The sequence below is a fragment of the Enhydra lutris genome, unplaced genomic scaffold (assembly GCF_002288905.1).
Source record: "Enhydra lutris kenyoni isolate GAN:26980312 unplaced genomic scaffold, ASM228890v2 scaffoldscaffold19, whole genome shotgun sequence".
Lineage (NCBI taxonomy): Eukaryota > Metazoa > Chordata > Mammalia > Carnivora > Mustelidae > Enhydra > Enhydra lutris.
In genome coordinates this window covers 35,374,043-35,443,892 of record NW_019154103.1, presented here as the reverse complement: position 1 = coordinate 35,443,892, position 69,850 = coordinate 35,374,043, and the positions used below count along the sequence as shown (strand labels likewise).

The window sequence follows — 69,850 nt, the reverse complement described above, 5'->3', positions numbered from 1 at the left end:
CTTCTAGGAGGAGTGGCACGGGAGTGCGTGGCAGGCTTCTGCTAGGTTTGGAGACTCCAAACGGGGCAGTGCGCCTGTGATAGAAACGCTTGGTCACAGGCCAGGAGAGCACGGAGTGTGGCCAGAGGCGAGGAAGATGGGAGGGATTGACTGCTTTTCTCTGAGGGAGCTCTGAGGAGCGCGGCCCCGAGCTCTCAGATCCAATGGGGGCCGGAGATAGGGAGCCGCCATTTTCATTCCCATCCTCCAAAGCTCTATGCAAAGGTTCAGGGAACAAAAGCTCCTGACACGTGCCATCTTGCTTCTTCCTCTACACGTAGTGTTTATTCTATCCTTTTCCTTACTTTTCTGAAGGGAAAATAGAGTGGTGACTGGACCTTTGTTTCTGATTCGAAGGAATGGGAGACAAGAGATTTGAAAGAGGAGTGTTCATGCTGACGTGGTGCTCCGTGCCCAGTGAGTGAGGGTTTGAAGCTTAGACCTGGAAGCATTGGTGTTCAGGGAGGATGTGGTCTGAGTTTCCCGAACACACAGTCGCTCGGCTGGTCTGCTGAAACGGACCCGTTCCTGCCTTTTGAAGGGCAGTTTGAAGGTGGCTCAAAACCCTAGGACACTGGAGGAATGATCTGGAAGGGACACCTGGGTGGGCCAGTGTAGACAAACCCAGGGAATTCCAGAGCTAACGATGAACACATTTCTGAGCCTGGAGTTGGCTTCTCTGTGAGCAGCATTGAGCTGGGGTGGAAAGCAGTCTCTGGGTGACTTATGAGTCACTGTGTCAGCAGGTGTGAGCCTGGCAGGGGAGTCAGATCAGATAGCTGGGACACTGTGAGGCCATGGCGGTGGCCTTCACTCTTGACGCACAGGCCAGCTTGCTCCCGGGTCAGGGCTCTGCTCCCCAGCCAGCCGTCCTGCTTCCTGTTGGGTTCTCCAGCCTTCATCTCAGCAGGGGGCTTGGTGGGAAGCAGCCCACAGACAGCATTATGGCTTCTTGCCCAGTGTGCCCCTTGCTTCCTTGGACGAGGCAGTGCAAGTGTCCTCTGCCTGGTGCCTGTGAATTCAGCCAGCAGAAGCACTTCTTTCAGAGTCGCACCCCTGAGAAATCCTCCACTTTGCTGTGCTGTGTGGAAGAGGCTGGTTTTCGTTTGGAACTGAAATCTCAGCTCCTGCCATGAGGTTCCAAGGCCACACAGCACACCAGTCTCCCTGAAGCTTTAGTTCCACATGGGGCCTGACCTGTGAGACTGACACTGATCCTGGGCAGCCTGCTTCTGTTCTGCTGCTGCTGCAGGTTCCTTCCTGAAAAGTGTGATGGTTTGTGATGACGTTCCAACAAAGAGGGACAGGTGCACCATTCTGCCCCAGCACAGGAGGATACCGGACGTCAATCACAGGTGGCTGGTGCCGGGAGGAGAGATGTTCTGTTTCCCAGGACCTTGGCCAGAGTGAGATTTGGACAGGGAAGCTTCTCTGCTCAGCTTTCTCAGGTGAGCACATCAGGCAAGGGGAGAATGTGTGTGTGTGCACCTGGAATTAAGGAAGGTGTCTGGTTTCAGGTTTCATGTGCAAGTGGATTCCTCTTATGTCTCAATTTCCTGGTGGTCTTCAGGGTGCCTGAGGGGGACCCAATGTCCTGGGCATCCTGGTTGTGCAAGAGCTCTGGTCACCTTTCCACCCAGGGCTCTGGACTAGGAAATTGGAAGGAGTCCGTGGTGAAACTGTTTGAGTAGGGCTCCGTTTCTGCCTTGCCAAGATGGCTTGGTGACTGTGATAACTGGTCTGGAAATAGAAAGCAGGAGACAGGGCTGGGGTGCTGAAGGGGAGGTGGCAGTGATGCTTGCTATTCACATAGGGGCCAGGTGGGTCTTCACAAGGAAGGTGATGCTTGAGTCAAGTTCAAAAAATATGAGTGATATCAACGAAGAGTCTTCTAAATGGAAGGGAAAGCATATGCAAAGGCCCTGGGGCAGGAGCATACCATGTATGTCCAGGAGAAGCAAGCCCTGTGGTCACAGGAGAGAGGTTAGGACATGACTTCAGGGAAGTGGCAGTAGGATGACAGAAAGTCATGGCAGGTCTGTGACCCCATGGGACCCTGTTTCACTGGGCCATCTTGGCTACAGTGTTGAGAACAGATGACACAGGGTTGAGGATGGGCAGGTCAATGAGGAAGATTTTCCAGGAAGTCAGGCAAGAGATGGGCTCCAGTGTGGACAAGACAGGCAGCCTTGGAAGGAGGGCTTAGTGCTATTCTGGGTACCCTATTGAAGATGGAGCTCACAGGGTTTGCCGATGGGTTCGATATTGGGAATGGGAGAAAGGAGGAATTGACGTAAGTCGAAGCTCTTGTGGGTTGTCCCGAGCGAGGTGAAGGAGGAGGTTTCTGGGGGTAAGAGGTAGTCCATGTTCCACCTGCTAAGGAAGATACCTTTCACAGTGGACCTGCTGATGTTTGTGTCTGGGAGAACTCTGAACTTCTATCCCCTCAGCAACTTTCAAGTACAAGTCTTCCCCATTTTTCTCAAAGTTCCTGGTAAGACACTTCACTTTTTCGCAAGATCTATGTTATTATGCAGCTCCGGTAGCAGGAAGAAACCTGAAGAGGATTTCTCTCTTATGAAAAAAGTCAAAAAGTGGGCCCTGCATTCAGAATCTGTTTTGTGGAGAACCACTACAGAGTGGCGTGCATCCCAACTGCTCCTTCCTGGGCACTGCTCTCCATGTCCAGCTACCAGTGCTTTGAGTTGTGTCTGTGAGTATCTGCTGTGCTTTATCCCCATGTATTTTGGGCATCTGTTAGGATGTTGTGTCCTGAGGCTTAAGAAGAGCCAGAGAGAAGGAACTTTTGGTGTCTGAGCATGCTCACTCATTTTTCTATAGAAATGAATGATAATTCTTTTTTCCATTTACGCCACTTCTGCTGTGAAAGGTTTCCTAGGAATACTGTACTTTCAAGTAGCAGGGGAGCCTGTACCCCATCCTGCAGGGTTAGCTTTCATCTTCATGCTGCACAGAACATTCCATGACTTGTGGATTTTATCACTCAAACATGGCACCTTTGACTACCTTCACCCATTTCCTCCCACCATCCCTGAATCTGGAACCACCCATCTGTTCTCATTATCTATGCATTCAGTATTTTTTTTCCATGTGGAATGCCCATGAGAGCCTCTGGTGTTTGTCTTTCTGGTGTCTAAGTTACTTAGCATAATGCTCCGATGGTCACTGTTTCCATGTGTGGTTATTGTGAATAATGCTGCAGTGAACATGGGAATGCATCTCTCCTTCAGAGGGAGTGTTTTTGTGTTCTCCAAAGAAATACTCAGTAGAGCAGTTACAGGGTCATGTGGTAGTTCTATTAATTTTTCCTGGAACCTCCACAGCATTTGTCACAGTGGCTGCATCAATTCCCATTCCCACCAACAGTGCACCCTTGTGCACTGGGGAAAGACAGTCCTTTCCCCTTGTCTACACACCCTTGACCACACCCGGTGTCTGTCTCTGGGATGACAGCCATTCCCACAGTTTTGAGGTGTTAGCTGATTGCGGTTTTGACTTCTGTTTCCCTGGCCACAATTAATGATGTTGAACAACTTTCTCTGTGTCTTTTGGCCACATGTATGCCATCTTTGAAAGTATCTATTCACATATTCTCCCCAGTTTTAATTCAGTTTTTGTTTGGATTTGAAGGAGTGTTTTGGGCCTTTTGGATATTTGTCTCTTCACACACATAGGATATGCAGATATTTTTTCTCCTTGGGGAGGTTGTCTTTAAGGGTTTGGTGGTTTCTTTTGTCATGCAGAAATTTCAGTTTGATGAAACTTACTACCTGTGGGTTTTTGTTTGATTTTGTTTTTGTTTTTGTTTTTGGAAGGTTTATGGATTCAGTTCTTATGTTCAAGTCATTCATCCATTCATAATTTGTATGTGCCATCTAAGCAAGTGATCCAGTCACATTCTTCCTCATTTAGTGTCCAGATTTCCCAGTACCGTTCATTGAGGAGACAGTCCTTTCCCCATTGTATATTTTCTGCTGTGTCATAAGTTAAGACCATACATGTGTGGGTTAGTTTCTGAGGTTTCTATCTCTTTCGTTCTTTCTTTCTTTCTTTCTTTCTTTCTTTCTTTCTTTCTTTCTTTCTCTTCTTTCGTTCTCTTCTTTCCTCCTTCCTTCCTTCCTTCCTTCCTTCTTTCTTTCCTTCCTTCATGTGGTCTTACAGTTTATTTTTTGGAAAAATATTTTCCTGTTGGAATATATGCAGTGTGGACTTCATTGGATACGTCTTCATACTTTTTGGTAGGACTTTTCTCTGAAAACTGTATATTTGTAAATGATCACGGGGAATTATAGCTTTTAGCAGGTTGAACCTTTGGGCAGAACTATGTGTAAGTAGTATTCTATTCTTCCATCAGACACCAGATTGTGTCTGATTGTCTTCTTTTGTGATGTTCTCAGTTGTGAAGATGGATATCTATATTTCCTTTTCTGTGGTAGGTTTATTAAATTGAATTTAATTTTTCCTAAAAGTGTGGATTCTAAATCATTCCTAAAAGTGTGGATTCTAAATCATCCTTATTTTATAATATATATATTATATACATATATAATATATAATATAATTTATATTATATATAATATAATCATCCTTATTTTATAATATATATTATAAATATATATAATCATCCTTATTTTATAATATATATTATAAATATATATAATATTAAATATATATAATATTTATTATATATATTATAAAATAAGGATGATTATATTATATATAATATAATATATAATATTATATTTGATTCCATATATATTAAAAAAAGGGATGATATAATATCCTTATTTTATAATATACAATATATTATAAAATATATATTATAAAATAAAAATATATATTATTATAAAATAATATAAAATATATTAAAAATATATATTATAAATATATATATTATATATTAAAATATATATATTATAAAATAAGTATGATTATATATAATATATTATATATAATAGATATAATATTTAATTATAATATATAAATATTATATATATAATATAATCTATATTATAAAATAAGGATGATTTAGAATCCACACTTTTAGGAATATATATATATATAAAACAGCATGTTTTATTTTATTTATTTATTTGACAAACAGAGATCACAAGTAGACACAGAGGCAGGCAAAGAGAGAGAGGGGGAAGCAGGTTCCCCGCCGAGCAGAAAGCCTGATGTGGGGCTGGGTCCCCCTAACCCTGGGACCATGACCTGAGCCGAAGGCAGAGACTTTAACCCACTGAGCCACCCAGGTGCCCCAAAACAGCATGTTTCAAAAATGCATTTATTAGTAGCAAACGTTGGAACAGGACATCAATATTATAAATTCCCATTCAGAGTTAATAATTCTATCAGAGCTAAGATTAAGTATACCTTTAATATACGAATGAATAAACTTTTCCAAAAGTACTATGATTTTACCAGTTTCCAAGCTTTCTGTTGTGTTCCCTTGTCCTGGGTGTCTGTTTTAATGCCAGTACCATACTGTTTGATGACAATAGCTTTGTAATCTAGCTTGAAATTGGAGTGTGGTGACTCCGGGTGGCTTAGTCACTTGTTTGCTTGCATGCTTTCTTCCTTCCTTCTTTTCTCTCTTTCTTTCTTTCCAGTGAGATTTATTTATTTTTACGTGGTTTACATTTGTATACTAAATGTTTTTCTTTCACTTCTTCTTTTTTTTTAAGATTTTATTTATTTATTTGACAGACAGAGATCACAAGTGGGCAGAGAGGCAGGCAGAGAGAGGAGGAAGCAGGCTCCCTGCTGAGCAGAAAGCCCGATGCAGGGCTCGATCCCAAGACCTTGGGATCATGACCTGAGCTGAAGGCAGAGGCTTTAACCCACTGAGCCACCCAGGCGCCCCTCACTTCTTTTTTATTATAATCATATAATGTATTATTTGTTTCAGGGGTACAGGGGAGACCCTTCTGTTTCACACACCACACAGTGCTCACCACAGCACATACCCTCCCCGTGCCCATCACCCAGCCATCCCATTCCCTCACCCTCCGCTCCTTCAGAAACCCTCAGTTTGTTTCCTGAGATTGTCTCTTTTGCTTTGACTCCATCTCTTGTTTCATCTTCCTTTCTTTTTTTTTTTCTCTTTCACTATGATCCTCTGTCTTATTTCTTAAATTCCACATATCAGTGAGATCATATGATAATTGTCCTTCCCTGATTGGCTTATTTCACTTAGCATAATACCCTCTAGTTCCATCCATGTCATTGCAAATAGCAAGACCTCATTTTTTTGATGGCTGTGTAATATTCAATGGTATATATATCCATATAGATCCACTCATCTGTCCATGGACGTCTGGGCTCTTTGCATATTTTGGCTCTTGTGGGCATTACTGCTATAGACATTGGGGTACAGGTAAACCTTCAGATCATTACATTTGTGTCTTTGGGGTAAATACCCAGCAGAGCAATTGCAGGGTTGCAGGGTAGCTCTATTTTCAACTTCTTGAGGAACGTCCACACTGTTTTCCAGGGTGGCTTCACCAGCCTGCATTCCCACCAACAGTATAAAAGGGTTCCCCTTTCTCCACATCCTCACCAACACCTGTCTTTTCCTGACTTGTTCATTTTAGCCATTCTAACTGGTGTAAGGTGGTATCTCATTATGGATTTGATTTGTATTTTCCTAATATCCAGGCACTTTTTTAAGTGTTCGTTGGCCATTTGGATGTCTTCATTGGAGAAGTGTCTGTTCATGTCTTTGGCCCTTTCTCTTGATTGGAGTATCTGTTCTGTGGGTGTTGAGTTTGGTAAGTTCTTTCTAGATTTTGGATACGAACCCTTTATCTGATATGTCATTTGAAAATATCTTCTCTCGTTCTTTTTGTTATCTTTTGGTTTTGTTGACTGTTTCCTTTGTTGTGTAAAAGCTTGTTATCTTGATGAACTCCCAACAGTTCATTTTTGCTTTTGATTCCCTCACCTTTGGAGACATGTCTAGCAAGAAGTTGCTGTGGCTGAGGTCAAAGAGATGACTGCCTCTGTTCTCCTCAAGGATCTGGATGAATTCCTATCTCACATTGAGGTCTTTCATCCACTTGGAGTCTATATTTTGTGTATGGTATAAGGAAATGGTCCAGTTTCATTCTTCTGCCTATGGCTGTCCCGTGTTTTTGAAGCACCATTTATTGAAGACTCTTTTTTTTCCCATTAATTGAAGACACTTTTTTTTCCAATTGGATATTCTTTCCTGCTTTGAGGAAGATTAGTTGACCCTAGATTTGAGGGTCCATTTCTGGTTTCTCTATTCTGTTCCATTGATCTGTATGTCTGTTTTTGTGCCAGGACCATACTGTCTTGATATTACAGCTTTGTAATAGAGCTTGATACCTACAATTGCATTGTCATTAGCGTTGGTTTTCTTTTTCAACATCCCTTTGGCTATTCGGGGTCTCTTCTGCTTCAATACAAATTTGGGGATTATTCCTTCCAGTTCTGTGAAAAATGTGGGTGGTATTTTGAAAGGATTGCATTGAATTTGTGGATTGTTCCAGGTAGCATAGACATTTTCACAATATTTGTTCTTCCAATCCATGCCCATGGAACGTATTTTCCATTTCTTTGTGTCTTCCTCCATTTTATTCATGAGTATGGTATGGTTTTCTGAGTACAGATCCTTTGCCTTTTTGGTTAGATGGAATCCTAAGTATCTTATAGTTTGAGGTGCGATTATACAGGGGATGGACTCCTTAATTTCTCTTTCTTCCATCGCATTGTTGCTGCAGACAAAGGCAAGTGATTTCTGTGTTTTGATTTTATATCCTGCCACCTTATGGAATTCCTGAATGAGTTCTAGCAATTTTGGGGTGAAGTCTTTTGGGTTTTCCACAGAAAGTATCTTATTGTCTGCAAAGGGTGAAAGTTTGACTTCCTCTTTGCTGATTTGGACACCTTTTATTTCTTTTTGTTGTCTGATGGCTGAGGCTAAGAATTGTAGCACTGTGTTGAACCATAGTGATGAGAATGGGCATCTCTGTCATGTTCCTGACCTGAAGGGAAAAGGTCTCAGTTTTTCCCCATTGAGAATGATATTCTCTGTGGGTTTCCCCTAGATGGCCTTTATGATGTGGAGGTACCCTCTTTCCCCCCACGGTGAAGAGTTTTGATCAAGAAGGGATGCATTAATTTGTCGAATGCTTTTTCTGCATCTATTGAGAGGATCCTATGGTTCTTGTTCTTTCTTCTATTAAAGTAGTGGGTTCCATTGATTGATTTCTGGTTGTCGAACAACCCTTACAGCCCATGAATAAATCCAATTTTGTCGTGGTGAATCATCCTTTTAATGGGCTGTTTGGTCCTATTGGCTGGTATGTTGGTGAGAATTTTTGCATCCATATTTTCAGGGATAATTGTCCATAATTCTCCTTTTGGGTGGAGTCTTTGTCTGGTTTTTCGGACCAAGGTAATGCTGGTCTTATCAGAGGGAATTGGAAGTTTTCCTTCCAGTTCTATTTTTTGGAAAAGTTTCAGAAGAAGAGGTACTAAATCTTCTTTAAATGTTTGGTAGAGGGGCACCTGGGTGGCTCAGTGGGTTAAAGCCTCTGCCTTCAGCTCAGGTCATCACTCAGGTTTCTGGGGTCAAGCCCCGCATTGGGCTCTCTGCTCAGCAAGGAGCCTGCTTCCCTTCCTCTCTCTCTGCCTGCCTCTCTGCCTACTTGTGATCTCTCTCTGTCAAATAAATAAATAAAAATCTTTTTAAAAAACTAAATGTTTGGTAGAATTCCCCTGGGAAGCCATCTGGTGCTGGGCTTTCATTTCCTGGAGGATTTTTGATGACTGATTCAATTTTGTTGTCAATTATGAGTCTTTTCAGGTTTCCTTTTCTTTCCGGTTCATTTCCAGTTTTGGTCATTTTTATGTTTCTGGGAATGCATCCATTTTTTTAAGACTGCTTGATTGGTTGACATAGAGTTGGTATCCAATGTTCTTATACTTGTTTGTATTGCCTTGGTGTTGGGTGTGATCTCTCCTTCTTGATTCATGATTTTATTTATTTGGATCCTTTCTGTGTTCTTTTTGAGAAATCTGACCAAGAGTGTATCATCTTATTAATTCTTTCAGAGAAGCAGCTCCTAGATTCATTGATTTGTTCTACTGTTCTTTTGGTTTCTACTTCATTGACTTCTGCTCTAATCTTTATTATTTCTCTTCTCCTGCTGGGTTTAGGCGTTCTATGCTCTTCTTTCTCCAGCTCCTTTAGGTATCGGGCTAGGTTGTGTATTTGAGACCTTTCTTCATTATTGAGAAAGGCTTGTAGTGCTATATACTCCCCTCCTAGGACTGCCTTTGCTGCATCCCAAAGATATTGAATGGTTGTGTTTTCATTCTCCTCTGTTTCCAAGAATTTTTAAAATTCATCTTGAATTGACTGGTTGACCCATACATTCTTTAGTAGGATGCTCTCTAGCCTCCATGTATTTGAGTTCTTTCCACCTTTCTTCTTGTGATTGAGTTTCATTTTCAAAGCATTGTGGTCTGAAAATATGCAGGGAATGATCCCAGTCTTTTGGGATGAGAATGAACTTGGCAGCCTCCTTATCTCTGGCCCCAGAGCTGAGAGCTCAGGGCCCCACTCCTCAGTGCACCCTCACAGGAAAGCAGTCTATCCTTCGTGTCTCCCTGGTCTCTGTCTGCACTCTGTGCTCAGCGGACCTGTGACCAAACATTTCTGTCTCTGGCATATGACCCAGTTTGGAGTCTCCAAACCCAGCAGACTCCTGTAGCATGCTCAGACACCACTCCTCCTAGGGGAGGAAGGGAGCTCTCCCCAGTTGTGCTGCTTCTTGGGCCCCTTCTCAAAGAGTAGTGGCCAGACTGTGCTGTGGATCACAGTTTCTGGCAGCCTCCAGCTTCGAGCCCACTCCTGGGCTCACTCTTGGCAACCGGCTTCCCTGCTCTGATACCTGGGAGCTCTGCCGCCCTCAAGCACTCCTGGTCTCCCGGGGATCCCAAGGATCCTGAGACCACACTGTCCCATTGAGGGTTCCACCCCCTGCCCAACGGCCAGAGCGACATCCCTCACCAGAGCAGACTTCCAAAAATTCCGATTTTGTGCTCTGCCGCCCCTAGCACTTGGCAGTAGCTGAGGCTCCCTAGCCCCCCAGGGTTTATCTTCCTGCCTATCAGCTTAGACTCACTTTTCTCTACCTCCTACCTTATGGAAAGTGGTCGCTTTTCTGTTTGTAGAGTTGCTGCTATTCTTTTCTTGGATCTATGCTTGAATTTGCAGGTGTTCAGAATGGTTTGATAGCTCTCTAGCTAAATTCCTTCTGCCAGATGAAATGAAGGTGTCCTACTCCTCTGTCATCTTGGACTGTCTCTCTCTCTTCTCCTTTCTCCAGATTGCTTTGGGTACAGTGGACATGTTAACAATATTAACTCTCTAGTTAATGAGCATGGCGTATGCTTTCATTTATTTGTGGGATCTTCAAATCTTTGACCCATACAATCACTCACCAACATGCACATATGTTCCCTTCCTTTTCCACCACGTGTTCAGTATACCAGGTCTTCCTCATTCTTGGTTACTTTTATTCCTAGATATATTTTTTATTTTTTTATTTTTTTGCTTGATGCAATTGTCAATGGCATTACTTTCTTAATCTCTTTGTGAAAGTTGGTCATCGGTAGATAAAAATGCAAGTTGGGGGGGCACTTGAGTGTCTCAGTCGATTAAGTGTCTGCCTTCAGGTCAGGTCATGATCCTGGGGTTCTGGGAATAATTCTGGCACTGGAATCCTTGCTTAGCAGGGCATCTGCATTTCCCTGACTCTCTGCTGCTCCCCCTGCTTATGCTCTCTCTGTCTCTCTCTGTGTCAGATACATACATTCTTTAACAAAAGAAATGCAACATGTCTCTGTATATTGACTTTGTATCCTGCAGCTATACTGAATTTATTTATTCTAATTTATTCAAATTTGTTTATTTGTTAATAAAACAATTTTTTTGCGGACTCCTTAGTGATTTCTACATATAGTATCATGTCATCTGCAAATAGTGACCATTTTCTTTTCCTATTTAGATTTCATACCTTTTTTTGTTTTGTTTTGTTTTGTTTTGTTGTCTAAATGGTTTAGTGAAGGCTTTCAATATGATGATGAATGAAGGTGGTAAGAGTGGGCATCTTTATCTCATTCTTGCTGGTAGTGGGAAAGTTGTCAGCATTTCAGCCTCAAGTATAACATAACGTCAGCTGTGGGCTTTTCATATAGGGCCTTTATTTGGTTGAGGTATGTTCCCTCAGTACCCAGATGGTGTAGAGTCTTTATCATAAATGCATATTGAATCTTGTCAAGTGTTCTTTCTTCATCTATTGTAACAATCCCAAGATTTTTATCTTTTATTTTGTTAAGGAGGTGTGTGCTGTTGGTGGATGTGCAGATGTGGAATCATCCTTGCCTCCCTGGAATAAATCCCATTGGATCATGTTGTGTGATTCTCCTGATGGATTGTTGAATTGATGTTGCTGATAATTTGTTGAGGATTTTTTGCATCTCTGTTCATGAGGGATATTGGCCTTTCCTTTTTTTGTAGCATCCTTGTTTTGGTAGCAGGGTACTGCTGCCTTCATGAAATGAGTTTGGACATATGCCCTTCTCTCCTTTTTTAAAAACAGTTTGGGAAGGGTTGGTATTAATTCTTCTACCATCTGGTTGAACTCCTCAGTGAAACTGTCTGGTCTTGGGCATCTGTTTCCTGGGAGGATTTGATTATCGAATCAATCTTTTTAGTAGTGATCAGTCTGTTCAGATTTATTTTTCCCTTCACGGTTCATTCTAGGTTGTTGTTAGGAACTTTTCCATTACTTATAGGTTGTCCAAGGTGTTGGCCTCTACTTGCTCATAGTACTCTGTGACGATCCTTTGTATTTTTGTGATATTCCTTGTAATAGCTCAAGTTTCTTTTTCTTTTTTTTAAGTTTTTCACATTTTTAATTTAAATTCAGTTAGCCAAGATATAACTTTTGATGTAGTGGTCAATGATTCATTAGGCTCATCACCACATGTCCCCTCCTTAATACCCATCACCCAACTACCCCGCCCTCCAACCTACCTTTCCTCTATTTCATTTCTTATGATTAAGAGTTTCTCATGGTTTGTCTCCCTATCTGATTTCTTCCCATTCAGTTTTCCCTCCCTTCCCCTGTGGTCCTCCACACAATTCCTTTTGTTCCACATATGAGTGACACCATATGATTATTGTCGTTCTCTGCTTGATTGATTTCATTTAGCATAACCCCCTCCAGTTCCATCCATGTCAATGCAAATGGTGGGCATTCGTCCCTTCTGATGGCTGAATACGATTCTATGGTATGTATGTACCACATCTTCTTTATCCATTCCTCTGTTGAAGGACATCTCAGTTCCTTCCACAGTTTGGATATTGTGGGTATTGCTGCCATGAACACTGGGGAGCATGTGCCCCTTTGTTTCACTGCATATGTATCTTTGGGGTAAATACCCAGGAGTGTAATTTCTGGGTTGTAGGACAGCTCTACTTTTAACTTTCTGAGGAACCTCCTTGCTGTTTTCCAGAGTTACTGCACCAGCTTGCATTCCCATCAACAGTGTAAGAGGGGTCCCCTTTCACCACATCCTCGCCAACAGTTGTTGCTTCCTGTCCTGTTAATTTTAGGCATCCTAACTGCTGGAAGGTGGTAGCTCATTGTGGTTTTGAATTCCCTGATGACAACTGATGTGGAGCATTTTTTCATGGACTCTTGGCCATTTGTGTGCCTTGCTTGGAGAAGTGTCTCATCCTGTCTTCTGCCCATTTCTTTCTTTTCTTTCTTTTTTTTTTTTTGAAAAAAAAAATTTTAATTTCTTTTTGGCGTAACAGTATTCATTGTTTTTGCACCACACCCAGTGCTCCATGCAATCCGTGCCCTCCCTAATACCCACCACCTGGTTCCTCCAACCTCCCACCCCCCGCCCCTTCAAAATTCTGCCCATTTCTTGAGTGGTTTCTTTGTTTCTTGGGTTTTGAGTTTGACCAGTTCTTTGTAGATCTTGGATACCAGACCTTTATCTTTTATGTCATTTGCAAATATCTTCTCCCATTCCGTAGGTTGCCTTTTAGTTTTGATAATTGTTTCCTTTGCTGGGCAGAAGATTTTTACCTTGATGAAGTCCCAATAGTTCATTTTTACTTTTGTTTCTCTGGCCTTAGAGACATGTCTTGCAAGAAGTTGCAGTGCCCAAGGTTGTAGAGGTTGTTGTCTGTGTTCTCCTCTAGGATTTTGATGTGAGACAGGAATCAATTATCTTTCTTTCCTCATTATATTTGAGCCCTCTCACTTTCTAGCTAAAAGTTTGTCAGTTTGATTTAACTTTCCAAAAAAGGCAGCTCATATTTTCATTGTTCGTTTGTCTTTTTAGATTCCATTGGATTTTTTTCCACTTTCCTTTTTGTTATTTCCTTCTATCTACTGATTTGGGGCTTTGCTTGTTTTGTTTTTTTTTGTTTGTTTGTTTTGTTTTGTTTTTCCTTCTCCACTTCTTTCCCGTGTATGTTAGGTTGGTTATTGGAGAGCTTTCAGATGGATTGATGAGGACCTGAATTTCTATGAACTTCCCCCTTAGAGCTAGTTTGCGCTAAAGCTGCATCCCATAACTTTTCATAGGTTCTCTTTTCATTTGTCTCAAGGTCTTATAAATTTTCTTTGGATTTCTTATTTGAGTATTGGTTGTTTATTAGCATGTTGTTGAATTTCCACATATTTGTGACTGTCCCATTTTCTTCTTGTGACTGATTTCTACTTTCATACTATTGTGGTTGGACTAGATTTGAAGCAGAGTGTGAAGGGAGCACTCAGTTTAAAGGTTAAACTGGGGTATTTTCCGAGGGCAGACCATAACTTCAATGGGGGACAGAGGAAGGTTTTGTGAGACTGGTGGGGGTGGGGAGAGGTGCAACCCTTGTTAGAATTATTGATTACTACCATGCCAGCTATGTACCACGGTTCTCACTGTAGCCCTGATGGACATGTACTTACTTAGAAACATTTTCCAGGAGGTGCAGGGTGGCCTTCTCTAACAGAAAGGTGCCATGTGGGTTCATGGCATGGCCCCAAGTCATACACCAGGATGTATGGTAAATTGGGGGATCAGAACCTGACTTTCTGTTGGAAGTGACAGGAACAGGGCATGGTGAGTTTCATGACAATAGCCAAGGTCCTGAATGACCCACTGGGTGTTGGCAGTGGGTGGGGAAGTAGGGCCCGTGATCTGTCTCATCGGAACTTGTGGAATTCAGGGACACCCTTCTGTCTGTTGAGTTGTGTGGATACAGGTAGACAGCAGTCTCTGGTGAGGCATGAGGGTCACACTAGACCGCCACTGGAGGAGCAGTGTGTGGTAGGAGCCAGTGCTCAGTTTTCATGAAAACCGATCAGGATCTGGTGACTGTGATTCCTAGCAGCAGCATGGGGAGAGGAGGGTGGTGGTGGTGCACACTTCCTAGGGTTGTGGTCAGCACTAAACTGGAGTCCACTGAAGTGAACCGTACCTGGCACAGAAGGTGCCCAGTCACTGTAGCTGTGGGCACTATGCCCGTGGCACTTTCATGCCAGGGACTCCCATGCTGCTGCCTCCTATTTTTTATCATCTTCATGGTAATGAGCCTCTGCTTTTGCCCCATAGTCCCCTGGGGTGTTGCCCTCCCCCCATCTGGCACTCATCTTCTGTCTTATGCAAACCAATGCCAGGGTAGCCTTCTCAAGAGGCAGCTTTGTCAGTCCCCTGATGGAACACTTCCATCGGTCCCCTGGGAGGTGAGGACAATACTCTGCTGTGGAAGGAGGCTGCAGGTCCCCAATCAGGAGAGCCACATCTTCCTTTTCAGCCTGGCCTGCCCTCCCCTCAGTCCTCCTCAGGGAAGCTGTCCCCACTTCCTCAGGTGACAGCTGAGACCTTAAAAACCAATATTGTTTTGTGTTTCTCCATGCCTGAGTTCATCCATGGCATGTCTTTCAAACCTCTCTGTGGGTTCTCAGCAGTCCTGCTGGGCTGTCTGCTCAAAGAGGGGTGACCTCGGAGAGTCAGCCTTCCCTGCCACCACTCTCTGCATGTCCCTGAGCCCTAGAGCCAGCTGCCCCACTGAGTGCTGAGGGACCCGAGCCAGCCCATCCTGAGCCCAGGCTGTGTCAGGGGTGTAGACTGATGTGTGCCAGGAGCGGTGGGCAGGTGGCATGGACCAGGGGCAGGCAGTTTCTCTTTCTTTTTCATTCCCCCTTCCCTCCCAGAGGCAACCCAGAGCAGCCTCCACACCCCACATCACGAGATCCCTTGATCTGTGCCTCCAGCTTTCAGCTGGGGAGCTTGGTGGCTTCCCATTGCTTCTGTCTCCCATACCTGCACTCATGGGAGTTCCTGGATCAGGGGAGGGATCGTACCCTTGTCTGTACTTGACCCTCTTCCTATCCCGCACAGAGCCCACCCACCACACCATTCCATGGATGTGGTTGGAAGCAAGCTCTTCCACAGGAAATCTAGTAGCCAAATGGATCCAAGTAATGACCACTGAATTAGTGACCCAGGATAGAGAACAAACCAGCTCTGAAACCTGTCCCACACTCTGTGACCATCTCGTACTAAAACAGAAATAGTAATAGCTTTCTGGATTATGACATGGCATCTTTCTCTACTTACATTCTCTTGAATGCATAGGTGCTGATCCTGGATGAAAAGGGACCATGGCTCCTGTGGGCTAGGATTAACAAGTAAAATATAAGAATTTAGTGAGGGACGCCTGGGTGGCTCAGTTGGTTAAGCAGCTGCCTTCGGCTCGGGTCATGATCCCAGCGTCCTGGGATCGAGTCCCGCATCGGGCTCCTTGTTCTGTGGGGAGCCTGCTTCTCCCTCTGCCTCTGCCTGCCACTCTGTCTGCCTGTGCTCGCTCTCTCTCTCTCTCTCTGACAAATAAATAAATAAAATCTTTAAAAAAAAAAAAGGAATTTAGTGAAATTTGAATTCGAGGCATAGAATGAATAAATATTGATGAGAAAATACTCCGAAGTACGGCATATGAACATTGTGTATCAAAGCTTTTTCAAATAGGTTACTGAAAGAAAAATCTTTTTTATTGTTTATTTTAATGCCAGTCGAGTTAGCATTCAGTGTTCTATTAGTTTCAGGTGTACAATAGCATGAGTCAGTAATTCTATATATTACTCACTGCTCATCAAAAAAAGTGTACTCTTATTCCCCCTCATCTATTTCACTCATCCCCCCACCCACCTCCCCTTTGGTAACCATCAGTTTGTTCTTGTTAAGAATCTGTGTTTTGGTTTGTCTCTTTTTTCTCCTTTATTTACATGTGTTTGTTTCTTCAGTTCTACCAAGAGTGACATCGCATGGTATTGTCTTTCTTTGACTGACCAATTTCACTTAGGATAATCCTCTCTAGATCCATCCATGTGGCTGCAAATGGTAAGATTTCATTCTTTTTATGGCTGAGTAATATTCCACTGTGCGTGTGTGTGCGTGTGTGTGCGTGTACACATATCTCTCATCTCATTTAGCACTTTATCAAAGGACACTTGGGTTCTTCCATATTGTGATCTTGTAAATAATGCTGCAAGAAAATAATGCTGCAAGAATGTGCATGTATTATTTTGAGTTATCATTTTCATATACTTTGGGTAAACACCCAGTAGTGTGGTTGCTGGATCCTAGGGTAGCTCTATGTGTAACATCAGGAGGACCCTCCATACAGTTTTCCAGAGTGGCTGCAGCAGGTTGCTTTTCCACCAATAGTGCACGAGTGTTCCCCTTTCCCACACCCTCCCAGAACCTGCTGTTCTTTGTGCTGTCGATGGGAGCCATTCTGACAGTATATGCTAATATCTCATTATACTTTTGGCTTGCCTTTTCCTGAGCTTGGGTGATGGTGAACATCTTTTCATGGGACCATTGGCCATCTGTATTTCTTCTTTGGAGACATGTCTGTTCAGGTCTTCGGACTATTTTTTAATTGGATTGTTTGTTTTTGGGTGTTGAGTTGTATCTACTCTACATATTTTGGACACTATCCCTTTACTGCATAGGATATTTGCAAATATCTTCTCCTTTTTAGTAGGTTGTCTTATTATTATTACTTCTTTCTTCCTAGTTCTTCAGCTGTGTGGAAACTTTTTATTTTGATATAGTCCCAGATGTTTATTTTTGCTTTTATTTTCTTTGCCTTAGGAGACAGTCTAGAAAAATGTTGCTTTGGGGTGCCTGGGTGGCTCAGTGGGTTAAAGCCTCTGCCTTCAGCTCAGGTCATGATCTCAGGGTCCTGGGATCAAGCCCCATATTGGGCTCTCTGCTCGGCAGGGAGCCCGCTTCCCCCTCTCTCTGTCTGCCTCTCTGCCTACTTGTGATATCTCTCTGTCAAATAAATAAATAAAATCTTAAAAAAAAAAAGAAAGAAAGAAAGAAAAATGTTGCTTTGGTCCATATCAGGAAGTTACTGTCTGTGCCCTCTTGTAGAATTTTTATGGTTTCAGGTCTTCCACTGAGGTCTTGAAACTGGTTTAAGTTTATGTGTCTGTATGGTGTAAGGAAGCAGAGTACTTGCATTCTTCTGTGAGTAGCTGTCCAGTTTTCCCAACACCGTTTGTTATAGAGACTGAGGGGTACTGGAGGGGAGACAGATGGGGGATGGGGTAACTGGGTGATGGCCACACAATTGTGGGTTTATATCTGAGCTTCTCTCCTGTTCCCTGGGTCGCCGTGTGTATTCTTGTGCCAGTATCACATTGTTAGGATGACTACAGCTTGGTAGTATAACTTGAAATCTGGAATTGTGACTCCTCCAGCTTTGTTTTTCTTTCTCAACATTGCGTTGGCAGTTCAGTATCTTTGGTGGTTCCATATGGATTTTTAGGAGTGTTTGCTTGAGTTCTTTTTGTTTAACTGAATGTCAATGAGCCAACTTATAGTACATCATTAGTTTCAGATGTAGTGTTCAATAATACATCTGGTGTGTATAACCCCCAGTGCTCATTGCATCACGTGCCCTTCTTAATGCCCATCACCCAGTTACCCCATCCCCCATCCGTCTCCTCTCCAGCACCCCTCAGTTTGTTTCTGTAATGAAGAGTCTCTCATATTTTTTTCCCACTCTGATGACTTCCCTTTCAGTTTTCCCTCCCTTACCCTCTGATCCTCTGTGGTGGTTCTCCTATTTCACATATGAGTGAACCCATGTGCCGATTGTCTTTCTCTGATAGACTTACTTTGCTCAGCATAATGCCCACCAGTTCCAGCCAGGTGGATGTGATGGTAAGTCTTCATCCTCTCTGATGGCTGAATAATATACCATAGTAGATATGAACCACATCTTCTTTATCCATTCATCTGTCCGTGGACATCTGGGCTCTTCCCATAATTTGGCTAGAGTGGATAATGCTGCAATGAACATGGGGTGGGCAGGTGCCACCACTTTTCACTCAATCTGTATCTTTGGGGTAAATACCTAGGAGTGTGAATGCTGGGTCATAGGGTAGCTCTGTTTTCATGTTTTTAAGTTCTGGGCCATCTCCACGATGGATTCTATCGCAGGAGTTCTGATTCCCATGGGCCCCACTCCTATGGAGTTCCCCCATTGGACACAATGGCTGTTTTATGGAGATTCCCCCGGGCAACACTGGGCTAGCCAGTGTCTTCAGGGTGTGCCCCCATGCCATCTGATGTGGTTGAGGGGCCATGAGCAATTGTGAACCCAAACCAAGGTTTTGGCTGTGCTGCCTTGCTTGCACAGAAATAACACCGCCTGGCTCAGGCCTTCACTGCAACAGCTGAGCCAGCTTAGAGAGGGCCTTGCCCCGGACACTAGCCCCATGACACTGTCAGGGCACAGCGAAGTCAGGCAATGCGACAAGGGATTCTACACCAGGGTAGATGATGCAAGGTATTGTTTCCCACCAAACAATGCAAAAAACATTTAAATGACAGAATAGTAAGTAGTTCAATATACTATAATGGCAGTAGTATACTGTATAGTATAGTATACTGTACTATAATGGCAATGTAGTATAATGGCAGTGATGGGAAAAGTGAACGATGGGGTCAGAAAGGGGAATGGGAGTTCCAAGAAGCAGGCTGGAGTCATCAGGAGGTAGGGGGTGTCTCGTGGAGGAAGGGACCAGGAGGCTTTCATAGGTTCCAACAGGGCAGCATCAAGGTGTGCGCTCTGCCTCACCCATGACCCCTGGGGCCACTGGGGGCATTCTAGCTCCAGAGGATCTACAGAAATGCAAATTGGCCTGAGCAGAGCCTTCCTGGTCTGTCTTCTTGGTTCCCAGTGTGGCTCTTTCTCTGCTTCTGGAAGCTGTTGATTCTCCTTTGTTTTCCTCTGACCTACACTATTTTGCACTATTTTAATGGTGTGGATTCAGTGCTGGTAGTTGACACAAATTCTTCCTGAAAAGAAGTGGAATAGAAGCCATCCTTGTTTTCTAAGTAGACCTGAATAGATTCCGTACTCATAGCCCTTTCCCAGGCCCCTGGGCCTTCACGTGCTCTCCCAAGTCCAAGATTTTAGGAATCATCTTCTATTATTAACAGATTGAAAGAATTAGTTCAGTTTTTTCAGTGTGACTTCAACAAAGTCACACTTTCCATCATCTCTTCATCATCTTCATCACTCTTCATCATCTGCCATGATCTGTAAACACTGAGTGAACAGGTTTGACAGGATGAAGGAAGAAGAATGATGGGCTTTGCGGTGGCGTTTGGGGCACTGTTTCCTCACTGCTGCCCCCATGTGGCCACTCTCCAGATAGCACGTGGCCGAATGCGTTCCAATTTACAGGATTCAAGGGAGAATAAGACAGAAGAAGGTCGGTCCCTAAATTCCTTAGCTCCTAAAAACCATGCTCTAATTTATGAGCAGTATTCTACATCTAGTATCTCTCAACTAGATATTAAGGTTAGGACAGCTTCTTGTATGTCAATCTTAACTGCCTGAGGTGTTTTTAAAGAATACAATAGGAGAAGATATAGTCACCAAAGCACTGAGCACATGACCTGTCCCTAGAAACTGGTCACTACACACAATGATTGTTTCATCTTAGCTGAGGACCAGGAGCTGGGCCTATAGGTACTCAGCCGGTAGCATCTGTGGCCAGCTGGCCATCTCCCCCCGACAGCCACACCCAGCTCAGCCCATCATCTGCTCTGCTGAAGGGCAACAAACATACGGACCAGGTACAGGCGGGACTCCCTCCTGTCGGGCATGGCTTGCTTCCAACAGGTAGAGAAGTGGGCCAGTTCCCATGTACATGACGTGTTCCTTTGGTTTCTTGCTATTGGCCTCCATTTTCTGTCACCCTGGTCCTGAACCTTTAGCTCCTGGGAGAACTTGGGTTTGCAGATTTCTGTTGACATTTCGAAGTGTTGACATTTCAGTCTGTGTTGCCTTTGTTCCCTGTCCTGGGGTTGGAGATGAAGGCAGGAAAAGTCATCCTACTCTGAAAGCAGCCAAAAGAAAGATCAAGTGTGCTCTGCCCTCAGCACCTCAGGTTTGAAAGCCATGGCCAACTGCGTACTTCATGCTCTACACAATCAGCTTTAGGGACTCATGGACACATGTGACATGAAATTGCCTGAAAGAAATCTCATTACTGAAATTTTGCCTTGCAGAAGAGAGTTTAAGGACACCTCCCCTCTCCCGCACTATCATTTCCAGTCTGGCCAATGCCCAGTCACACTGACACGTGTAGCCACCAAGGGCACAGCTGTGACATCCTCCTGGAGCACCCCTGGTCCCCCTGCCCCCCGCTCTGGCCAACCCTACACACCCCCCAGTCCTCCCGAGCATCCCCACAGCTGTGATCACCCTCCTGAAGAATTCCCTGTCTCCCACCCCCAGTTCTTTTTTTTTAAAAAGATTTTATTTATTTATTGACAGACAGAGATCACAAGTAGGCAGAGAGGCAGGCAGAGAGAGAGGAAGGGAAGCAGGCTCCCCGCTGAGCAGAGAGCCAGACACGGGGCTTGATCCCAGGACCCTGGGATCATGACCTGAGCCGAAGGCAGAGGCTTTAACCCACTGAGCCACCCAGGCGCCCCTCCCACCCCCAGTTCTGTCCAACCCTGCACACCCCCAGTCCTCCTGAGTGTCCCCTGTTGTGGCACTTGTCACACAAGGCTGTCATTTGTTGTCTCTCGAGCTGTCCTTTCTGCTTGGAGTAGATCTCTCTGATGCCTGGTTGGATGACAGGTGGATGAATGGTTATGGGATCTTTTGTCCTGGAATAGCAGGCATCTTTCAAAACCCCGATGGGCAGGGGGAGTCTCTGTCCCTCCATGTGCCTCGGTGGAACCTAGTGTCCAGGACAAGGGACTTGGGAGTCCTCCCAGATAAAGTTTGTTCTATGAAGGTGGTTTCCTTCTGAGATCACTGTGCAACCACATTGAGTGACTTTCCTGTGGGACAGAAAGCATGCTGCTGTATTGTATCCTCCTTGCACACTGGGACTACCAAAGAGGAAACACACGCTCACCCTCAAAGTTCACACTTAGACCTCCGTTTCTGAGCATCACTACCATGGAGACGACAGTGCATTCCCGTTGTGTGGCAGACCTGTAGATGTGCCATTCAAGGTGTCCATAGAGGAGGATGGAGATGGTGTTCTGGCTAAAAGGTTGGAAGTCCTTTCCTCTGGTGGTGAAGAAATTAGATTTGATCCAGAAGGAACTACATTCTACTCAAAGAAGGGACACAATCCTAGGATCTTTGAGACCAGGGATTGGCACAGACTTTTCTGTAATGTCTTCTGTAAAGATTTTCTGTTAGGTGTTGCAGTCCACGCGGTGTCTCTGACAATGACTGCACTCTTGCATTGTGGCTTGAAAGCAGCCGCAGACCATCCATAACCACTGTTCCAGATACACTTGATTGTGAGAATATGAGGTGAGGTCCCATTTGGCCCATGGGTGGTAGTTTCCCATACCCCAGATCAGCAACATGATGGATGAAGGGGGAGAGGACTCTTCTTTCCAGTGACAGAGTGGGAAGACACTGGGATCTATCCTGCCTGACCCCAGTCCCTGTACTTGAATGGAAAGAAAGATGATAGTGACATTGGCCAAAACTTAAGGCTTCAGGAATTCCCTCCCCGACCCCATTTCTCTGTCAGCCTCAAGCTTCCCCCATCATGTTTGTCTGTGGTTGAATTCAATGTAGGTATTGTTTGGCTGAGTCAGTCCCCACTGCCTTGTGGGTGTATCTTGTGGGTTATATACCACACTGATGGTCGTCTTGTTCAGGCCAAGACCATGAGCACATTTAGGGTTCTCCTGAGTCAGTGGAGGATCTAGCATATGTGGGCTTCAGGACGAGTCTGATTGAGCCTCAGCAATGTTATGGAGCAACTGGCTTCCTGGGCCCTCTGTGGCACTGGCCTGGCCTAGGCTACAAAAAGCCTAGCTTTTTCCATCTTCCTCTACCCTCTGTCAGCATCTGGGTTTCCTACCAACTGTGTCTTTGCAGACAAACTCTGAGATGGCCTATGTCTTGGGACTCCATTGACATCCCAGAATCTCGTTATAACCAGTGCCAGAGGTTTCTGTGGCCCTGACATGACCTTTGTTGCCAGAATATGCCCCGTGAAGAGTCCCATGAGAATCTGGGAGTCCAGGAAAGATCTGTGGGTACTGAGGTGGGATCGCCAGGGAGGTTAATGGAGGGCTGCAGTCAGATGAGATATCAGGCTCCGGGGGTTGCCTGATGTTGGCAGTGGCCTCAGGGGGGCATGCAGTTTCTCCCATTCTGAGGGTTCTGTGCAGCTCCAAAGGGCATGGTTTCTTCCTGGGTTCAGGTGGACTCCTGGGGTGTGACTCAGGGGTCCCCAATCTGGGGTCTTCAGGGCCAGGACTCTGAGGATGGAAGCCTGAGAACCCAACCCAGGGTTGCGTTTCGGGCCAAGGGGCATGGAGGCCTCACCAGCTGGTGCTGAGGCGGGCTCCCCGGGGGTCTGAGGAGAGGGAAGTTTGGTAGGCATTCAGAGGAGATCCGGGCCGTGCGTGCACCCAGCGTTTAGCCTGCTCTCTCCGGTCCGCGACCAACTGGAACCCTGGGCCAGGCCCAGGTGTCTCCCACGAAGACCCCCAATGCCGGGAGTGAGTTCTCCTGGGGATTCCAGCCAATTCTCATGAGATTTCAGCCCAAATCAATATCAATTGGGGCCAAAATCTCGTAAGAATTGGCTGGCATTGGGCGGTGGTTCAGGCCCGGCCCCCACCAGATGTTGGGAGCACTTTCTTGCTAGGTGCATGTTGCGGCCATGAGGCCCACGAGCCAGGCCCCATGTGGCTCCCCTAAGCGGCCCCGAGGAGACAAGTTCCCTGGGGTCTGTGATGTGGGAGGGGGTGCGCCTGAGTGTCAGGCTCTGGGTTTGTGGTTTGAGGGGTTCGCTGTAGGTCGGGGCGGTCTGAGGGGGCATGCAGGTTTCTCCGGGTATGAAGGTTTCGCGCAGCTCCCAATGGCACAGTTGCCTCCTGGGTGGCAGGCAGAGTCCTGTGGTATTGCTCAGGGGTCCCCAGTCTGGAGGGTTTGGGGGATAGGAGCATGAAAACCTAACCTAGGGTTTGGGTTAGGGACTGGGGGCATGTCAGACCCGACCTGCCAGTGCTGAAGCCGGCACCCCAGGGGGCTGAGTAGAGGGAGGTTTTGGCCATGCGTGCACCTGGCTTTTAGAGCACTTAGAGCACTTTCTTGCACTTTGTCCCCCACTTGGGACCTCGGTCCAGGCCCGGTCGGCTGCCCTGAAGGTCCATGTAGCCAGAAAAGAGTTTGCTGGGTGTTCTCATGAGCTCAGTTCTCATGAGCTTTCTGCCCAAATCAATATCGATTTTGGCAGAAAGCCCAGCATTGTGCAGCGATTCAGGTCACACTCGTGCCCGCTGTTGAGAGCAGTTTCTGGCTAGGTGTGTGTTGCCACCATCTGGGAACTCGGGCCGGGAACACCCAGTTTCGTGAGCGGTGAAGTCAGAAGGATAGTCTTTGGGAATTCTCCTGGATAGAGGCACGCCGGTGGCTTCAAGGGCTTTGGTGTCAGGAACCCTGGGGTGAATTTCGTGCCTGACGCTCGGTGAGTCAGGTTATCCCACAAGTTTTCTGTTTCCTCCTTAGAAAACTGCCAGGAGGTAATGTTCTTAAAGTAGAACCCTCCTGCACTGTCGGTGTGCATGTGGGCTGCTGCAGCCGCTCTGGAAAAGAGTATGGTTGTTCCCCCAAAGGCTAAAAACCGAACGACCCTAGGATCCAGCAATTGCACTCCTAGGTATTTCCCCAAAGGACACTCCTAGGTATTTCCCCAAAAATGCCCATTCAGTGGGCGTACAAACACCGTGATGTTTATAGCAGCATTAACCACCATAGCGAAATGATGGAGGGAGTCCCAATGTCCATTCACTGAAGAATGGAGAAAGAAGACATGGGAGATTTATATCTATATCTATATCTACACACAATGGAATAGGACCCAGCTTCAAAAAGAAGGAAATCTTACCATCTGCAAGGATGTGGATGGATCTAGAGTGGATTAAGCTAAGCAAAAATCGGTAGGACAAGACCAATACCCTATGACTGGACTCCTATGGAATTTCAGAAAGAACACAGATGAACAGAGTGAGGGGAGAGAGATAAACCAATGAGGAACAGACTCCACCTTAGAGCACAAACTGAGGGTTGCTAGAGGGCAGGGGTGTGGGTGGAAGGGTTAAATGGGTGATTGCTATTAGGGAGGCACTTGTTGTGATGAGCTCTGGGTGTTCTATGCAGGTGAGGAATCACGAAATCCTACCCCCGAAGCAAAGGAATTATCACTGCAGGGAAACGAATTGGAATTGAAGTCAATGAAGGAAGGCAGAAGACCCTGTCCTGCTTCATGAAGAGCGAGGTAAAAATGGAGTGATTTTCACTCTCCTATTCTGTAGATGATCATTTTCAAATACACCGTGGTAGGATACGCTAGTTTCTTGTTGCAGAAGGAGCCCTCAGAACGCTGCCATGAAGATTCAGATCTCAGAGCTTGTACATGTTCCATTCACATGTTCCTCATAGTTTGCCCAGGTACAAAGGTAAGTGGAAAGAAATAGGACAGAAGAGGAAAGGAGGTGTTAAGCATTCAGGAGGTAGCCTTTTCCCTTTCTCATGAAAGACTTGGGCCAGCGTAATTTTGGAAGAAGAAGGGGGGATCCCAGAGCTTTGAGGCAGATGGGAGTTCCAGGTCTGCCTAGAGCTGACTGGAGTCCTTGAGGTGAGCTGAGCTAAGGGCATGGCAGGGCTGATCTGCCAGTGCTGAGGCGGCTTCCTTGGGGTGCTAAGTTGAGGGTTGGGTCAGGCGGCATGTCAGGCTGCGGGTTTGTAGCCAGGGGGCTGCACAAGGTGGGGGTGTCCTCAGGGGGATATGCAGGTTTCTCCAGCTCTGAAGGGTTCTGCACAGCTCCAATAACACAGAGTTTCCATCTGGGTGGCAAGAGGACTCCTGGGGTGTGGCTCCAGGGTCCCGAATCTGGAGGGCTTGGGGCCTCTGGGGACGGAAGCCTGAAAACTCAACCTAGGGCCTAGACCTAAGCCTAAGGTCATGGCAGGCCAGATCTGCCAGTGCTGAAAATGAAAACCCAGGGGGCTGAGTAGAGGGAGGGTTTGGCCACCCATACGCCTGGGTTTTAGAGCGCTTTCTCGCAGGGTTTGGGCTGCAACCACTCAGGACCTTCGGCCAGGCCCAGGCGGCTTCCCTGAAGGCCTGCGCAGCCAGAAGCGAGTTCACTGGGGGTTTCCGGCCAATTCTCAGGAGCATTCTCCCCAAACTGATATTGATTTGGGTAGAAAGCTCATGAGAATTGGCTGGCATTGTGCAGTGATTCAGGCTGTGCTCCGCCTGCTATTCAGAGTGCTTTCTCACTACCTGCGTGTTGACACCCTCTGGGAACTTGGCCGGATCCACCCGACTCCCCTGAGGGCCACAGCTGAGGGGAGCTTTCCAGGGCCAGAGTTGAGGGAGGGGTCAGGCCAAGCCTCAGGCTCCACGTTGGTGGCCCGGTGGGGCGCCAAAAGAGGGGTGGCCTCCAGGGGTCATGCTGGTTTCCTCCAATCTGAGGGTTTTGTGCAGCTCCAAAGGGCACGGTTTCCTCCTGGGTGGCAGGCGGTGTCCTGTGGTATGGCTCAGAGGTCCCCAATCTGAAAGGCTTGAGGGCCAGGCCTTGGGAGATGGAAGCCTGAGAACCCAACCCTGGGGTTCGGCCTAGGGGCATGGCAGGTCCCACCTGCTGGTGCTGAGGCGGGCTCCCCATGGGGCTGAGTAGAGGGCGGGTCGGAGGCCACGTGGGCTTCCCGCGCACCCGGCGTTGAGCGCTTTCTCGCAGGCTTCGGGCAACACCACGAGGGACCCCGGGCCGGTCCCGGGCAGCTCCCCTGAAGGCCCCCACCGCCGGAAGCGAGTTTGCCAGGGATTTCCAGCCAATTCTCAGGAGCTTACTGCCCAAAGTGACATCGATTTGGGCAGAAAGCTCATGAGAATTGGCCGGCACTGGGCGGCGATTCAGGCCACACGCTGGCGCTGTGATGGGAGTGCTTTCTCGCTTGTTTCTTGTGGGGGCCATATGGGGCTGCGAGGCCCACATGGCTCCCTGCTGCCGGGCAGAGTAAAGTTCCCGGTGGCAGAATGAGGGAAGCAGTGCGCATTAGGCTGTTTTTCTCAACAGGCGGCGCTGAAGGGAATGTGGGCCGAGATGGGCGTGCAGGTTTCTCCCGCTCTGTTTCCCCGCAGCTCCCAAGGGCACAGTTTCCTCCTGGGTGGTGGTGGGAGATGCCAACTCCCCTGCCTCACAAGGGCTGTGGAGGTCAGAGCGTACAGCCTGTCCAGGAAGCAGGGACCAGGGAAGGAAACACAGAGGCAGGGCTGGGCTGAGACAAGAGAGCTTTGTGCTTTAATGACAGCAGGGGTAAAGGGGAACAAAAATAGTAATTCTGGGGTACACAGGGCGCAGGCAGCCAGGCCCAGCCTGGCCCAGCCCAGGCCAGCTGGGCAGAAGATGCTGGCTTTTCGTCCAGGGGGTTGGTGTGTACAGATGGTGGCTGGAGACTGAAGTCTCTCGGAGACAAGGGACGGCAGAAGCCTCAGAAGTCCATGGAGCTGTGGGCCAGGTAGTCCTTGCGGCCGATGTTGCTGACCTGCTTGGTCTGCATAGCCTCAAGTTTGGGGCAGTCAGTGATTCGATGGCCCAGGCCCCCACAGAAGGCACAGCCACGCTCTCCTAGGGACACGGGGGTGAGAGTCAGCACGCTTGCAAGACCAGGCTCCACAGCCCAGACCTTGGCTTCCCATTAGGTCCCGCCCCCAAGCCCTCTGATGCGCCACCTGGACATGTTTTGTGGTGCTCCCGTTATGCTCCCCCCGCCCCCCCCAACCCGTGTCCCCCGCCTGCAGTCACCTCCAATGTCCAGCATGGACTCATCCCCACAGTGTAGCACCTGCAGCACAGGGGGCACTTTCTGCTTCGCCTCCAGCAGCAGAGCTTTCAGGTCCATCAGCACCGACTCATCTGGGGGGGTAGGGAACTGTCAGGCCCAACCCTAGGCCCCGCAGCCGGGACCTGGGTGGCCACAGCAGAGGACCCCGGGGACAGCTGAGGTGATCCCGAGGGGGCAGCCTTACCACAGGCCTTGTTGATGAAAGTGGTGGCAATGCCCGTGTTCCCAGAGCGCCCGGTGCGGCCGATACGGTGCACTGTGGAGAGGGAACAGAGCCTCTGACCTACTGCCTGTGGGGCTAGGGGCTAGCCCACCTCCCTGACCCCCACCAAGCTCCCCACCATAGTTTTCGATCTCCTCAGGCATGTCATAATTTATGACATGCTGGATGGCGGGGAAGTCCAGGCCCTTGGAGGCTACGTCTGTGGCCACCAGAACATCCTTCTTGCCTTCCCGGAACGCCTCGATAGCCTTGGTCCGTTCCTCCTGGTCTGGGGAGGGTTAGCAGGAGCTGTTAGAGGGACGGGAGTCTGGGGAGTAGCGGTGGGCCCACCAGGCAGGGAAAGGGGTTAGGAGAACGGTGGCAGTGGCAGCAGAATCCCTGCCTACGCAGGCACTACCCCTGACCTTTGCCCCCATGGATGGCCACTGCCTCGACCCCCTTGAGCAGCAGGTACTCATGGATGGCATCCACATCAGCCTTCTTCTCCGCAAAGATGAGCACCTATCGGAGAAGGCCAACTTCAGTCACAGGAGCTGACCCCAACCGACCTTCTCCAGCATGCTGCCCCCACTGCCCCCTCCCTCTCCTGCCAGGGGTCCTGGGCTAGCCTGGTGGGCTACACTTACAGGTGGGGGTGTTTTCTGTAGGCATTCGAGCAGGTATACCATCTTGGCCTCCTCCTTGACATATTCCACCTCCTGCCATCACAAGGGCCAGGTCAGGTGGGCCTGCAAACGGGCTCACGAGCCACGGCCCTGCCACAGAGCCTGGGCTCCCAGTCCTAGCTGGGAGGAAACCAGAAGCCTCTTGCCATAAAGCACTGGGCACCCGAAGAATGTTTCTCGCTAAAGGCTGGAGATTTGAATGAAACCCCGAGTGCCCACAAGGGGGCCCCTCAACCCTACTCCAAGAGCTTCCACATGGCCAGGCCATATCCAACCCTCATAAGTGAAACCCTGTTCACCAGGAGTGTCTGCCCACCTGAATGACATCCAGGCTAGCAGCCCCGGCGCGCCCCACGTTGATTGTGACCGGCTTTACCAGGGCACTCTTGGCAAAGTTCTGAATCTTCTTAGGCATGGTGGCACTGAAGAGTAGGGTCTGTCGCTGGCCCTGAGGAAGAGCAGGGCTAGGACTGAGGGTATGCTGAGGCCTGGGAAGACCGAGTAGCTGGGATGTCAAGCCCCAAAGCATGGCCAGTGGGTGGGCAGTGCTAGGCCTCAGGGCCTGCCACAGTTGAATGGGGTGTGCTGGGTAGGGTGGCAGGAATGGCCTAGCCAGGAAGGGATGGGCACCTTGAAGTAGGAGAAGATGGTGCGGATGTCACCCTCAAAACCCATGTCAATCATGCGGTCAGCCTCGTCCAGAGCCAGGTAGCGGCAGATGTCTAGACTGACCATCTTCTTCTGCAGCAAATCCATGAGGCGCCCAGGCGTGGCTACCATCATGTGCACACCACTAGGGATCAAGAGAAGACCCTGAGGTCAGGGTTACCTGCCCACCCCTGCACCTATGGGCTGGCATCTGCTCATTCTGCTCTCTGGCCTCTTTCCTGTCTCTCCTCCCCTGTCCCCTCATCACTTCCAGCATCCTGTTCTACTTGTAAAACATGTCTCTTCTGGATGAGGCTGCAGCCTTCTTGACTACTGCTGTGCTCCAGAGCTCCTCCCCAGCCATGAATCAACCCTGCCTGACACACCCTTCCCTCTCTAGAAGACAGCGGTCCTGAAGCTCCAGCCAGACCACACTGTGTGCTCCTGCACGTCCCTTTGTAGGCGTTGATGGGCTCACCTTCCCGGAATGCTAAATTAATCCTTTCTCTATCTGACTCTTCCCTGAGACCAGGAATGCCTTGAAAGAAGGGACTGGGTGTGGCCTGTCCATAACCCCAGAGCCTGGCCCAGGTCGAATAGCACTGTCTGCTGGGGACTGCAGATCTGGCCCTGCCCTAGTGTCTCAGCCTCCATTCTGGACCACACTGAAGGATCCTGACCTTCCTGGACATCTTGGATCCCCCACCTCTGTGTCTTCTGCCCAGAATGCCCTGACTCCCTGACCGCCAGATGCCCCCATTCCATCTGCTGTGCTCCCACAGTACCTTACCTTACCACATCCCTCTGTCCCACCCCAACTGATCTCCCCATTAGATGAGGAACTCCTTGAGGACAAGGAGGCTTCTGTAAGGGTCTGCAGGGGTAGCTAAAGCAAAGGGCCCTTTAGCTTGCTGAGTGGCTCTGGGGAGGCCCACAGGGTGGGGGTGCCTGTGCTCACTGTCGGATGGTTTCCATCTGCTCTTTAACAGACATGCCCCCGATGCAGAGAGCGCAGCGCAGGAGCGGGGAACTGTCCTCCTGCAGTAGGCGGCAGTAATACTCCAGGATGCCATGGGTCTGCCGGGCGAGTTCCCGCTGTAGGCACAGGGCAGAGGTTGGCACCAGAAGGCAGTCCTGTCTCTGCCCTGCCCTCTAGCCTGGTCTGTCTTACCGAGGGGCAGATGATGAGTCCATAGGGCCCTTCGCGCTTGGAGAAAGGTAATCTCTTTTCTTGTTCCAGGCAGAACATGATGACAGGCAATGTGAACACCAGTGTCTTGCCTGAACCCGTGAAGGCGATACCTATCATGTCACGGCCAGATAGTCTGTTGGGAGAGGAGAGACCCGAGGATCAGGTTCAGTAGAATGTAGGGAATGAGTCTCCGGATGGACACTGAGTGACTGCTCCTCCCCATCACCGCCCCTACAGGGCTCCCAGGTCCACACTCACATGGTGGGGATGCCCTGGATCTGAATGGGTGTTGGGTGGTGGATTCCCTTCTTCTTCAGGCCTCTCAGGATGGCTACGGAAAACAACCTCAGCATCATCCCTGTGTCTCACAGATACTTTATAGGCCCCCAAAGCTGTAAACCCGGCACTATCCCCTTCAAGTTACAAATGAGGCCCAGAGAAAGAAAGAGAAAAAGAAAGACTTGTCCAAGACCTCCACGACAACTGGAGCAACTGAAGTTCAACCCCAAGTCCTTCCATCTCCACTGGCTAGACCCATCTCTGCAGATGCTGAGCACAGTGGGGGCTGGAACACAACCTTACAATTGTCTGACTACCAAAGTTCCCAGGTACCTGCAGGAAATTTCATTTCCTTGAAGCTCTTGATGGGTGGTGGGATACCATCTCCTTCCACCAGGATGTGGTACTTCTTCCGAACCCGTTCATGCCGCTCTTCAGACATGCTCAGGACATAGCGGGGGGGTGTCCAACTGTGAGTGGGTGGTGGGGGTCAAGAGAGGCCCCAGGCACAGCTGGCTCTGGGGTACACCTGCCAGTCCCAGCCACATACCATTCCAAGTAAAAGTGAGTGACTGTCTTCCCCAGACTGAAAAACGTACCTGGTTTTGATTGGATCGTCGTATGTGATTCCCTTGGCCATCTCCTTCACTGACATCAAGGCTGAGGAGACAGACGTGGCTCAGGGCTGGCTCTTTCTTCCCAGAGACCAGGCCCTTGAGATATAACATGTCTGGGGTTGTCAGTCCACCACCCACCCTGCCCTGACTACAGCCACACCTCGGCCCTCAGCCACACTCTCCAGGATCTTTTCCTCTTCTTTCAGCTGCTTCTCCTTGGCAGACTCCTTGCGGGCTGAGGAAAGAAGCAGATATCAGACACCAAGCACTGCACTAAGCTGAACCTCCCCGCTGCTCTACAGCCCACCTTCAGCCTTCTCTTTGAGGTGCTGGTGCTGATCCAGGAGGCTGACGTTGGACTGAGGGCCCAGCGGGATATCGTCCTCATCTCCCCGGGGCTCGCTGCCGCTGTCCTGCTGCTCCTCCTCCGCAGCTCCTTTGCGCCTTCGTTGCAGTAGCTTCTGGAGCTGAGGTTCCACCAGCGCCCCGCAGAACCAAGCCCAAAACAGAGAGGCGCATTGGGCCCAGTGGGCCTGCGTCAGGATCTTGGCTTTTGGGAGAGGAACCTGTACCCTGCGACGTGGAGCTGCGCTGCCCCTCAGATCAGGTCGCCCGCTCCTCGTTCGCCGGAGGGCCACGGTCCCGAGTACTGACAGCTCGCTCCACTGGAGGCCACCTCCCCCCACCGCCCCTCGTCCCCGGCTCCCACGCCCTCATTCCTTTTCCGAACCCGGGCCCTCACCAGCAGTTGCCGGCGCTGTCGCAAAGGCACGTAAGGCACATAGTCTTCGTCGTCCTCATCCTCCGTCTCGGAGCGGCTTCCTGTGGCAGTTGCCTCGTCGGTGCGCGCCCGCTACAGATACACAGGAGTCAGGCTCAGTCCCCCGCTTTCACTGCCGCTCTCCACCCGCGAGAACCCCTGCCTCGCTCCTACCTTCCGCTCGGGTTCCGAGTCCTCCATCCTTTGCTGCACGCTTGCGCGCCACGGTAAAACCCCGCCTCAACTTTTCAGTGAAATCCAATCAGATGTGAAGCGGAACTTGGGCGCCTAGCAACGACCTCTGAGTGCCGGGTCGCGCAGAGGGACAAACTTTCTTCGGAGAACCTGTCAGGCCGCGCTGGCGTCAAAGTCCCTTGGGCGGCTGCGCATTTGTTGCCAAGGGCCAGGGCAAAGCGTCAGACAAGGCATTATGGGACGCTGGAAGACTTGGAGCATGCGCTAAAGGCCCACAACACGAAGTCTGGCGGAAGGTCCCGAGTGGAAACGGCTGATCCCGGAGATCAGCCGTCAGCTGGCCGGCTGCGAAACCTCGCCCAGAGTCTGACGTCATCCGGCACGATCCGGGACGGAGCCAACTGGGACCCCGCAGGGGCCTCCATCCCAGGCACGGGGACCGGGTGTGGCTTACGGAAAAATGAATCAACTTATGCTGCAGCTCTGACTGGCGTCCTAGTCTATGTGAGACAACACGTATGTTCAGAGTGATGAAGGATAAATAAAATGCTGGTGACAAGTGTTTCGCTGAGGGTCTGTACATACCTAAGGAGCGATTTTTATAGTAAATGCTGTAATAGAGCTTGGAGTAACTCACTGCCTGCGGAACCAGAGAAGTCTTCGAAGAGACCTGCATCTGAGCTTCCAGAGGTGTGGACTCAGAACAAGGGAGTGGAGGAAAGAGCTTTCTGATTGAGGATTCTGTAGGAGTGAAGGCTTGGCCATATGCCAGTACAGATTCCTCAAAGAACAAAGCACGTGGCCGGCTGCCGTGGGGTGGGGTGGCCCGCGCTAAAGCTGGATAGGGAGGCTGGGTGGGCCCAGAGTATGCAGGGCCCTGACGGTCGAAGTAACTTCAACTTCAAGGGGTACTTCATTTATATTTAAACATTTTATTTTGACAGCGTGCGGCGGTGAGGGACAGAGGGAGAGGCGGGGGAGAATCTCAAGTAAACTCCATGCTGAGCAAGAGTCTGACCTGGGACTAGATCCCACGACGCTGAGATCAGGAACTGAGCAGAAATCAAGAGTGGGAGGGCTGAGCCACCCAGGTGCCCCTCACTGGGGACTCTTAAAGAGGAGTGATGTGTCAGTACTACTTTTTTCTTCATTCATGTATTTATTATCAGCACATACTGGGCATTGTGCACAGCGCTGAAGCAGATAAAAGATGAACAAGACACAAACCTGGCTTGTGAGTTTATGGATTGGTCGAGGAGACAAAAATAAAACAGGTCTTGAGGTAAAGGAGAAATATTCTAAGGCAGATAAAGTAGTACTTTTTGAAGCACTGCAAGACAGGGCAAGAGGATTCTCCTAGTAAAAGTGGCCTTTCAGCTGGAATGTGAAGGATAAGCAGGACATGATGAAGGGAAGGTAATTTGGGAAGAAGGAAATGTGAGTAAAGTTGGGAGGCCTGTGGGTGCCAGGCCTGGAGGGAGACTGAAGTAGTCTGGTGGGACTGGAGTGAAGTGCGGGGAGGCAAGGACCAGGCACGGAAGGCTCTGAGCACCATCCACAGGTATTTCTCTGTAGGTAAAGCAGTTCCTTGATCAGGCAATTTTTGAATGATGAAGCAGAATTTTAGGTGGCTATGCCAGTTCAGCTGCAGGGCAGGAGCCCGGTGCAGGAGTTGAAGGGAGAGAGGAACACAGATAATACGTATGCAGAGGCAGGTTTCACCAGGGCATATGCAGACTTCCCTGGAGATTAGGAAGGGCCACAGACCAGGAACTGGGAGCCTGTGGGTGATTTAACTTCTTTAGAAGAGAAAGCTGGCACTGACTGCCCATGGTGGGGATGAACCTGGGAGGAGGGGAAGGGAGAGGGAACAGTTTCCAATCCTGCTTCCCAACTCTCTATAAAGCGCTCTTAGTGACTATGTGGCCACAGCCTCCACTGCTCCCCCACACAAGCTTAAGTGTCAGCTTGAGGAAATGACAATAGGGACAAGGAGGTAGGACACAGGTGTGTGTGACGCAGTTTTTTTTTTTTTTTTAAGCAAACCTATTATATTAAAATCTGAATTTTCAAACCAGATCTACAGGAGGTGGAAGGTAGGAATGAGGTAGTTTGCTTTACTTTACAGAAGGGTTCATTATCCTCAACTCTCAGGTACTTGGGCTGTATGTGTCATTCCCACTGGAAAGTCTGATCTAATTTACAGAAACTCCATTTACTCCACTTCCCTTGACCATGTCAATAACCCAGGCTACAGAAAAGGCTTTGAGGCCTTTCCCAGACCACCTCTCACAGCAGCTGCCCAGACACAGAGTCTCACCCCACCATCTCACAGAGGGAAACAGGGCATGGGGAAGGGGCTGTTCCAGGTCACACAGCAGGGTCCTCCCACCAGGAGAAAGTGCACAGATGCTGCTGTTACACAGGCCTCAGCTCTAACTTCTCAGCCAGACAGTGCACTAAAGTCACTTTCCTGTCTTGGCTTTAGTTTCCTCATCTGTAAAATGGGGTAACAGTCCCACTTAGAACTGTTGTGAGAATTAAGTGCAAACTGCCAAACTGCTACCACATAGTACGTGCTCAGTGAGGCTAATGACCAAGGCAGACCCCATGCTTGAGTACATTCCTCACCTCACCCCTGCCCCAGACCAGCAAACCACAACACACTGACTGTGTCCAAATGTTGCTTTATCTTTCGGCAGGAAAGATCTTCACAGTATCAAAAGTAAAGAATTGAAAAACAAGAACAAAAACAAAACCAAACACAAAGAGAGCAGTGTTGGGCCAGCAGTACCATCAGCCCCCGGCCCACAGGCCAGTCCAGCCCCCAGGCTCTGAGTGAGGGGGCTGCGTAGCACCAGGAAGCGGCTCTGCGGAGGTCTTGAGGGGCCCCAGCACGGCACAGCATCCATTCAACTTTTGGTTGGTCCAGGACGGTGAGGAGCAGGGAGGATCTTGGGCAGGTGGGTAAGGATGTGGAGGAAGAAACTGTAGACCTTCAGCTGGCAGTTGGGGGGTCTCAGGACACCCTGAAGCAGCTCGACCCGGCAGGGGGCTGAGAAAACAGAGCATGACCACACCGTGAGTGAGCCTGTGTCCTAGCCTCCCTGTGCTGGCTCTGGATTTCCATAGGTCCCCTGCGTAGGAGGAGCTGCCTGCTATTTTTTGCTCCCTGGGCTGAAAATATTGAATAGACTTCCTTGATTACCTGCAGCAGAGGATGCAGGTTGAGACCCTACCAGGGGACAGCTCCCCAGTAGCACGTCTATCCCATCCAGGGTGGGGTAAGAGCCCCGACTCTGGCCTTTGCTCTCCTGCTGACGGGCGGAGGAGAGGCGGCACATGCACTCTGACTCCTGCCTCACGCTCCGGGGACACAGCCCAGGCTAGGTCCCGAATCCGTGCTGGCACTGCTTTTTCACACACTCTCCGGGCTCCCGATCCCACTCTGAGGAGGGTGGAAAAGGTCAATGGAGAGCCCTTATGGTGGGGTGGGGCAGGGAGGGAACATCCCCCGTCTTGGGAAAGAGATCAACCAAAGAGGGAGTCCCTGAAAGAAGATGGCTGAATGAGGTTTGTTGGCTGACAGGGGCACTGGGCTGTGGGAGGAGGAGTGCCCCTTTTTCTCTGAGAAGAGGCAACAAATGAAAGTGCCTGGGGTCCCCAGAACTCCTGGATCCTGTGGAAGTGGACAAAAGGGGCAGGAGGGCGCCCTAGCAGAAGCTCCTGAGAGTGTGGTCATTTCAGTTTGGCAAAAGACCAGGGAGTCCAGCCCCTTCGGAGAGAGGGGTTGAGGTGAGTCTAAAGACAGTCCTGTCTCCAGGCAGCCCGAGGTGCCATAGGGAGCCCAGCCTCAAGGGTGGGGAATCCTGACCCAGAGGAGGACAAGAGACTCGGCTGAGCGTCCAGGAAGTCTGATGCCCTGGCACTGACAAGAGGAGGAGGAGGGGACAGGTGAGGACATCCTCCTGGGGTTCCCTGAGTTCAGCTCACCTGCCCCAGTTTCCTGTGCTTTAAAGGCAGTTGTGTGACCAGGCAGAAAAGGCCTGATCCCAGGGACAGAGCACAGGGTTAAGATAGGGCACTGCACAGCCATTAGGCCGCAAACTGGGCACCAAGGCCTGTGGGCCAGTCACTCTTCTCTCCTGCACTATGGTGCTCAGTCCAGTGGCTTCTTAGTCTTCTGTTCTCAGTCCACAGTGTCATCTGATATGTCAGCATTTCACACAAAAGGACCTATGTAGGTGGTTGGGAGAGGAGCCCCGAGCCCAGCTGGGGCTAGGTCTCTTCTTCAGGAGGCAGCTTAGCTATTAATTTCTTCATGGGGCTTGCCCTGGTTGGGGAGAGCGCTTACCAACTCCTCCATGCCTAAATGACCTCACTGAGGCCTTGGTCTATCTCATCCGCCCTCTCCCTGGTCCTCTGGGGCTAGCCCCTTCCTGCATGGCTTTAGCTGGAAAGCACCCTAAATGGCAGCCTACCAGGCTGGGCAAGTGAGATTGAACCCTGAGGCTAACACTGTCAGGAGCGGGGGCAGTCATCTGGGGATTAAGGCTGCCTCGGCTCTTCAGAGGCAGATGGTGAGGGAAGTGGAGGCCTGGTAGCGATAGCCCAGGGATGGCAGTGCAGGAAGGGCCCTTCAGGAACACAGGCAGGAGGGCTCTAAGGAGGGTCTGGCCCAGGAGGGAGCTATGAAAGGACAGAGGCCTAGGTGTGAGGGACCACAGAAGAAGAGATGGGGCCTGTGTCTTCAGAGCACATAGGCGTCACTGTGTCACTGCAGGGGCCAGGACTGGCAAGCCACGAGCCCAACTCCGTGTGCTCCTGAGCATGACATAGTGTGGGGACACAAAGTGACAGAACTTGCAGAGAGAAGTATATGCAACACTTGGGGGTCCTCCATACCTCACTGAGCTGTGCTGGGAGTGGTTTTCTTGAGGCTGAAGTTGGTCCAGTTCACAGCAACTTTCTGACGAGTTTGCTTTGCAGAATCTAAACAGAACCTGTTAGGTTTGACAGACACCAGGAAAGCACAATCAGAGGATCCCCCTCTCCTTGCTGGACCCCATTTCTAGTCCCATGTGTCTTGGTCACTAAAGGAACCAAGTCAGCTCTGTACAACCCCTCTGGCTCCAGGGTATTGCGGCCTAGCAGGTTACGAGAGCTTTGCTGACCTTCTGGACAGGCGCCCACGAGCCCACGAACAGTGCATGAAGACAGTGACGCTGCCTCGGGATACAGGTTAGCCCCTCACGCGGTATTTTACTCTGGCTACACTGGGCGGCCTCCTGCTCCCCTCGGTCCTGGGTGTTGCTTTCAGCCTCAAACCTCTGTACCTACTAGCTCTGCTGTCACAAAGGCCCTGCTTGACCTGGCCCACTCATTCTTACTTCTCCGGTCTCAGCCTGGTTCCCATCTCTTCTGGGAGCACTGCCCACCCCTGCATCTCAGCTTGGTCTGCAACCCCACGTCCTCACTCCTCCAACAGCACTTACAGCTGGACTGTGTGTTTAGGCTCTCTCTCTCCATCTAGACTGCATCTGATTTGCCTCCAGCCCAGAACTCAGCCCAGGCAGAGGAGAGAAAGTGCAAATGAATATACAAAGTGAATAAAACTGGAGAAAGTCCTGGTTCTTGGGGCCTGAAGTGTCTCCTCCTCCCTGTCCCTTACACCTTCCCAGATGCCTTTTCCTGCCGCGTGGCCACCTGGGTTCCAGCAGAAAGACTGGTGGGAGTGAGCCTGGCGAGGCTCTCTCTCTGAGGGTGTCAGGGTAAGGGTGGGTGAGAAGGCATCCCCACACCTACCTCTTGAAGTACTCCACCTCCCGGTCAGTCTCATCCATCTCCACCCCATCCATGTCCTTGGGCAGGAACACATCGTCTAGGAAGACACAGCCAGGAGGGCTCAGTGCCCACGGCCAGGCCTCTGGGGTCATGCTCTCGGGGCAGCACTGCCCACACGCGAGGACTACCCTCCACCCTGTGGCCTGGCTGGGTGGGGGGGGTCAACCACTCAGTTCCTGGTGCACTCACCCAAGGAGGCGGCCGTCTTCTCCTGTTTGTTGCGGCTCCGGCGGCTGCGGCCCTTGCCCTGTGGCAAGCTCTGTGGCCTTGCTGGGCCTGGGGGCTGCACAGACTCCTGCTCCAGAGGCCGTGTTTTGGCCTCACCTGGCCAGTTCCGCCAGGAGCTGCCCTTCTCGTCGGCTTTGGGGCTACCAGCCCAGCCTGGTCCCAGTTGGCTTCCCCGGCTCCCCTCTCCAGCCTCGGCACAGCTGCCCACTTTGGGAAGCTCCGGGGCCTTGCCTGGCTGCTTGGAGCTGGGGGTCTGGCCCTTGGCACTGGGAGCCTCTAGGCTGGCTGGGGACCGGGGGGCTGGGCTTGCCTCATTCTTCTTGGCCTGACTGCCCTGTCTCTTGCCCTTCCGAGGCTTCCCACTTGAGGCCACAGGCTCGGGCAGCTCCTGCTTGTAACTGGGAACCTCCTTTGGGCTTGGCTCCTCAGGGCTAGGGTTGCCTGGCTTGGGTGTCTTGACCCAGATCACCCGGGAAAGGTTGGGCACAGCGTTGAGTCTCCTCACTAGCCCATTCTCAGGGATGATACCGGGAGGGGGCCCCCTCACCTCTGTCCATGGTGGGTGAGAGCCTCTCATTTCTGTCCATGGTGGGGCCGGCTCACCTGGAACTCGTAACGTGTGGTTCTGAGATGACCCCAAAGTCAAAGGGGATAGGTCAAGGTTAATATCAGGCCGTTGCTCTGAGGAGCCATTGAGGTTTGAGGGGGATAGGCTCTGGGGCTCTGGCTCAGCAGCCCCCTCCTTAGAGAATCCATTGCTGTCCATATTGAGCTCACACACACTGAAGCTGGCACGGATAGAGTCCTTGACAGTGTTCTTGATCTCTTGTAGACGGCTGCTCAGGAAGCTGTTGACCCGATCCAGCTCCCGGTCGGGCCACTCCAAGAGCCTCTCCCTGGCAGGCCTTGGCTCCTGGCTTCCAGAAACACTACGATTCACCTGCTTTAGAGCTTCTGCTGCCAAGTGGGCCTTTTCCTTTTCCTGCCAATATAAGAAGCAGTTTCAGCTAGGGCCTGGCAGCTGCTAGGCACAGTGTGACACCTGACACATCAGCCTGGGGCCCAGCTTTGCGGCGAACTGGCTAGACGCAGGGCCTTGGCCACCCACTCCTCTGCAGGAGTGAGGACGAAATGCAATGAGACCTGTGCATGTTCTGGGGATGGAGACAGACCTAGAGGATAGGTTTTTATAGCTTGTTCATCAGAGTCCCAGTGTCCGTCCTAGGGCCTAAAACCACTAGGACTCAAAGGGATAAGAATGCAGCTAATTGCACCCGGCCTGCCAGGTCTGACCTTAAGCAGCTCATTCATTTCCTGAGTCTCAGTGGACTCATCTGCAAAAAGTGGGAAAAAATTCTGGGGTGAAGACCAAAGTGGGGATGCAAGAGAGGGAGATGGCTGCTACAGTCATTCTCCAGTTCTGCTGGTATTGGGGCAAAAAAAGCTGGCATTAGGAGAGGACTTTCAAGAAGTAAGATGGGGTGGTGAGACTACCATGGGAGGTCAGACACTCTGGGTGGCAGGAATGTGTGTATGGGTGCTATGGAAGAGGGAGAAATTCTGTATAAAAGCCACTTACCACTCAGCTGCCTCAAGTAATCACGGCCAGTCCTAAAGTGTGCCTGATGGCCTACAATGCACAGCTACATGGGGCCCCACAAGTAAAAGCAGCCCCTCTGCCCAGGTGAGAACTGGGAGGCTGGGCTCTCTCAGTCAGTGTGAACAGACCCGGTTCTGGAGAATGACAGTGAAGTCTGTGGACTCTGAGTCACTCCATTCCTCTACCCAACCTCCACACACCAGCAGACCAAGGAGGCCTTTAGAGGGAGATGAGAGACAGATGTCAAATGCCTATAGGAAGGAGGTGGTGGTGTTGGGCCAGGGGTTGGAGGACTTCCACTATTTCACATATTTCTAGCTGATTTGGGAATGGAGGGGGAGGAACAGGAAAAGGAAACTGGGGAGAGAAAAGAGGGCATGCCATCATCTCAGAGTCAACTTAAAAGAGGGTGACCCTGTGTCCCGGTAGGGCTCTGCGACAGACCAGTACCACCATTGTGGGACCTTGGACAAATCACTTACTCTCTCTGAACCTTACCTTTCCCCTTGGTGTATTTGGAAGAAAAACTGCCTACCTATAGCTCAGTGTTGCCCGGAGGACACCTGAGAGGGCATGTGTCCCCTTCCCTGAGTGCTGATGAGGCTGTGACTTGGCACTGTGGTGCTCAAGTGGGGAAGCAGCTGGGCCTGCAGCAGTGTTTCTGGCCTTGTGCCATGGAGTTTAAGGCCATGAGCAGAGCTCTGAGGCCACAGGGATGGATGAAGGACTGGAAGGCCCCTCACATCACTCCTCCCCTGTACCAGCACAACTTTTTCTCTTAGGAATGGAGGTTCCATGGAGGACTTCAATTGCAAAAAAGAGTTCTGCTGCTAAACAAAGAAGTCTGAAAATAATTAGTTAGAGGGAGTGACATGGAACCAAGTGTGATTTGGTAGTGAGAGGAGAGCACAGAACACATGCTTTCTGTTAACATGCCATGAGCTGGATCCTTTCCTCACATTGTCTCGTTTAATCCTTACAACTGCCCTTGTTGTGCCATTTTCCTCAATTTGCAGATGAGGACACCTGACTTTGGCATGAATAAGGAACTGGCCCAAGGTTACATGGCTAGAAAGTGGCAGAGTTGGGACAGCACGCCCAGGTGTGATCTGCAGTTCCTAGGTCTTTTAGTCCTGTTTGACGATCACTTCTTGACCAGTGATGATGAGGCCTGGGCTGGGCTCTGGGGGACTCCGCTGTGCGTGAGGAGTCTGTTTGCGGACTTGCGTCTGCTGGGGGAGATGGGCGTGTAAACAGGCTGTTTAATTCGGAGTGACAGCGATAAGTGCTACAAGGAAGAAAGGACAAGATGCTCTGGGAACTCAGACTGGGCCATCAGAGGTGCTTCCCAGAGGAGACGGCAGCTCACTGGGCCCTGGAGAGTGACTGGAATCATCCTAGAGTGAAGACTAGCACTTTTTAGGCAGCAGGAACAGCAAGTGACTGGGAAACGGGCATATATGATCTTTAGGGAATGCCAACATTCACAGGGAGAACTGGTGCCCAGGTTTCTTTCAGGAGTGGTCGGGAGTGGTAGGTGGGAAGGCCAGGGAGGAGAGACTGAGAGATGAATCTGGCAAGCTAAGCAGGGGCTGAAGAGCCCTGCAGGTCAGGTTCAAGTCTGTGTTTGACGCTGAGGGCAATGTTTGGCCACTGAAGGCTTTTTTAGTAGCAGCGGTAGGGTGGGGAGAATTGGGTGGTTTGACCTATTGGGAGGTCGTGTGGCCAGGACTCAAGGACAGGTGGGGAGATAGGATGAGCCACAAAAAACAGCCACAAATACTGACGACCACTGGGGCCACCGCCGCTTCCCTGACCACGCGTGCTCTCCATCGAGCCTTTCTGTGCATCACTGTTTCATCCCCGCAACCATCTGAGTTAGGCTCTACTGTTATTCTCATGTTGTGGATGAAGAAACTGAGGCTTAGAGGTGAAGTGATATGCCCAAGGTCATCCAGCAAGTGTGGCAGAGCCAGGTTTCAAACTGAGGTCCAATTCCAAGGCCCGCTGCTCTCGATTACCACGACGCATTCCTCCCAGGATGGCACCCTGGGTTCTGGTTTGGGCAACTCGGTGGCTGGTGGCGCCATCAACTAGACAACAGTGGAGAAGGAAGAACAGGCCTCCTTGGAGAGAGAGAACAAGCTCAGTTTTGGATGTGCTCAGTCTGAGGACCAGGACATCTGTGAGGAGGTGCCTCGTAGCAGCAGGAGTTGTCAATGTCAAGTACAGGGAGGACATATGAAGACATAGTGAACCAGGAAAAACACTATCTAGATGGCTTTCTTTGCCAGGGAGAGGGCCTTGTGGGGAGGGTCAGAAGAAAGGAAGAGGAGTCCATGAAGGAGACAAAAGAGAGATCAGAGAAGGTAAGAAATTTGGAGAACATGCGTTCCCACTTTCTTCCCTTCCGCCACCTGGCCAAGGACAGGTGAGCCAAAGAGAACATGTTTGAAAAGGATAACCAATACAAAATGCCTATGGACAGAGAAGATGGGTTAAGAGGGTATGATTTAGCAACAAAGATCACAGACCACTGGTGGTTCTGTGGCGGGAAGGGAGGAAAATAGTTTGCAATGAGCTGATAGGAAAAACAGTGAATGCAGACAGCAGTTTTCAAGAAATTTGGCTGGGATGGGAGGAAAGAGATAAGGTGATGGCGAGAGAGAGGCTGTATGCTTAAGGCACAAAAGAGAGAGTAGCGGGCACAGTGAAATGCTGATGGGAGCCAGCCTAGGAAAGGCCGGAGCCAGGGCAGGAAGCCGAGCTTAGATTGAGGTGGCGGGAAAGGACTGCATGGCCTTAAGCAGAAGAGGTAACTCTTCTCTCATGACAAGAAGGAAAGTCTGCCGGTGGAATGGTAAGATGTTTGAGGGAGTGCCTGTTCACTGGCTTTTTTCCTTGTTGAACCAGGAAATGAGTTCATCTAACAAAAAAGAAAAGCGGGTTGGGTAAAGCCTGGAGATTGGAGAAGAATCTGGAGGTCTGACAAAGGGTCTGTGAACAGAAGTGATGAAGAACAAGTAGACCAGAGGCCTGCTAGGCAATGTGAGGGCGCAGGCAAGCAGGGGACCACACAGCGTGGGTGCCACAGAGAGATATGATCCAGCATTTTCCTAGAGGTGTGGAAGGGGAGAGGCAGGGAGGGGTCAAACCCAGGGCTGTGATTTTTCTGAGTGGGTGTAATAGAAGAGCAACAGGGCAAGGAAATGAGTGTATTGGTAAGACAGCGAGTGAATGATGGTCAGGGGATCTCTATGGCTTGGGAAGAGGAGAAAGGGCAAGTGACAGCCTTCAGTGGATGAAGAGGAGTGGCCAGGAGACTGTAGATGGCAGAGCCAGGGTCAGTTTCAAAGGAGTAGGGGTTAGTACATGAGAGATAGTCACGGTCTGGAAATGGTACAAGGGAGCAGAAAGATACTCAGTCTCCTGAGGTGTGAGAGAATGAGCACTCTCCACTGGACGGCTCCCAGGAGAAGCTGTGTTTTTGGTGGACAGCCAGATTGTGGTTAAGTCTGAGAGGTAGAGGAAGAACACTGGAGAGGAGGCTGATGCATAAGGGATAATGACCATGACTGCCTATCACATGACCTCGCAACTGCCTGGTGCCGTGTTGCACTCTGGCCTCTAGACTGGACCAGGCAGACAGAAGCTGTGCAGCAGGTTTCTGAATGAGTGCGTGGAGTGTGATAAACGGCAGGTGAGGGACACGTGTGAGTACAGTACTATGGAAGAAGTTACCTGAGGAGATCGGAGCTTGGAAGGAAGTTGCCAGGAGGAAAAAGAGGGGAGAGAAGAGTGTTACTGGCCTTACCAGCAAACGGGTAGGGATGTGTGGGCACACAGATTTATGGAAAGCACACCAGACCCGGGAACTTCAAAGTATGCCTGCTTGCTGGGACCTAACTGGGAACCACTGCCTCAAGAAGCCAGGGAAGGCTGAGAGACTGCTGTTGCCCACCGGACACTTCTGGTCAGGCAACACTGGATGGGAGAAAGTAAGTGCTGACCATTTTCTGAAGGCAGTGGTGGGACCCCTTGGCTCATTACTTCAGGCTGCAGGGAAAGGGTCCTGGTTTATCCTTTGGGCTGGAAAAAGATGTAGAACTGCTGCTGCTTTCCAGAGCACTAGGGCTGTTTGACCACCCAGGACCTGGAGCTAGCTGGTTGCCACACCCAACTCTTCAGCTGCTGGGCTCCCAAGTGTGGCGCTGTGCAGACGCAGCTGGGGGCAGGCAGGTGAAGAGGTAATGAGGTGGCAGGGGATGAGCTGCCAAGCCCCGGGGCTCGCCTGGGAGCAGGGCTGCCCAGGAATAGCTTATTGGATTCTCTCCTCAGCTCTCTGAGGAGCTCGCTCAGCCCATGGGCTGGGTCACTCCCACGGCTTCAATTACATCTCTAAGCTGACAACTCCCAGCCCCACACCTCCAGCTCCACTTGGAGGTCTCATGAGAACTTCTGCGTCAAAGTGCCCCAACTGAATTCCCTGTCTTCTGCCAATCCTGTCCTTGCTCAGTGAAGGGCACGCCATCCTGCCAGTCACCCAGGCAAACACCTGGAAGACATCTCTGACTTCATCTCTGTTCCATAATCAGATCACCAAAGTGAGTCATGTCTGCTTCCCTTGCTCCAGACCCACCATCAATCAGCTTTCCCTGGGCCTCAGTATCCCTTCTGGGAGTGTCATGCCTCTAGGCCACCTTCCACACTGCCACACGGTCATGGCGGCAAACAGATCTGATCAAGCGCATCCTCTGATAAAAGCCCTGCAGTGATGCCCCCTCAGCGACAGGACCAAGTCAGAACTCTTCAGCGGGACCTATGAGGCCCTTTCTCACCTCTACTAACTGTCCTGCCTCTCTTCTATTTGAGCTTGGACTACCCCCAACTGCTGTGAATGTTCTATGCCTGCTACCAGAAATGACTGTCCTGATGAAACAGAACTCACTCCCTGAAACTCAGCTCTCAAGCCAGTCTCTTGGTAAGCCATTTCCAGCGTGCCCAAGCAGGATGGGGGGCTTCCCTCATCCCCGGGCTTGTCACATAAAAACATGCTCGTCCAGTTTTGTGTCAGTCTCTCCACTGGACTGAGCTTCTCCAGGGTGAGAACTGCGTCATGCTTTGGCTCCCAGTATTTGTGGAAGTGTTTGCTGAATGAATAAATGACTGACTGACTGAAGCAAGTCCTGTGCTTTGAGGAATCCAGCAAGCAGCTTCTGAGGCCAGGACTCATCTTTCCTCCAATCACTGGCCCCAGGCTCCCTGACCCTGATGCCTCCCAAACGCATTCAGACCTTCCCAGAGCAGTGAGCTGTGCCGAAGCTTCTGGCAGCCAGCATCACTCATGCCCCACAAGTCCTGGGGGGTTGGGGCAAGGGATTCCTCAGGGAGGAGAGGCAGTAGAACTAGGCTCCCCCCCCACACCCACCTTCTTTTTCAGCTTGTGCCGGGCCCGCTTGGCGGCCCTGGCGCTGTTGGGGGCTTTGGGCTCCGTGCTGTTGATGAATTCCAGCAGCTCATCCACATCTCGGTGGTCCACGGCGGGCTCCCCAGGGATCCCGCCCAGGGCGCCCCCCTTCACGGGCAGCTCCTCTTTCCGCCTGGTCAGCCTCGAGCGGAGCTTCTCTCGGATCTCTGTATAATTCCGACTCGTCGGGGCAGCGGGTGGCTGGGGGAGGGGGAGGTGCTGACGTTACACCCTGGGCCTGGGAAGCCCGGAGCACTCCCACCCGCTGGCACCGAACATGTGGCGAGAAGCGAGACAACTGTTCTTTCTACTATAGCCGCAAAGGCCAAGTGGCTTCAGCCTCCGCCAGGCCCACAGCTGAGGCGGCGGTGGGCAGAGGGAGTGGGAGGTACGTAACAGCATTGTGAGCACACTGACTTGGGAGCCAGGAAAGCAGGTTTGAGCCCGGGCTTTGTCACTTGGAAGCTGTATGACCTTGGGCAGGTCACTGAGTCTTTGTGTGCCTCGATTTTGTCATCTCTAAAATGAGAATAATTACTTTTAGTTTAAAGGTGACTAACAATGTAATTACTTTCATTTCTTCCGTCCTCAACTGCTCTACCCTACCCGGCGGCCCTTTCCTCTTCACTTTAGGAGACTTCTGAGCTGCTTTCGCCCTCTGTCCAGAAACAGCATGTACTCTGCCCTGAGCCTCCTGCCTGGTGCCATCTGGGCTCACGGCCTGTCCCTCGCTGGCTCTCACGCTTGGGGGACGGAGAGCCTTTGCTTCCATTCTGCCTTCATCACGCACAAGCGTTCGCTTCTCTGTGATTACACACGTATGCATGCTCATCAGAATCATAGCTTTCTCTCTGCCACTTCCTTTCCTTTTGCCTAAGGAAAAAAAGTCAATCTTAAGAGAAACCATGAAAAAAGCAAAGGTAGCAAGGTGTTTAAAAATCCCTACCTCACCAATGTGCTGTAAGGATCAAGTGAGCGGACACAGGCTGCGAGGACTCAGAGGGTCCCAGTGTGGTTATTATCCCTGTGAGCGGGGGTGGGGGGGGATGGAGGGGTGTCTCTGGGGAGAGCAGCTCCTTCGGCTCACCTTGACTGGCCCCCAGCCCTCTCTGGCCTGGGCAGGCTCACTCACCGCATTGTGGCCGAAGAACTCACAGTAGCAGCAGTCACAGAACTTTCCATCTCTCTGGTGAGTGGAGGATGAGGTGCAGGAGCTGCGCTCTGAGCTGCTGTCCTCTTCCTCACCCAGGCCCTCATCTGCTTCGCAGGGCTGGGGCAGCTGGCAGGCCAGACCACTGTGTGTAAACTTGTGTCCCTTGCACCCAGGGTCCCTGCTGATGGGGGAGAAAGACAAGCCCACAGTTGAGGGAGGGCAGGGAAGGAGCAGGCCGCAGAAGGAGCCTGGGGAAGCATCCCCACCACTGCTGTTCCGAATACCCTTCGTCTGCCCCATCCCACAAAGGCCAAGGCAGTCAGGTCATATCAGTGTCTCTCACAATAACAAAGCCAACACCCTCACTGTCTCTCAGGCCCTGTGCCTGCACCCACTGTGTGGATACCTCTCTATGCTACTGTATATCACACTTTACTCTGATGGTCTGTTTGCCCACCTGTCTCTCAGAGCAGACTGCATTCTTTAAGGGCAGGAACTATGCCACTTCTATATTTGGGTCCCAGTGTGCAGCATAACAACACTGTACACAGCACGTGCTCAGTAAGTAGGTATCCAAACAGATTAGTGGGCCGATGGCTATCCTGGAGCATCCGAAGGAGGCTGACAAGGTCGATTTCATCCTCTAAGGTTCTTCGATTGAGTCTGCCCCAGTGGGCAGAGCTGCCTTCATGTGGGGCCTTATAGTTAGGAAAGGAAATGTCCCATGTGGCCCAGACTCTAAGAGTCATTTTACTGTTTGGGTCTGGTACTCTAATTAGCATTATTATTTCTAAGCGTCTCCCCAGTCCTCCAAAATAGATGTTGCTACCCCCATCCTGCAGTGGAAGTAACTTAAGAGTCCGAGTGCTTAACTGTTTTGCTCAAAGAGTGGCTAGGACTCAGCCTGTGCCTTGCAAAGCTCATGCTCTCCCATTGTACTGCTTTGCCTCTGGACTTTAGGATGCACTGGGGGCATCATGTACTACAGCCCATTTTTTCAGGGTAAGAAAAGACTTGGGCCCACCAAGTCCCATAATTGGAGCCGGAAGAGCAAAAGCCCCAGGTTAAAAGCTGGAGTGCCCTGGGGCTGGAGACAAGGGGTGGGAGCTAGGAGAAATGGCAGGGTGAGGAGCAGTGAGGAGGCTTGGCTCTCAGGGCAGTCTATTGAGCAAGAAGTAGAAAACGAGGGGCAGGAACCATTATCAGTAGTACTCAGAGAAGCTGAATCCAAACTAACCATTTCTCACCCACATTAGCAAAATCAAAGCACCCAGTGCTGCTACAAATACGAAGAAACTAGCACCCCAAGATTGGTGGTTACATCAATTTGGAGAGCCCTTTGGAAAGCAATTTTTCAATGTGTATTAAGAATCCTCAAAAAAGACATTTTGACATCCTTTAAACTGAGAACTTCTTTCTTTCTGAGGGACCTATTCCAAGGAGAAAAAAACCCAAAAGAGGAAAAAGCTTTAAGCAAAGCCATCTTTAGAGAGATTATTTACAATGTTAAAATACTGGTGACTTAAATCATCAGCAACTGGAAAACAGTGAAGTATACTATGGAGAATATTCTCCAGACTTTAGCTGAGGCCAAGAAGACCACATAGGAACCAAATAAGGAAAGCTGAGTGAAACAGGACAACAAAAAGCTGCACACTTTATAGACACCACCACCGTGTGGGAAAGACCTGTAAGGAAAACTGCCAGCACTGGTGGTTACTGGGGTGGTGGGATTTTAGAATAAGAAAATATAAATGCGTACTAAACACAGATCTGATTTATAATACAAAAATACACACTATCTTCTCCAAAGAATTTTATCTTCCACATCTACATTACTATAAACTTCCTCAGTACTCAGAGTTACTTCAGGGAATCCTTAAACCTGTACTTCTGAACTCAAATACAGATTTGGGTGCAAGGATGTTTATTACAGCCTTGTTTTTAGTGGCTAAAAACTAGAAATGCCCGGGGGTGCCTGGGTGGCTCAGTGGTTAAGCGTCTGCCTTTGGCTCAGGTCATGATCCCCAGGGTCCTGGGATTGAGCCCTGTGTCGTGTCGGGGCACCCTTGCTCAGTGGGGAGCCTCCTTCTCCTTCTGCCTGCCACTCTGCGTCCTTGTGCTCACGCTCTCTGTCAAATGAATAAATAAAATCTTAAATACAAAAACCAGAATGCCCCAATGTCCAGAAATAGGTGAATGAAAAATTATGCTAGAGGTATACAGTAAGACAATTTGTGGTCACTTGAAAGTTTTTTTGAAGAATCTTAACTGCGGAAATGATCTATAATGTTAAAAAAGAACTACACAACAATGTATAAACATGGTACAAAGACATCAGAAGAAAAATATATTGCAGTATTAGAAATTGGGGCACCTGGGTGGCCCAGTGGGTTGGGGCTTCTGCCTTCGGTTTGGGTCATGATCTCAGGGTCCTGGGATCGACACCCGCATCAGGCTCTCTGCTCAGCAGGGAGCCTGCTTCCCTCTCACTCTCTGCCTGCCTCTGCCTGCTTGTGATCTCTCTCTTCTGTCAAATAAATAAATAAACTCTTAAAAAAAGAAAAAAAAAGTTGATCATTAGCGGCACATGGGTGGCGTTCAGTCAGTTAGGTGTCCAACTCTTGATTTCAGCTCAGGTCATGAGCTCAGGGTTATGAAATTGAGCCCTGTATTGGGCTCTGAGCTCACCGGGGAGTTTGCCTATGGATTCTCTTTCTCTCCCTCTGCCCCTCACCCTGCTCGTGCACATGTGCTCTCTCTCTCTCTCTCTCTCTCAAAATAAATAAATAAACCTTAAAAAAAGTTTGGGGCGCCTGGGTGGCTCAGTGGGTTAAGCCTCTGCCTTCGGCTCAGGTCATGATCTCAAGGTCCTGGGATCGAGTCCTACATTGGGCTCTCTGCTCGGCAGGGAGCCTGCTTCCTCCTCTCTCTCTCTGCCTGCCTCTCTGCCTACTTAATAAATAAGTAAATAAAATAAATAAACAAAAATCTTAAAAAAAAAGTTTATTGTTAGGTTGTGAGGAAATTTTTTCATTAGACATCTCTGAATTTTTCCAAGTTTTTATTTTTTAAAAGATTTTATTTATTATTTGACAGAGAGAGACACAGCGAGAGAGGGAACACAAGCAGGGGGAGTGGGAGAGGGAGAAGCAGGCTTCCCTGCCGAGCAGGAAGCCTGATGCAGGGCTTGATCCCAGGACTTTGGGATCATGACCCGAGCCGAAGGCAGACGCTCAATGACTAAGCCATCCAAGCGCCCCTCCAAGTTTTTAAAAAAACAATAAACACCTACTTCTGCTTGTAAAAACTATACAAAAGACATAGAGTCTACCCTTTATTTTCTAAGATTTACTTCTCTATCCTAGAGACAGCATGAGCCGGGGAGGGGGGTAGCTTTGTAAAGTTTCTCAACTCAAGGCTGAAACTGGCAGGGAGTGCGCCTTTGTGCCACTCACTTACCTGTGAGTGCTAGGGAGCTGCTGAGAGCTGGGAGGTGGGAGGAGAGGCCCGCTGCAGTGCCCGCTGCAGTGCCCACTACAGGGGTGGCTGCACCCCGAGAATGGTGGAGGCATCTTCAGGAGCGGCATGCTGGTGGAGGGCAGGTGGGGGGTCTGACATGCCCCTGGGGTGTGGGGGGCGGCAGCAGCGGCAACAGGGCATTCTGAAGCCTGGGCAGGGAAAGGTGCTGCCGGGGTAGCAGGCAGCAGGTGTGGGTGGGGTGGTGAGCCGAAGGATCCGGGGTGAGATGGGATCAGCGATGCTGGCTGGGGGTGGTGGCCGGTGGGGCTGTTAGGTGGAGCAGTGAGGTCTGAGTGCCGGTGGTGCTCCGAGATAGAGAAAACCTCACCTGTGGATGGATGGGGAAGAAGGAGGTCAGAGAGAGAGCCAAGACCCTGGAAAGGAAAGCCCAAGGGCTCCCTGTCACAACATCCTGCTTACCATGACCAGAGGGTACCTGTCTGGGGACAGCCTCTCAGCACAGTGGACCATGTGAACTTTTGGAAAGTCTAGCAGTATCTTGGGCTGGAGAGTGTTCCCTGCAGGGAGCAACTTGGTTGGACAGGCTTGAGGAGCCCAGATCTGAGAGAAGGACCCAGGAATGCCCGCCCCATGGAAGGCCACAACACCTCTGCTGTGAAACAAGTAGGGGATATGTGTCCTGTCTCTTGGGGTCTCTCTAGGACTTGTTTGCTTGTAAGCATTCCTTGGGCCCAGAAAAGGGTCTACAAAAGCCAGTGGAGCTCTGCCTCTGGGCCATGAGGACTGAGGCAGCCAGGGTGTGCCAGACTCCGGGGTGGCCCAGTATCAGAGAAGTACGAAAAGGCTTTGCTGAGTCTTCTCTGGCTTATGGATCAAAATAAATGGAATTCTACTCAACTCCCACAATTCTGGGAGTAGCACCCCTTTGGAGAACTCAGGCCCTCCATTTTGTTATTCTTCTTCTTCTGTATTTTAATTCCAATATAGTTAACATGGAGTGTTACACTCATCTCAAGCCCTCAATTTAGAAATAGACACTAATGAATATTTACATAGTACCTCAATAACCCAAGAATTTTTCTTTGGGTATCTAAAGGTTAACTCAGAGTGTAAAGAAAGCTTATATAAACGTGACCTTGGCTAGTAATTCTGGCAGTCTGCACCAGCAACTTCTCGTGCTTTTACACGTGTCCCTTAGGTGGAGAAAAGGAGGTCTAGGAAGACAAAGCACCTGGGTCCTCTGTGCTGCTGCAGGGGACAGGTGTTAGGTGGCTGACGTCCAAACTCCCTAAAGGACACTCCCAGACTCCACTTTCTGTTCAGCTAGTGTTTACCACGTCCTCTCCTGAATCTGAAGGGAAAGCTGTCAGAGCCAATGACAATATTTTTCAACTTCAGAGTTCTGGGGAAAGGAGTGTCATGGAGACAGCCAAGGGCTAGGTACCCCCTGCTTCCAGCAGAACAGATCCTTTTTTACTTATTTTAATAACTGACCTGGTTTGTCTAACAAAGTGGTTAGAAAAACATAGCTCTCTACATTTATGTGGCCTGGCTCTCTCCCGAGCTCAGAGACTCACCAGGGATGGTAGAAGGACTCCCGAGTGAGCTACCCGGCATGGCCCCACTGGAGTGCGGAGAGTTCCAGAGGCCCGAGAGCTTATGTGCTGACAGGAAGGAGCTGGGATCCCAGTCCCCTGAGTTCCCATGGCAGGAGGAGGAGGACGAGGACGATGAAGAGGAGGACGAAGAGGAATGAGAGTCACCCCCACAAGACTGTGATTTGCAGGATGTGTGTGACAAGGAGATCTGGAGAAGGGGGAAGAAAAAGGCTCATGATAAAACGGCAAACATCAGAGCCAACCCTCTGCTGCCTTAACTTACTCAGGAGCACGTCCTCCTCCAAGCCCTGTGCCATGGCCAAAGTACAATTCCCACAACACCAGGTGCAAGGGAAAGGCCTTTGCCGGGGGAGGAGCAGTGATGCTCCCAGTAAAGTGAAGTGTGTGGATAGTGCTGAGACAGACTACGGTAGAGATACAGACTGCCTGTCAACTGTGGGCCTTTAGGGAGTCCTGAGAGCTGCCAAGGAGAGGAAGGGTCTTTAAGTCCAAAGTCGTAAGCTGACACGATCCTGGGGTAAGAGAGGGACTGCAGGGGAAGGAGAAACAAGGAAATTCTGACTGCTGTGATTCAGGAGATGCCACTTAGATGGCTCCTGGGCATCTCGGAGGCTTTCTAACTGAGGCACACAGTGGACCCTCAAACCAACCTTTGCCATCCTTGTCATACTGGTGGGCTTTCAAGCTGTCAGAGGGCTGAAGGCAGCATGGTGACACAGAAGGGGCAGAATCTCCATTGACAGTACCTACAAGCAGGCCCTCACACCACAAAAGCTCCCTCAGGGCCAAGGGGGCTGCCTGCAGCCTCTCCGTTCTTGCCCCGACTGTGAACCCAAGCTGCTACTGCTGTCTGGAAACGGCCCAGCAGCCCCTCAGGGCCTGGGTGCAGGGGCTGCTGGAGGAGAGCCACCTGAGAGGGCAGAGAAGGAATAGCTCAACAGCCTGATCTCTCTGGGCAGGGTGCCCTCCTGCATTCAGAGACCCCCTTCTCAACCGTTACCTACCGCCACTGCATGCTCTCGACCTGTCTGCCTTTCATCTTCCTCCATGCTCTTTCGGCAACTCTGGCAGACCCACAGAGGCATCTCGCCTAGGAGATTCTTGACAAGCTTTGGCATGAAGTCAGGGGGCAGCTTCTCACCCTGCAACACCAGTCCGTTTTGGGAAGGGCCTTCTTCCCAGCCTTTGCGTTCCCGATGACATAGCAGGCAGCAAGTCTGCACAGACTGGGTGGAGGTGGGGGGAACCTGTCCAACAGACAGAAACAGGGTTTCCCAGGAGGGGAAAGGCTCTGCTTAGAAATAATATTAACCATACTAATAACTTCACTTATTATGTGCCAGGCACTGGGTTAGGCACTTTCTATACATAATTTTAGTCCTTGTAATAGCTCTGCAAACTAGGTGTTACTCCTTTTTCTTTTCTTTAAAGACGAAAGAACAGATTTTGAGAAGTTAAGTAACTTGCCCAACGATATAGAGCTAGTGAGTGGCTGAATTAGGAGTTGAACTCCAATTGACTTCAAAGCTCATGTTCAAATGCCCTGGTATCTCCAAATCTTGAAGGTTAAAGGAAAGTCCCCTTCCTTCTCTGGCATGTCTGGGAGAGGCCACAAATCTTGGGCTGTCTTTGCAGTCCACAGACCAATCCCCACCTGGGGGCTGGGAAGATCCTTTCAGTTAATGTTGAGTTTGAGAGAACGTGTGGCTTTCCTGAAAGCTGCACAATTCCATTAGGAGCACAGCAGTATTTTGGAGGAGGGGTTTGCAGAGCTAATGAGAAAGCATTAATTCAACATAAAACTGAGTCGGAGAAAAGGTAAAGCAGACCCTGGTGCTTCTTTTTTTTTTTTTTTTTTTTATTTATTCGAGAGAGAGACAGTGAGAGAGAGCATGAGCGAGGAGAAGGTCAGAGGGAGAAGCAGACTCCCCATGGAGCTGGGAGCCCGATGCAGGACTCGATCCCGGGACTCCGAGATCATGACCTGAGCCGGAGGCAGTCGTCCAACCAACTGAGCCACCCAGGCGTCCCGACCCTGGTGCTTCTGAGAGGCAGTGAGGCATGGTGAAAAGAACTTGGGCTTTGGGGGTCAGACTGACCTGCATTCTAATGCCTGACCGAGCACACATTAGCTGGGTGATCTTGAGCAAGTTATTTAACTTTCTGAACTCCAACTTCCTACCTACCTTGCAGAGTTGATGTGAGACTCAATGCATAAAAGGGGAAAGTGCCTAGCCCCGTGCATGCTCAAAGCATAGACCCAATACACAGTAATTATTATTTGGACTTTTCTTCCTTCTAGGACAAATGGCATAGAAATATAAGTCTATAGGTTTTTATGTCATATTGAGGGGTACTGATTGGGAGACTGATTACATTTAATGACCCCAATTAGTGGCTTTCCTATATTCTGCAGCTTCGGAAAGCTCCTATGCTCGCCTCTATACCACCAACACCACTGCTTCCAGGACTATTCTGCAACTTTGCAGAACCCTCTTTCTCTGACACTGGGGCTGGTCACGTCACTTTCTTTGGCCAATGGGATGTTAGCAAATTTGCTCCCAGCTTAAGCTTGAAAAGTATGTATGCATTTCTACTTGGTTCTTTGCATGGCTGGGCTTGATCACTCTTGCACCCCTGCCTGCCATGAGACATGACCGGGCTAGCTGCTGGAGTGATGTGAGAGATGTGTGGAGAAATCTGAGTCTTCCTTGCTGATTGGCCAGCGGATCAGGCACAGGAGTGAGCCCAGCTGAGATCAGCCAAGCTGGCCCTGATCGACAGAAACACCCAGTCAACCCAGAGACTCATGAGAAATAATAAATGGTGCTGTTTTAAGCCATTAAGTTTTGGGGTGGTTTGTTACATGCAATAGTTATATTAACTGATATACCTTCCAAACTTACCCACTACTAGGTAACAGGTGTTTGCAGAGGCCTAAGCAAAGGAATAAGGGAATCATCCTCATCCTACCAAGAAAATAAATGCCATCATCTTTCTCAAATAAAATCACCTTCTCACAATAAATTGGCATCAGGGTATCCTTAAATCTGTAATGTTACAATTACACTGACCTCGGTCTCTGGATTCTAGAAAAAGAAAGGAACCAAATAGTAGTACCAGGAGCATAATGAAACATCTGGGGGAGAACACGGATGTTGAAAAAAAGAGTAACAGAGAGAGAGAAATCTTAAGCGTGGAACCTATGTGAGACACTGCCTAAAAGGTTTCTGTCAAGGGAACATTTCAGTGGACAAGACAGCTGTTGAACTGCAGCTGTAAAAGGATATAGCTTCTAACCCACTGGTGGTATCTCATGGAAGGGTGGGAGATTGATGGAGAAGGACTTGGAGAAGTCAGGCAAAGGGGGCGTTTTTGAGAAGTGTTCCCAGGAAACTTTTCATAGTTGTAAGATGCCATAGCAACTCCAGAGGGAGGAGGTGAGGCCAACACCCAAGTCCCTTTCCCTGTGCTAATGGTGACCACAGTCTTAAGGAAAACACCAGGATGTGTAGTTTTACTACAATAGAGTTTCATTTCATTTGGGTATTAGGTTCTAAAGTTACTCATAGGAGGAAAATCTTGTCTGAGTAAAATTATTCTGAAATTCTTTGTATAGCCTGTGATGTAGAGTATATATAGTCTGGGCACAAACAAGATAACAACTGTAAAACACATATGGCAATGTTCAATAAGTGGGGTTTTTTTTCCTCTTTTAAAAGCATATACAGAATTCTTACAAGTTAAATGTGTGATCAGTGTGACTGTACCTAGTGCCAAAGTACTTGTGGGAGGCACTGGACGCAGGGGAATTAAAACTGGCTCTGGCACTTATCTTGGGTCTCCACCACTTACCAGCTGTAGGATGTTGGGCAAGTTCTAGTCTCTGTCTCTTCATCTGTAAAATGGGATTAAGTCCTAACTTGATTGGTTGGCTGTGAACACTGAATGGACAAAGCACCTAGTCCAGTACTAGGCCCATTAATACACTGCCTCAACATTGGATACTTATTAAGAATATGATGGGAGTGATGGGAAACACTTAAATTCAGGACCAGGCTTGAAAAATATAGAAAATACAGTCACAGTATTTTATAAGAATGCAAGCATCTTTCATGTGGAATGAATTTAAGGTGACTTAGACATCTTAATCTCCGTCCTCTACCCCACAGTCATTCTTTAAGTTCCCCAAATATTCTCTATATTCTCCTACCCCTACCTCATGCCTTTGCTGAAGGGGATCCTCTGCTTCAAACTCCCTTCCTTCCCAACTTTACCAGTAAGTAGCTAGGCAGGGCTTAAACCCAACCCCATCGAAGCCTTCCCAGAGAGTCCCTCTTGTAATTCCTCTCCCCTCCCCATATCTGCATAGCACATTATGCCTTGCTTACAGAATCTGTGCCTTCTACTTCATTTCTTTACCTGCATTTCCTGTCCCTTCTATTTACGTTGCGCTCCAAGAGGGCAAGTATCAGGTCTGATTCTTGTCTGGATCTCTCACTGTAGCACAGGGCCTGGGCTCAGCTAGGCACATAATGGCTAAATCAGATTTGTTAAGTATCACCATGGCAATATACCTTAGCAAGACACTGCTTGAAATTTTGAAATTTTTGCTTCTCAGAGAGAGAAAGGCCATCTCCCTATCCTCGACCTTCACTTGAATGGTTCCAATCTCAAGCATGGAAGAGTGGAAGATCACATTCCCTGGGGATTACAACGAGATGGCCTCATTCATGGAAATAATGTGGCTCTTCCTAGAGCCAAACTGGTCCACATAATAAATGAGGTTAGCCATCAATGGAAATAAATTTACAGGACAAGCTGTCTTTCCAGTTAAAAGAAAAAAGAACACCGGGCCTGGCAAGCTAATTAGGTCCTAACTGAAGCAGGGATGGTACCACCTCACACTGCATAAGGTTGCCCAGAGAATTAAGTGACATTAGAGATGCAAAGGTTAGCCCAGGGATTCCATGCAATAGACACTCAATCTATTACTTTGGCCCTCCGGCCATTCTGTTCTTAATAAAAAGCTACAATGGAATCTAGTTACTCATGGTCCTAAGTTTGATATACCTGAGTTTTTCCTTCTGGGCCAGGCAATTCTTGGGGCTACCCCCAAAGCTGTTTTAGCCCTAAGCCTTGGTGCCTGCCCCCGAATACAATGTCTGGTGGGGCCTGGGGACTTTTTTCTCTGACATTTTCTTTTCTTCTGCCACAGAATGGTGAGAATCCTGAAACTGGAGATGTTATATGCAGCCCGTACTACCAGTGTTTCTGCAAATTTTTCCTTTGGCAGAGAAAAGCTCTTGGTTCAGAATTCCCTTTGAATGCAATCTCCTGCCATTTTTCAAATTCCTGACAATCATGATCCCTTATGCCTCAAAGTCAACTCAGGCTTTCAACTAGCTGTTCTCAAGCTGCATTTTTAACATCAGGCACAGTATTCCCACACAAGAGCATGAACAATAAATAGTTATCAAATGAATGAAACGCCCAACCATTTTTCCTCATCACAGAGCCCAGGGAACTGATCCTTAAACCCAACAGCCCTGGGCGGAAATTACTCCTTCTCATGCAGTTTAAATTTCAGAGCCTCTCCAGATAAACTTCTAGTTCTAGGTAAAAAATGGGGGGGGGGAGCAAGGGAAAATTCTAGGGGTTTTCTACATTTGGGATCTGCTCAAAAAATCTCCAACATTAAATTCTGCTTCACTCCAGGCAAAACCAGCACCTCTGAGAGTGTGGGGTTACTCATACAAGGGATCCACGTTTTAGCACGCACATCCCCAGGGCAGTCAAGGAGCCAGGTGAACCCTACACTGTGGCCACTCCCAGCCCAGGGGGGTGGCGTGTGCAGTCATTACAATCATTATCTCTGCTCCCTCTCTTGACCAGGCCCCAAACTTTTCTGTCTTGGCCTGAGAAACATTATGCTGTGATAGTCTAGATTTTCCTGGAGAAGAGTAGTTAAAATCAAAGGAAAAGGAAGCCAATTTTTCTCACGGAACATCATTTTTACTTGAAAGAATGACTGACAAGCGGGTTATTCAGACTTGGAAACTGCCAGTCATTTTCTCAAAAAATGAACAAAATGAGCCTGTCACTTCAAGGAAAACCAACTTTTTATTTGTGGCCAATGACAAAATTCAAGCTTTCAGGCAAAGATCAGAATTTTGGGAATTTGGATATTAGAATTTTGTATCCATCATCATGAACTTAACAGCTTCCCAATACTTAAAGACTTTTCTGGTAAAAATGACAGTGATATTAACAAATATAGTCTTTTGACACTGTAAAATGAAATGGAAAAACATTTGGAAGAGCCGCATAACTCAGTGAGCCTATTTTCCAAATGAGCAAAGCATGATGTTTTAGAATCATGCACTGGTAAAAAAAAAAAATCCATTCAAGGTGCTAGACAAACCGACAAATTTCAATGTAAATGAGTATAAAGACTTCATTTGATATGGTCTCAGATTCTATATTGCAAAGATCAGCAATCACCTGAAAAGACCATTAAAATACTCCTTCCATTTCCAACTACATTATCTATTTGGGGCTAGATTTTTAAAATATACTTCAAAACAATGTACTGCAACAGATGGGATACAGAAACATATATGAGCATCAGCTTCTTTATTAAGCCAGACAAAGAAATTTGCAAAAATGAAAATGAGACCATTCTTCTATTTTTTTTGGAAAATGTATTTTTCATTAAAAAAAAATTCATGTTAACATGATAGGGTTACTATTGTTATTCTTAAAAAATTAGTTAAAATATTTTTAAGCTTTCTCAGTTTTAATGCTTAATTTGGTAAGTATCAATAGATAAAACCAACAAAAGAAACTCCTTTTGGGTCCTCGGTAATTTTTAGGAGTGTAAAAGGGCCTCAGACCAAACACTTTGAGAACTGCTAATGTAAAGCCTCTAAAGGCTCCTGTCATCTGGCGGGTGCACATTTAGCAACAGTCACTATGAAGAATGATAGCGTTTCTGGCACATCTGGATAGCTCTTTGGGGCATGAATAAATTTTCCATTTCACCTTTCTGTCCACAATTTGGGAATTGCTGGGGAATAATCCAGGTCACCAGAACAGGCAGCTATCAAGGTCTGCTCTGAAGGTGGATCTAATATCCAGCACTAAACCTGCTCTCATTCCTCTCATGGAGTTCTTTTAACCCCAAGTTTGTGTACATGTGCAGAGGATTCCCCCAAGACGTATGCTGTATCTAACCAGTAGCCCTGCAATAGCTTCCAAGTTCTATTCTGAAATGATCCCATTAGAGCACTCTATTCCCAAGGCACCCAACTCCAAGAGCCTCCCTGTCACCAAGGCAGACAGAGGACAACAGAAGCAGCCAAAATTTCCTTCTAGAAGCAGAGAAAAATGACTAATCCCTAGCCTAGCAAAGCTCATCAGCCTAGTCATTGCCACTTACTTTTCCATTCACCCATTCCTTCCCTCATTCAATGAACATGCTCAGAGCCCATTCTCCTTGTGCTAGGTGCTGGGAAACATCAAATGATACAGAATCCCTGCCTAAGAACACATGCTTAAACCAGGTAGGTTCTTGCATGGGGTTGTCAATACTCCCAAACGCCCAGATGCTTCATTTTGGAGAATCAGGCAGGAACACAAATTGCAATGACACCCAATTAAAACTAACGTAACAAAGTAATATACAAACGAAAACAACCATCCAACCAGGACACTAGGCTTCTCTAGTTTATGTAAGCTTATTATGTGCCTTCTCACATACTTACCCAGTTTGAGGAACTCCTTCCTTTAGCTCCTCTTTCCTAGCTGGTCTCTCTTTAATCTCCTGGCTCCTTTCTGGTTGTGCTCACTACCAGGACACCTTCTGGCCCCTGCGTTTCATGTCTTGGCCCCAGGTGACCTCTCTGTGTTTCACTTCCATGTGCAACCCCCCACAATCTCAGGTTCCATTCATACTGCTCCTCCAATACACCTTGCCCTGCAAGCCTCAGTATCTCAGTTCTACTCCTAAGCAAATTTGTACTCATGCCCAAAGATCTTGGTCAAAGGTTAATGCAGTTTTTGCTGGACCAGGCTAAGGAGAAATAGTTCTTTTACTATAGCACCTATTATAATGTGCCACAGACATATTCTGTCTGCCTCAAACCCCTGGAGGAATGAGAACTCTTTGGGGGCAGGGAGTGCATCCTGGTCATTTAAGTGTGCCCAAGAACCTAGGCCTGGCGTGGACTGGACACATAGTAGACATTGACTGAATAAATGAACAAATGCTTAAAGCCCACCTGGCTGCATTTCAGTTGCTCTACACAAAGGACAGACTCTAAAGACACAGCTGAATTAGTCCTTTCCTGGGTATGCTATGCTAACAGCATAGCTGTCACTCTGGGTCACTGATAAAAGGGTATCAGTGCTAAAGTTAATTCTTAAGGAGGTCATATAACTGTACCATAATGCCCTGGAGCTTTCACCCGAACTCCCACTCAGGCTGTTGGCTCAGTTCCTTCCTGAAAGAACAGCTGTTTTACACCAGCTGGTTTGTGGAGAATCCTCTCTGGTTGTACAAGCTCAGTCAAGGATAGGGCAGCGAGTCTCTCTGACCCCAGTGGCCTCCCCCCCGCCCCCCAGGCTGGCTCACCTGTTGAACATGCTTCCTGGGTGCAATCAGCCACCGGAAGGTGTAAACTACTATTATTAACCTAGAATTTCAGGCAAACCGTATTACCTACTCTGTCACCCCAGTACAGATTTCTTATGGGTGGAAGAGTATGAACTTTGGAGACAGACTGTTGCAAGTTCAAATCCCAGTTCTGCCATTTCAGTATGATCTTGAATTATTACTCAATTTCTTTGAGTCTCAATTTCCTCATTTATGAAATGAGAATAAAACCATACTTCACAAAGTTGTGAGGACAGAAGGAAATAAATTATGTAAAGTACCTGGCCTGGGCCTGGCACACAGTAGGTGCTCAATACCCGTTAGTTTCTTTCCTCTTCTGTCCTGGAAGAAATGACAGGGAAACTTACTAAGTGAGACTTGCCCAATCCAAAGTTATTACTTGAAGCACAGGACAGAGGACTAGACAGGTGACCTTCAAGGCCCCTTTGTACCCTCCCATCCACAATTTCTGGCTACAACTTCCTAGTAAGACCCTTCAGTATTTTAGGGCCCTTCTTTTTGCCTCAGTTTTCCTTTATCACTATTCAGAGTAGATGAAGAGGTCTATTCATTTCAGAATGGAGGGGGAACCACAAAGGGAGCTGGAGAGCTGAGAGCCTTGAGGAGGGTCTAAAGGGAGATGGTCTAGGACTGTAGCATGTTCATCCACCTACAGGTTGAAGGATGAGGGGGGAACCATGGGGACAGAACCAAAGGGTGCAAACACAGGGCCTTTCCTGAGATGTAAGACCTCCTCTCCTCAGTCCTTTTCTGCTCTGCACATCCTGCCAGGAAGAGTCATTAACCATTCCTTTCCCTAATATCTGTTTCTCTCCTCAAATACATAAAGCACTTACATCTTCACTCATGCTTTTCCCTCTGCCTCTTCCTTGCACAATTTGAGTGTTACCTCCTCCTAAGTCCACAGGCAGAATAAACTGTGCTTTGCTGTGGAATGTCCTAACATTTCTTACGTATCTCTTGAATAGAGCTTATCATCTATGTATCCGTTTTTGAAATCTGTCTTCTCCAGAACACTAAGACACTGAAGGGCAGGACCTGTGCCTCATGACTTACTGCATCCCAATTGTTCAGCAGAGATGGCAGCACCAAATGGGCATGGGTAAGTGTTTGGACACACAAAGGAAGATAAGCAGTTGCAGAATATCTTCATGGGGCAACAAATGGAAAACTGGGGAAACTCTGTTTTGTTTTTAAAACTAAGGCTGTTTCTATTCCTGCTTAAGGAAAAGCTCCCCTCTCTGGGAAGCCCCATTCTTTGAAAAACATCCTAGGCTTCCGCAAAGCTTCCCCATGCCGCCCTCAACTCAGCATTTCCCAGACCCAGCCACACAACAGAATCACTTTGGGAGGTTTAGCAACCACAGATTCCTGGGCTCCAGACCCAGAGACTCTGATTCTGTAGGTCTGGGACAGGGTCGAGCAAAGTACCGGGGATCGATGATTAGTTAGGTTGGGGTAAGGGAGAGTAGAATGAAGCAATCACAGCTGCTTCTTGCGCTGAGATGGCTTCCTCTCATGCTCTCAACGAATTTACCCAAGAACATCATGTTCACTTTCTTATTTAGAAGCTTCCACTGATTCTTCACTGCCTGCAGGATAAAGCCCAAACTTCTTGGTGTGGTTTTGTAGAACCTTGCTAACCTCTCCAGCCTGACTGCATGCTACTCTGCCTGAGATGGGCAGTTCTCGCCTCTGGGTCTTTTTTTGTTTAGATATTTTCTCCCACCATCCCTTCTAAAGGAACTGCTACTCAACCTTGAAACATTAGTTCTGAGAAGCCTTCTCTAGACTATTATTTCTGTGCATCTCCCACACCAAGTATCTATAATAATCATGACTGCCACTTGTACTAAGTGCTTGACATACAGTACTTGCTGCCCTAAAGGGAACCTGGCATCACTGTCACACACGTGAGAAAACAAACTAAAAAGGCTAAAACTCTTCCAAAGGCCATGTACTAGGATCTAAGACTTGAACCTTCACTCAGAGGAAGTGATGCTCTTCTAGCCTAACTACAATTAATATATACACGTGGGCAGGGACTGATTCACCTTTGCATCCCCAGCTAGCCCAGGGCCTGGCACAGATCACGTGTCCATTAGTGTCTGCAGAATAAATTAACACCAGGTCAGGCGAGAGGGAGACTGGGTGTGGTGTGTGTGTAATGGGCCTAAATGAATGAATGATGGCCAGCCTGGCCCAGCAGTAGAGGCTGGTTAAGAACAAAGTGGAAGAAACCTCACTTTTACTTCTTTTATTATACTTTGGTTTAACAGCCACTTATAGAGCACATAAGGACCATGTACAATAAATACCCCACAAATAAATTAAAACATAGCCCTTGCTCTCAAAATTTCTAGGTTCAGGATATAAAGGTGTCAGGATATTAATAGGCTATTTAATACCAGATGTTAAGTTTATAGATCTGGGACATTTTAAGAAAATCAAAAATAAAAACTTTAAAAAAAAAAATAAAAACTTTTTAAGGAATTTAAAAATTAAACAATCTTAGCAAGTAAGTCTTCATCTTCAAAGGCCTTTTAGCATTTCTACTTTAGAGAATCTCTACTGGCTTACAGAGAAGAACCAGAGGTGGCAGGGTTTCCCCACCCCCCCCACCGCCCATATCATTACCTACTACTTGCAATGAAAGTGTCTAGACTGGGTTTGCAGTGATTTTGAGAGAGGTCCCTAGTTAGAGGAACTATCTTATTCATCTGTGTACCCAAAATAAAGGTCATAATGCTTGCTGAGTGGATTAAACATAATGAGATGGTTTCAATAAAGATATTGACTGATCCTCTGCTCCAGTCTCTTGAGGCAGCAGGTTTAACTCTGAGCAGTGGGGAACCAGGTCTCTAGAGTCTCTTTAAACTCTCTTTAAACTGGGCTGGGCAGGTCTCAGCAAGTGCTGTAGAGAGATGAGAGATGGGAAGGGCAAGATGAGCTCAACCAGCTCCAACTGCTGGTTTACAGTCTGGCAAGTCTCCTGAGGGTTTACTGAGTATGCACCTGGACTGCAGGCTGAGTGGTCCAAGAGAGGCCAAAAGACAGACAGCAGAACTGGCAGGTGAGAACACTCAGGCTCTGGATGGCCATCTGGCACAGTTCCAACTATCTCTGACTCCTGCTCTTGCCTCCGGAGCCTCGATGTACTTGGTGCTACGTGGGTTGCTCCACATTCTCTTATGACATTGCTGATGAGGCTTAGAAGAGGAAAAAACATGCCCAGAGTCACAAAGTTAGAGACTGAGCTTGGGAGTTCACCACAAGTCTGGAATACTAAACACTATTTCTCACTACTGCCTTATTCAGCTGCTTTGTAAGCTGTTTTTCTTTCTTTTTTTTTTTTCCTTTGATAATAAGGTAGTAACTGTTTTAGTCTTATTTAGTAAATGAGGATATGGATTGTTTAAGTAAACAGATCAATGCAGTTTAGTGACCTCAAACAACTGGAAGGGCTTTTGGGATCCCAAATAGGCCAGCTTAAGGTTCTGCATTTAAATGTGAACAAGTTATGCAAATGAGCAAAGGGGACAGGATAGAACCAGAGTGGCCTTCAAACCTGAACTCAGGAATCCTGGCTCTTCAGCCTAACTCAATTACTGTGTACGTGTTCCCTGGACCATGAGCCCTTTGTGGGCAGGGACCACATCTGATTCACTTCTGCATTCCCAGCTAACCCAGGGCCTGGCACAGATCAGGTGTCCTTCTTATTAGGGGCAGACACTATTCAGAGACTGCAGATCACTGTCTTACAGAAATGTGGGCCCAGCAACACCAGATTTTTAGAGTTTTAAGAAATGGCACAAATCCATTTTGTGGGAATCTTATGGTTTTTTAAAAAATGGCTTAAATTAAAATAAAACAATGTGTGACGTGGGGCTTCAGAACCTGTCTGAGGACTACAAGTGGTCCTATTTGTTGTCTTTGGCTTCAGTTTGGCATGCAACACAGAGTTTCACCTTACGTGCCCACTCTGTGTACACTGAGAATTTTAAGTGACCCCAACCCTTTCAGCAGGTGCTTTTCACCAGGGCACAAAAGCCTACTTCTGGATTAAGAAACCCCCTCCCCAGCAAAAAAGTGAGGTACAATCAGAAGAGAGTTCGTCAGTTTGTTTCACCTCTTTGTGGCTATAGTATATTTTAAAAAAAGGCCTTGTTAAACCCCACACAGTACACAAAAGAGTATCCTTTTTTGGAGGGGCAGAAGGCACCTGAGACCTATAGTGGGAGTTATATGAGCAAATGTTTTCTTGCTCTGAGTTTCTGTTTCTTCATCTGAAAAATGGGGAAATAGTATTTATACCTTTCAGTTCATTCATTAAACATCTGTTCACCACAGGCATAGGGGTACAAGAGTGACTGACGTGGTTCCTGCACTCTCAGAGTTTATGCAGCAAAAGCAGACCAATAATTAAACCAATAGTTAACTCATCACAACTGTATTAAATACTGAGGAAAGAAAAGGGGTGGCAGGAAGATTAGAAGTATGGTATATAAAGCATCTGGCACTAATAAATTAATGAACTGGCAGGTCAAGCAGTGGAGCAGATAATGAAGCTTACAATTCTTAGGAAAGCTGTGTCCTAAATAAAAACTAAATAGTTAAGCCATTATCCAAAATTCTGGCCATGAACACTATAACTTAGCTAAGTGAAGGGGACCTTAAAGTGTTGCTGGTGAGTGAGAAGGAGAGAAGACAACAGCTCCCCTGGCTCTCCCTACCTTAATGCTCCCCTTTTGGATAATAGCATTCCCAGGGTGGCCCAGAGAAGAGAAAGAGGAAAGCTAGAGGGGGAAGCAGGTTCAGGGTCTAAAGTTAGACCAGGCAAGGGTGGGGTCCAACCTGGGGAGCTGATTCCCAGGGTAGGGGCTCAGGGTGAAGGTGGGTCTTCTGACACTCAATAAGTGGTGACATTTTCATTAATTAAAAATCTTATTGTGATCTGAAACACAAAGGATACCAGCATCAAAACTGGGTTACAATAAGCACAGGTCCTCAACGGATTCATTCTCTCTCATTCACCTAGTTATTTCTACTCAGTGTCAGCAAGGCCCAGGGCTAGGCATGGAGGATAAGAGATAGATGACATAGTCCGTGCCCCTGTGGAGTTCACAGTGCAGTGCAGGGAACAGATACATCAACAGAATGTCTCCATGAAGAATGGGGAGTGCTACCAAAGGAGGCACAGGGGGCTATGGGCACAAAGGGGGCACCTGATGCAATTGGGAAGGCAGGGAAGGCTTTCTGGGAATGGTTCCCCAAATGGCATCCCCACTCACATGCACAATTCCAGAGATTCTACTAGAAGGCTGTCAAGAGCCATGCCTTCTGGCTGCACCAGCCTCCCAGAGTCCCCTGCTGCCCGATGCAGTGTCTGCAGAGCCAAACGCATCTTCCGCCACGCCTCATCCTCATCCGGCGCTGCATCCGACCCTCCAAGACTCCTGCAGGAGCCTGCCTTCCTTGGCAGGCTCAGCCAAAAGACCAACTCAAAACTCTTTCGTCAGAGCAAGCTTAGGGCGAGCCACCCAGCCCCAGGTGCCACAACCCTCCCAGAGCAACTGTGGCTCGTGCCACCCCGGGCTCTCAGGAACACTGGCAGGGTACCTCCCATTATCTCCTTTGCTCAAAAGAAAGTGACCTTCTTCCAGGTGGCAAGCTGGAAGCTTTGCTGAGTCCTGCTACTGCTCACTTTTAGCAGGATTCACCAAAGCCGGGGATCTGAGGGTTGGGGTAGGCCACCTTGTGGGGTCAGAGGTAGAGAGGGAAGAAAGGGCAGGCTTTGCTAGTTTATGCTTCAGCGCAGGAGCCCCACCAAATAGTCTTCTGGGCGGCCTGGCTGGCTGCTCCAACTGCTCGGCTGGGCAGGGAGAAGCGGGAGGCCACTGGAGACATATGCTGGGGGCACACAGCTGCTCAGGGGGCAGTGGCTGCAGGCAGTGAGGGGAAAGGGTGGGGCCGCTCCCGGGGTGGGGAGAGGGAAGAGGCTGCAGCCTTCCAGGGCACAGCGCCCCAGTCTGTGGGTAGATGGGGGAGCAGGTGGGCCCAGGGGGAGGTGAAGGGCAGAGAGCTGAGCTGTGGCCTCAGGAGCAGAGCCCAGTCCCAGTGTGGATATACGACCCGAAGGTTTAAGCCCTTGCTCCAGCCCGGAGGCGGCGGGAGAGGGCAGGCAGCCCTGGTCACAGGACAGGACGGACCACGCTTCGGCTTGGAGAAGGGTCCAGCCTCCACTCCCGCCTCAGGGGAGATAGCCTCAGCCCCAGCCAGTGGAGGATGGTCCATCCCCAAGCTCACCCCGGCCCCGCTCCCGGGAGGTGAAAGTGCCGGAGCAGCCGGACTCCCCTAGCTCGCTCCTACCTGCGGTCCGGGCGCCAACTTGGGCTCGTCCTCCTCCCTGGGGCCGTCGCGGTCCGGTTCCACGGGAGCCTCCGAGGGCCCTGCACCCGCTCCCGCTTCCAGGCTCGGCGGCGGCGGGGGCTCGGGAGCCTGGGGCTTCTGCTGCCCCGCGGCCCGCATCCTCTCGCGCCGGCCCGCGCCGCCGCTCGGCCTGCTCCGCCTCCGAGTCATGCTGCTGCTCGCGCCGCTCCCTCGCTCCACTCGCGCCGCCGCCACCGCCGCCGCCGCCGCTCCCCTCGCAGGACAACAGCCAATATGGCGGCGCCCGGCTCCCCCCTCTGCTGCTGCCAGCAGGTCATAGGGCGCGGCGTCCGCGCCGCCGCACTAGCCCCCGAGGCTGCCTGCGCCATTTTGAATAAGGTCACCTGAGTTCTGCGAGTGTGAGAACCTGGTGCGACCTGCGCGGGGGAAGGGTGGTCGCTGTGGTAACCATGCTGCCCGGCCCTGGGCGCTTAATAATTGTTAAGTGGATGAATGAATGAATGAATTTCTAGAGTACTTTCACACCCACCATCCGACTCCTCGCACTCACCCGGCGAGGCAGGTACGGTCGTTCCCATTTTGCAGGGGAGAAAATCAAGGCTTACAGAAGGCGAAGCGGGGACTCAACATCAGCAAGCCAAAACTCAAGGTCTCGTGGACGGCAGGAGGTGAAAGAGATGAAGTAATGGTCTAGGTCTTTATTTGCAACGTATGGTAGACTGGGGAGTCTAGCGTTCTGTGCTTGGGACAGCAGAGCTCAGACTCCGCTCCTGCCCCAGTCTGGTGGAGAAAGTGGACCGTTAAATACACGGTTACAACCAGTGTGATAAAGATGAGATGACTGGGGCAAATACTAGGTCAGCATTTCCGCAAAAATTGTATGTACAGGAAAGGATTTTGAGTGGTACACAAAGGAACATTTAAAATATGTGATAATTACGTATTTAATTGTTAAAATGAGTATCGCCCTCTCTTTTTTGAATATAGGAGACATGCACATGGTACAAATTTTAGAAAAAGTTTTGAGCGCAATCTCTCATACCAGGACCATTGGTACCCTGAAACTATATGGCTATTATATGTACAGTTGCTATTGATATCATCAACAGGGCAGAATTATGACATTAGCCTAATTAATGGGAACAAGGGCTATTTTGAGAGGAAGGGCTACATGGCCCTGGAGCTTTCCTTAACTAGCAAGAACGTAAATGAAAAATACTTTATCTCTTTTTAGGGATTAGTGCCATCATCAAAGATTTAAAGAATTCAGAGTGATTCTTGCTACATGAACATTACTTCTTAGTTTGGCCAGGATAGAAGATAGATAGTATTTTTTCCCATTTATTTTTATTGTGTTAAAATGTCCCTAACATAAAACTTAAAGATCTTAACCATTTTTAAGCGTATAGTTCAGTGGCATTAAGTACATTCTCGTCGGGTGCAACCATTACTGCCATCCCTCTCCAGAGCTCTTTTCATCTCGCAAAACTGAAACTCCGTACTGATTAAATAACTCCTCATTCTCCTTTCCCACAGCCACTGGCAACCACCATTCTACTTAAAAAAACAAAAACAACAACAAAAAACAAAAAATGAAACAACCTAAACAAAACCCAACCTCTTTTTCTTCATACCCAGCTCTGGTAACCACTATTCTTTCTGTTACTATGAGTTCAGCTTTTTTTTTTTTTTAAACATATTCCACATATAAGTGAGACTATGCAATATTTGTCTTTTTGTGATGGGCTTATTTCACTTTGCAGAGTGTCCTCCAGAGTCATCCATGTTGTTGGAAATGGCAGGATTTTCTTCTTTTTTAAGGATGAATATATTCCTTTATATATATTGTACACATACGCTATGTATGTAATATATGTTCTTATACAGACGTATTTTATATATATTTCTTTCACATATATATGTATATGTGTGCGTGTGTGTGTGTGTGTGTGTGTGTGTGTATGCCACATTCTCTTTATTGATGGAGAAGATAGATGGTCCTGAAGAATGACAGAGCATTCTGGCAAACTTACTCTGGTAAGGACCCCAGGTGTGGGCACTTTCTCAGAGTGGTCATTCTTGGAACATATGGGTGCAGTTGTTGGCCTCTAATCGACAACTATGGGTCTAGTAAATGCTTTTCCTTCTATACCAAATTTTAGAAATAGTTTGTGTTCCTCCTAGTAAACCTTTACTGTCTTGCTTCAGGGGTATGTCACTTTCTGAACACATTTACTCTATGGGAAGTTTTGACCAAATCGCCATTCCTTGGGCTACCAGGCTAAACTGCTGTGACATTGATGACATCATTCTGATGGACCTTGAGAACAGGAAGTAGGAGAGGCCCTAGATGACTTGGTAAGCATGATGTGTGTGCTGGAAGGCAGATAATAAATCTCAGTGGTCTGTCTGCAGGGGTGCCCGGGGGGCATAGTCAGTTAAGTGTTTCAACTCAGGTTGTGATCTCAGGGTCATGAGATCAAGCCCTGCATCGGGCTCTGTGCTGAGTGTGGATTCCACTTGGGATGCTCTCTCCCTTCCTTTGCCCCTCCCGCTCATGCTCACTCTCTCTCTGTCAAATAAGTAAATTTAAAAAACCAAATATATGCAGCAGTCTCTCCACTATCTACACTATCCAGGGGTCTGGGATATGTTGAGCTCTTCCCCATAAAATGAAGGACAGGTTGCTGTACATCATACTCCCTATCACTAATAAGCAGGTACCATACTTGGGCTTCTTTAGACTTGAATGGTAAAATATGCTGTATTTAATTATTTTTACCTATTACTGCATCACTTGAAAGCTGTCAACTTTATGGGGGACCGAATGAGGAGGGAAGGTTTTCTTATTGGATCAGCTTGCAGAGTAAGTAGTTCTACCTTTGGTCTTTATACTTAGGCATCGGATTTTGGAACAAAGTTATACCCTCCTTTGGCAAATAGTTATTCTCCTTTTGAGATGTTCCTGGCTTGCTCCAGGGGTCTGGTGAAATTGGTTGCCTGACCATGACATACCAGGTTATCATGTGACCCGAGCTACCATGTTATCCCATCAACGCAGCCATAAAATCAGGGGTGGTCAGCAGCACTCCATTGTTAAGAGGAGTGACGTATGTGGCTTGGGTCCAAGCAAGCCCTGAAGACAGAAGTACAGTAGGCTGCCTGAGCAAGTTGTTTACATTCCTCTCCTGCTTCTGGTATTCATGGTCTCATGGAGAATCATTTATGATGATTTGATGATGAGTTGCCTGAGAAAGAAA

General features: G+C 48.7%; 2 protein-coding genes across 11 annotated transcripts; both read right to left on the bottom strand.

Moving 5' to 3' along the window:
- Positions 1 to 26,979: 26,979 nt before the first annotated feature.
- Positions 26,980 to 32,211, bottom strand: LOC111148286 (DEAD-box helicase 41). The gene is made up of 17 exons (XM_022504766.1): positions 32,109 to 32,211; positions 31,917 to 32,027; positions 31,482 to 31,641; positions 31,335 to 31,409; positions 31,157 to 31,217; positions 30,891 to 31,027; positions 30,537 to 30,609; positions 30,258 to 30,411; positions 30,045 to 30,181; positions 29,069 to 29,231; positions 28,755 to 28,886; positions 28,400 to 28,471; positions 28,178 to 28,274; positions 27,892 to 28,041; positions 27,735 to 27,806; positions 27,511 to 27,621; positions 26,980 to 27,333 (listed from the first exon to the last, which is right to left on the bottom strand). The coding sequence occupies exons 1-17, from the start codon at positions 32,133 to 32,135 to the stop codon at positions 27,197 to 27,199; spliced, it is 1,869 nt and encodes a 622-aa protein (XP_022360474.1). The 5' UTR covers positions 32,136 to 32,211; the 3' UTR covers positions 26,980 to 27,196.
- Positions 32,212 to 34,796: 2,585 nt separating this feature from the next.
- LOC111148438 (family with sequence similarity 193 member B) lies at positions 34,797 to 66,814 on the bottom strand. 10 transcript variants are annotated; one of them, XM_022504977.1, is made up of 11 exons: positions 65,492 to 66,636; positions 60,461 to 60,521; positions 52,528 to 52,770; positions 51,482 to 51,710; positions 49,884 to 50,271; positions 46,401 to 46,602; positions 45,230 to 45,469; positions 38,163 to 39,183; positions 37,935 to 38,010; positions 37,035 to 37,132; positions 34,797 to 35,184 (listed from the first exon to the last, which is right to left on the bottom strand). In XM_022504977.1, the coding sequence occupies exons 3-10, from the start codon at positions 52,639 to 52,641 to the stop codon at positions 37,036 to 37,038; spliced, it is 2,367 nt and encodes a 788-aa protein (XP_022360685.1). In that variant the 5' UTR covers positions 52,642 to 52,770; positions 60,461 to 60,521; positions 65,492 to 66,636; the 3' UTR covers positions 34,797 to 35,184; position 37,035. The 10 variants fall into 10 exon arrangements, with proteins under 10 accessions (XP_022360685.1, XP_022360688.1, XP_022360679.1 ...); XM_022504980.1 differs by lacking the exon at positions 60,461 to 60,521 and adding an exon at positions 52,174 to 52,433; XM_022504971.1 differs by lacking the exon at positions 60,461 to 60,521 and adding an exon at positions 65,055 to 65,154 and having other exon boundaries at positions 65,492 to 65,557.
- Positions 66,815 to 69,850: the final 3,036 nt, after the last annotated feature.

Coding starts and splice junctions, on each gene's coding strand:
- LOC111148286 (XM_022504766.1), bottom strand. CDS start 32,135: ATGGAGGACTCGGAACCCGAGCGGAAG. Junction 32,028..32,108: donor ACTCGGAACCCGAGCGGAAG/GTAGGAGCGAGG, acceptor GTGTATCTGTAG/CGGGCGCGCACCGACGAGGC. Junction 27,334..27,510: donor GTCCATGCTGGACATTGGAG/GTGACTGCAGGC, acceptor CCGTGTCCCTAG/GAGAGCGTGGCTGTGCCTTC.
- LOC111148438 (XM_022504969.1), bottom strand. CDS start 66,779: ATGACTCGGAGGCGGAGCAGGCCGAGCGGCGGCGCGGGCCGGCGCGAG. Junction 52,771..66,569: donor AGTTGGCGCCCGGACCGCAG/GTAGGAGCGAGC, acceptor TCTGTTGGACAG/GTTCCCCCCACCTCCACCCA. Junction 45,470..46,400: donor AGTTCTTCGGCCACAATGCG/GTGAGTGAGCCT, acceptor CCCCTCCCCCAG/CCACCCGCTGCCCCGACGAG.